Source organism: Schistocerca serialis, chromosome 3 (genome assembly GCF_023864345.2).
Source record: "Schistocerca serialis cubense isolate TAMUIC-IGC-003099 chromosome 3, iqSchSeri2.2, whole genome shotgun sequence".
In the NCBI taxonomy this organism is placed as follows: Eukaryota; Metazoa; Arthropoda; class Insecta; order Orthoptera; family Acrididae; genus Schistocerca; species Schistocerca serialis.
Genome location: NC_064640.1, coordinates 759,692,798 through 759,764,886, shown reverse-complemented (window position 1 = coordinate 759,764,886; position 72,089 = coordinate 759,692,798). Strand labels below are relative to the sequence as shown.

The 72,089-nt window shown below is 42.1% G+C and overlaps 1 long non-coding RNA gene across 1 annotated transcript; it reads left to right on the top strand.

Annotated features, from left to right (window-relative positions):
- The first annotated feature begins 35,277 nt into the window (after positions 1–35,277).
- LOC126469576 (uncharacterized) lies at positions 35,278–58,086 on the top strand. Its single transcript, XR_007586021.1, has 3 exons — positions 35,278–35,319; positions 37,282–37,383; positions 57,591–58,086. It is a non-coding gene; the product is annotated as an uncharacterized LOC126469576 (long non-coding RNA).
- Positions 58,087–72,089: the final 14,003 nt, after the last annotated feature.

The following is a 72,089-nucleotide window of genomic DNA, read 5'->3' as shown; positions in this document are numbered from 1 at the left end:
TCTCATATATCCTGCACACACGTTGGAAAGGGTGTGTCAAGGAATGCTCTCCTTATAACTTAAAAATTCCGAGGGAATATCGTGTACTCCAGAGAACTCGTTTTGACTTAGGTATTTTTCCCGCAGTGTAGTATCTCCCACCTCATTCATTTACTTCCTCTTCTACAATATTGACTTCAAGTTTATTTCCTTTGCATAGCCCTTCTACAGATTTATTCCACCTTTCAGCCTTTCTTTATTTGCGTAGAACGAGTATGACATCTGAGCTCTTAACATTCATACAGTTGCCTCTGAAGGTCTCTAATTTTCCTAATTGCTGCATTTATCTTTCCCATAGTAGTGCATTGTCTTGCATTTGTCTTCAAGACCTTCTTGCTCTGCCAATTTACACTCCTTATCAATCTCATTTTTAAACGACAGTATTCCTTCTTGCCTACTCCTGCATTTTTACATTTTCCCCTTTCTTTAGTTACGATAAGATGGGAGAACCCTGTGTATAATATCTGTAAAAGTGATCAAGCACTGTAAAGTCTACCATATGAAAAACTCTATGTATTACTAGTTTTTGCCCATACATGTTTCGACGAATCTGTGTCACCGTCAGGGGTCTCGCAGTAATTCTGTAAAAAAACATGAGACAATGTTCGTGATTGGTTTTCTGTTTTATGCCTGTCTTTGCCCCCAGAAGATTCATCACATAAACTCATATCTAAGATTCAAAATTATCGTCACACTGGATATAAAAACGAATCGACGAATAAGTGAGCGGCGAAACGAATATACTGTCTTCCGATGAATGTGACAACGTTTAAGTTTGCTTTCCTAAATCTCGTAGTGCCAGATAAACAATGTGTATAATCACAATCAACGAAGAGGAAACACCGAAGATATACAATACGACGAAAAACTTAAGTACAGAACATGAACACACTCTCGAAAAAGTATTCAAAAACAACAGCTGTTTTGCAAATCCTTCTGATTGCTTTGCATAAAAATAAAAAACAAAAACAGGTGTTTCACAAACAAGAACAATACATTTAAAAAGCACCTTGCGTAACTAGGGACGTCCACGCACACGACAATCCACTAACGCTTGTTAGATGTTGAATTGCGTAACAGTGCACATTTGTGTACACGATTACGTTTATATGGCGAGTTAAATACATCATGGATTCACATTCTTTGAAGTACACAGCTTAACTGACTGACAATAAGGGCACTGATAATGCATGAAAATAACTGCAGCCACTAGATGGCTCTTACATAGGTACCTGAAAACCAGCTCGTACATTTCATTTGATTTAATTTAATTTGAAATTACAATTCCTTTTTGAGAGCAGTTCTGTAACATTTGAAAACTTTACTGATTGTTATGTAATAAATATCTATATTCACTTCTACAAAAAGTTTTTATTTACAGTATATTTATATTATTACATTATACTACTATATAAATTCACTCAGTACGTACATTTGCCGTTTTTCCCCGCATATTACCCATTATCCCCACAAGACACGTAAAGCATGACAAATGTCCTGAAAGATGGCAGCGATCTGGCGAGAGGGGGGAGGGGTTGGTTGGTAGAGGGGCGAGGGGCAAGATATTAAACGGTGTGGTCATCAGTCCTACAATTCACAGTTACTTGCTTAAGATAATGGGAAGAGGAAGTAAGGGAGGTGGAAGGAGAGGAGAGGTGGGAGGAGAGGGTAGGTGGGAGGAGAGGGTAGGTGGGAGGAGAGGGTAGGTGGGAGGAGAGGGTAGGTGGGAGGAGAGGGTAAGTGGGAGGGGAGGGGAGGTGGGAGGGGAGGTGGGAGGGGAGGTGGGAGGGGAGGTGGGAGGGGATGTGGGAGGGGATGTGGGAGGGGATGTGGTAGGGGATGTGGGAGGGGATGTGGGAGGGGAGGGGAAGTGGGAGGGGAGGGGAAGTGGGAGGGGAGGGGAAGTGGGAGGGGAGGGGAAGTGGGAGGGGAGGGGAAGTGGGAGGGGAGGGGAAGTGGGAGGGGAGGGGAAGTGGGAGGGAGGCGATGGGAGGTGGGAGGGGAGGGGAGGTGGGAGGGGAGGTGGGAGGGAGGGGAGGGGAGGTGGGAGGGAGGGGAGGGGAGGTGGGAGGGAGGGGAGGGGAGGTGGGAGGGAGGGGAGGGGACGTGGGAGGGAGGGGAGGGGACGTGGGGGAGGGGAGGGGAGGTGAGAGGGAGGGGAGATGAGGAGGGAGGGGAGGGGTGGTGGGAGGGGTGGTGGGAGAGGAGGGGTGATGGGAGGGGAGGGGTGATGGGAGGGGAGGGGTGGTGGGAGGGGAGGGGTGGTGGGAGGGGAGGGGTGGTGGGAGGGAAGGGGTGGTGGGAGGGAAGGGGTGGTGGGAGGGAAGGGGTGGTGGGAGGGGAGGGGTTGTGGGAGGGGAGGGGTGGTGGGAGGGGAGGGGTGGTGGGAGGGGAGGTGATGTGGGAGGGGAGGTGATGTGGGAGGGGAGGTGATGTGGGAGGGGAGGGGATGTGGGAGGGGAGGGGATGTGGGAGGGGAGGGGATGTGGGAGGGGAGGGGATGTGGGAGGGGGGAAGGGGGAGGGAAGGGGGGAAGGGGGAGGGAAGGGGGGAGAAAGGGGGAGGGGGGAAGGGGGACGGAAGGGGGAGGGGGGAAGAGGGACGGAAGGGGGAGGGGGGAAGAGGGACGGAAGGGGGAGGGGGGAAGAGGGACGGAAGGGGGAGGGGGGAAGAGGGACGGAAGGGGGAGGGGGGAAGAGGGACGGAAGGGGGAGGGGGGAAGAGGGACGGAAGGGGGAGGAGGGAAGAGGGACGGAAGGGGGAGTGGGAGGGGGAGGGAAGGGGGAGGGAAGGGGGAGGGAAGGGGAAGGGGGAGGGAAGGGGAAGGGGAAGGGGGAGGGAAGGGGAAGGGGGAGGGAAGGGGGAGGGAAGGGGAAGGGGGAGGGAAGGGGAAGGGGGAGGGAAGGGGAAGGGGGAGGGATGGGGAAGGGGGAGGGAAGGGGGAGGGAAGGGGAAGGGAGAGGGAAAGGGAAGGGGAAGGGGGAGGGAAGGGGAAGGGGGAGGGCAAGATTTGGGAAAGGGAAGTAATGAAGGAGGGGGTGGGGTTATAGCAAAGACACTGCAAATTGGTGGCTGTATATGCCAGATGGTGTAATATTTATGGCTTTACAGTCATCATATTCAGCAACAAAAACCTCTTTTTAGAGTAGTTGAGAAGGCAGCAGTGGGAAGATGATGTAATGTGGTGTGAGGAACCAGTGACAGGTGGTTTATTTGGCATGGGTATCGTGAGAAAGACTGCCTAAACTGTGGTATTTCTACGCTATTGGCCGCTTTGTTCGGAAGGAGGCGCCAAAATCACAAACTTCTGTTATTAAAGTGTTAATTACCTTCAAAATGACATACAATTAATAAGCGGAAAGGCAGACGAAGGATTTCGGAGATATTCGAATTGCTCCTAACTTGGGTGGCGGACGAGGTGTTTTCTGCGCAGGGGACAACATCTATAGAAGACAGCAGGTTCGTGACCATTTTTCAGAACTCTTACATTCTATTTATGACAGTGAAAGTAACTAGGCACCTCGCGTGTACTGCAACATTGATCGAAATGAGATCAGCGACATGTCGTCTGGGGTAACACAGAGGAGGTATGAAGGGAGGAAATTTTAGAGGGAAGGGATTTGTCATAGTGTTTTCGTAGACATATTACAGTACTCCAGTATCGCAACAATAAATCAAAGCCTACCATTTGGTTTATGGTAAACGAGTCTATTTGCTTCATCCATTTCATATCCAACACAATAATACTATTGCGTATTTGTATAGCATTTCTAAGTAGTTGTCAATCTTTTAGCCTAACTCTACGACACTCTTTTGATGTGTTCAACTTCACATTTCTCTCTACAGGGTGAACCATGATGCCACCGAAAAAATATCGGAGGTTATTTAGGATTACTTTCTGAGTATTTTGGTATAAGGAACTTTGGTCTCCGGTGACCCGTTACAGAGTAAAAATTTGTGTTTTATTTGTTTCGTTATCACGATAACCTTTGTTTCTGTAAAAATACCTTTACAGCAGTGGAAAAACTAATATACAGTCACCAAAATGCGCACACAAAACCCACAGCAGGAAAAGTACTGTGCTGTATTGTCGCTCGGGAAGATCTCAGTACAGCGTCTTTCTGTAACCCTTCTATTACATCCAGTGAACCCATACCAATGCTACAGATCGGCGAACTCTTTATCAATAATGCTGCCCATACTTCTGTATATCACAGTTAAAGTACAACTAACACTGCTGGAAAAACAAACCAGAGATAGAACTGAGCAATACTGAATGCACCCTTGAGGGGAAAGAGTTATGTAGTCATCACTGTAGTCTACAGCAGATACTGTGACTGGAAAAAGCTTCCAAATGAGACACAGCGGGTACCGTCGACATTTACACTGTTGTAAACATAGTAACAATGCAATCACTCAAAAAAATCTTCATGAACAACTTGCACAATGTAGAGGAAATCGGGTTAACCCTGAGTGTAAACCAAGTTGTCAGTCTTCGCACCGACGTCTTATTTTGATCGGTTTCAACTAGGCATGGCCACGGTTTCTGTCGAACACTTCATTTTCTGATAGTGGATGACATTGTCACAAGAGATATCGCAACTGTATACATTTTAAAAAAATATTTATTGTAACAGTCTTAGATGAAGATGTCACAAACGATAACTGGTTTCATCTATATCTACCTACATGACTACAATTCACACGCAAACGCATGGCAGAGGGGTCACAGAACATTTTCAGATTTTCTCGCGACCGTTCCACTCTCTAACAGCACGTGGGAAAAATACAAACCTAAATCTTTCAGTGCATGGCCTGATTTCCCTTATTTTATTACAATGGTCCGTATTTAGGTAGGAGGGAACAAAATATTTTCGCATTCGGAGGAGAAAGTTGACTGAAATTTCGTGAAAAGATCTCGCCACAACGAAAAACGCCTTTGGTTTAATGACAGCCACCCTACCTCTCGTATCATATCCATGACACTATCTCCCCTATTTCGCGATAATACAAAACGAGCTGCCCTTCTTGAAACTTCATGTCGTCTGTCAACGCTATCTGGTAAGAATTCCATAGCCGCAGCAAAACTCCAGAACGAAAGGGCAAGTGTAGTGTAGTCTCTCTAAACAAAATAGTGCTCCATCATCTTAGTGTTCCGCTAATAAGACGCAGTCTTTGGTTCGACTTTGTTTTAATCATTTAATGATTTTTCAAATACATAAATAAAACATTAGTAGTATTTATTTAAATTGACGACACAGATTGAAAAATATTTAAAATTCATGAAATTATGCCTTATTAATAACGCGGTTCCAGTTTTTACTTTTTAAATTTTATTTTGTAAATAGAAACAGTTAAGAGCTGTAAACGAGAAGAAACGACACCATAGCAAGCTTGTAACAACAGTGTTCTCCAGCGTATCACTAGTCCTACACTGCCTTGCACAGATGTGTCCGTGATGATGGGTAGGGGGACTGGTGGGAGGGGTAGTAACCAGGCAACTAATACTGTGAGGTGGTAAAATGTCACAAAGATATAGTCTACAACACGTATTAATATTAATTTAAAACCAATAAGCTATCTGAATAAATGCACATAGTATTTATACATGAGACAGGCTTCTAAAATCAGTAACTAATAATTAAATTAAAACCGTATTCTTAAACATTGTACGAACTGTTTTCATCAGAGGGCGTCGGAAGTGTGTGCTTCTGCTCGTGTACATTGGGCTCGCTCAGTGTGCCCGCGGCTACGCTGCCACACTGCCTTCTAGTGCAGCGTCTTCCGCCGCGTTGGATTGACTGGACCGTCTCAGTACGTCGTCAAAATTGGATCACTTCTGATACCCTTCTTGTAGGCTGGTGTGACGTGTGTTTTCTTGATACTCTTTAGTGCCCTCATGTACTCTGCGTACCTAATGTTAAATATCTGCATGTTTCCTGAATATAAACTGACTTCCGTTTTTGGCACATGAGCTTAAACTCTGCCTGGGAAATGTAGAAGGTTCTTTTAAAGGAATCATCCCAGCGAGGGTGTCCGACACCTTTTATGTGCCACAGTGGTAAGGCTGTATTGTGAGTACCTCGATTCGAGGAGAAAGCCGCCACCAGAGTCAACATGTTGGTGAGAGTGGTCTCTGTCGACTGTTCTAGACTGAGACAGTAACGAGACACCCCACTCGCCAATTCAGCGCTGGACAACATTAACCTGCAAGGAGCCGTAACATCCAAAACCACATCCTCCGTGTGGAGTACAGATGCCACCATGTACCGTATTCCGTTCACTGTACGACAGGGCGCTGAGATATCGACCGTCGCCTTGCTTAAAGAAACATCCCGGATGTCGCCAGTTTTAACTGACACTACAATTCTTTGAAAACTAATGTAGTAGTACATGCTCATGCGAGCTAAGTTACTGCTTTCTCTTCGTTATATGAACTAAAACGTACAACGATTGTGCAGAAATAGTGTCACAATATTAAGGAACTATTTGTCGCGGCGTTTTAATGTGCGACTGTTTTCTGAGTTAACTATCTCTTTACTCTGTGATAAATTTCATCAAGATCTATCAGCTCAGTAGCAGTGGAAGAACAGTTAACGTTACTACAGATGTGTCCGCCGGATACGTTATGCACGAGGTCTGTGACAAAAGGAACAAGACCAGTTATGTAAGTCCGTGATGATCTCAATACGTTCAGTCAGTGGTGGTCGCCGTCTGAGTAGTGCCGAATAGCCCACACCCTTCAGCATTCGTTCCTTCCGCTGGTCAAAACATTTCTGCATGTCGGTTTCCCTAACAATGCTAAGGAATTCTTGAATTACGGTGGAATACAAGATAAAGTCTGCAGTAACATGCTCGACCGTCCCCAATGAGGTGAGAAATTTTGGTGTTATATATAAGTTAACGTCACAAGACGATTTACTGCAAATGTAATCTAGCAATAGGAGTAGCTAGTATGCATGTTCAGTTGTGCTGGCTTCATTTTTCTCGTTTGTGGAAAGAGAAAGCATGTTTGATGTTGCTTTGTGCAAGCTATACTTTAAATTATAGTTCACGTTCCAAGATGTTGAGGTAAGTTGTTGATAATAGCATGATAATCAGTCCTCTGCACCTCGTAAGTAACTGGTCGTCTGAACATATTTCCATTTTAATAATTGGATGCTGTTAGGTATAATTTTTCTGTGTGATATATAGTTTTAGAGAAACTAGCCGCTAATTGAGTATTATCATGGCTTATAACTATGTTGTCTTCTAAATAGGATTCTCACAAATTAATATTAAATTTTGGAGAAACTAGTATGCGTTTAGCATTTCCAGCAACTAACAGCACTATTTCTATGTACTGTTTCTTCACGTAGTGATTTTACTTACAGCTATGACACAGAGTACACGCCATTGGGAAATGTAGCACAACATTTGAAAAGTGGAAGTGGGGAATGTTCTAAATTCTAATCTTAAATTTGTCAGGAGATGCAAAAAAACAACGTCTCTCTTCTTGAACATATCTTATTTGCATCCAAAAAATTGAGAAGATATTCTAATACCACAGAATTATGCTGCCCACCTCATCACTGCAATAAAAAAAAAAGAAATTAGAAAATATTTTTTTAAGAACGTTCTGAGCGAAATACCAGGAAACTAACTTGTTCCGAGCGCCAATTAGGAAGTTTTTGTACTAAGTACCACTAATACAGAGGCACCATCTTATTTATGATAAAGTACAGTAATACAGCAGTAATATTTAAATTAATAGAATTTTAGTCAACGAAAACCATTTATATCTTTACTTTTTTTTTACAAGAGAGTGACAAAATTAAATTCATGAGAAAATTTCACAGTATTATCTTCTGTTGCTTATAGATCTCCATTCTTATCATCAGATATCGCGAAGTTTGCTACAAAACTTCTTGTATTGTTGGGAAAGACGTGGCAACATCGTAAACAAGTCTGTTTTGCAATTGATAAACATGGCTGGTGTCTCAGATGAAGTACGACATGGCACAAATCTCCTATGGTGTCTCCTCTTTTGAATGCATCAACATTTCTCCAAACCTTTGTTTCAGAGTAAGAATTTTTAATAACAGTTTGAGATGGATGAGTATGATATACTTTGATCATATAGCATCTGGTGAGTTTACATGCCTGCATTGACAACAGTTTTTTAGCAGCGCCTTTAAGAGCAAATAAGTCAGTTGTATGCATTGGAAGAACATGCAATGGATTCAGAGCTATAGCTGACGGAACTCAGGAGGGAAACACTGCAAGAATGCAGAAGAGGCAGCCGTTCTTGCAACTGCTGCCACAAATCTATTCCGCAGGTCTGGTGAAAGTGCAAATGTATTGTTCATATTGTGCGAACAGAAAAACTTAAATCTGTTTCAGTATTACTCCCAAAAAGTCTGATCTATGTAGAAATATGACTGATACTACATTTTGGATTTAGGTGAACCTTGTCAACAATGGGAAAAAAAGGATTGCTGTAAAGCTGATTATTTCATCGCTTCTCAGTAGCAAAAACCACGTGGATCTCGTCGATTGCCAGTCTCTGCCAGATGGAAAGTTTGTTTCTTCTCGTATACCAAGACCACTTAACAGAATTTGTTGTATTCAAGCAGCCGACATCAAAATGGGTGGATGATGTAGCCTATAACTTGCTTGATATTTTTCTCCTTTTTGGCGCTCCAAGTATTTGCAGTCTGATAACGGACGCGAATTTTGTAATGAAATTTCAAAATGTGTAACAGCTGTGGCCAGAATCAAAATGGCGAATGGCAAACCTAGACACAGCCAAAGTCAAGGAAGCGTACAACGAGCGAATTAAGACATTGAAAATATGCTCACTACTTGGTTCAAATGGCTCTGAGCACTATGGGACTCAACATCTTAGGTCATAAGTCCCCTAGAACTTAGAACTACTTAAACCTAACTAACCTAAGGACATCACACTCACCCATGCCCGAGGCAGGATTCGAACCTGCGACCGTAGCAGTCCCGCGGTTCCGGACTGCAGCGCCAGAACCGCACAGCCACCGCGGCTGGCTGCTCACTACTTGGATGGCAGATAACCAAACTAACAAGTCGAGTGAGGGCCGAAGATTTGCGCAGCTCATGAGGAATCGTGCCTGCTATTAAAATAAGTTCATACGAAGCCATTTTCAGACGTCCCGCAAAAAATGGGATCGTCCTATTATTCCACAAAATGTATCACGTTCGATAAATTCTGAAGAAGACCTTGAAAAATTGGAAGATTCACAAGAGACTGTAATTATGGGATCAGAGTCAAATCTTACTCAAGAGAACATTCCGTTATCCCCTGATTCTACATAATCACCTACAGAAGTACAAGACTTTATCAACAGTGATCCTTTTTTTTGTTTTTTTTTTTGGTTTTGGTTTTAGGGCGCAAAACTGCTATGGTCATTAGCGCCCGGTCCGTGACTTAGGAAACAGTAAAAAACCGAAAATGGAAACCAGCAGCAATGGGAACGAAAGTCATAAAATTGGAGAAACTAAAAGCTGAAGGAAGGCTTAAAAATCCACTACAGAAAGGGGTTGGTTGTCTCCAAAAAAAACTTCAAATGACTGACGTCATTTCACTGGCACTAATAAACTTGAGAACGCGGTCGGCTGAGCGCGTGTCATCTGCTAAAATCGACGATATATCAGGCGATAGCTGTAGACGGGAGCGTAACGGAGTAAAATAGGGGCACTCAATTAAAAGGTGTCTTACCGTCCACAGCTGAGAGCAGTGGGGACAGAGTGGGGGTGGATCGCCGCTTAAAAGATGTCGATGGCTAAAAATAGAGTGCCCTATCCGGAGTCTAGTTAAAATTACCTCCTCCCGACGACACGTCCGGGAGGAAGAGGTCGAAGCACAAGGAAGAGCTTTCACGTCCCGCAATTTATTATGGGGAAGTGTCGACCAATGCGCGTGCCAGAAATGAACAACACGACGACATAAAACGCTCCGTAGATCGGCGAAGGGAATCGATTGAATAGCTGGCCGAAGAAGAGAGACTGCAGCCTTGGCTGCAATATCGGCCGCCTCATTTCCACAGATACCAACGTGTCCCGGGAGCCAGAGGAACGCCACCGAGACGCCCCCCAGGTGGAACAAGCGCAGACAGTCCTGAATTCGGTGGACCAGAGGGTGCACAGGATGAAGATCTTGGAGACTGAGGAGAGAGCTGAGGGAATCTGAGCAGATAACGTATTGTATCCGCTGATGGCGGCGGATGTAGTGGACAGCCTGGAGAACAGCGTAAAGCTCCGCAGCATAAACCGAACACTGGTCCGGAAGCCGAAAGTGATTTGGGGTGTCGCCAACAATATAGGCACTCCCTACACCTAACGATGTTTTCGAGCCGTCGGTGTAAATAAATGTGGGGTCCGTCATTTGTGCACATAGAGCAGCTAATGCCCGACGATAAACAAGTGAAGGGGTACCATCCTTGGGAAATCGACAAAGGTCACGGAGCAGGCAGATCCGGGGACGGAGCCAAGGCGGTGCTGTACCCCAAGTTGTCAAGAAGGTTTTAGGAAAGCGGAAGGAAAGAGAATGGAGCAGTTGACGGAAGCGGACTCCCGGTGGTAGTAGGAAGGAGGGGCGGCCTGCATACCCTACATCAAAGGAGGCGTCGAAAAAATGTCATGGGCTGGATTAGCAGGCATGGAAGACAGATGGCTAGCATAACGACTCAGAAGGACTGCTCGCCGATTGGACAGCGAAGGTTCAGCAATCTCAGCATAAAGGCTTTCCACAGGGCAGGTGTAAAAAGCTCCAGACACTAAACGTAATCCATGGTGGTGGATAGAGTCGAGACGCCGAAGAATAGACGGCCGAGCAGAGCAGTAGACTATGCTTCCATAGTCCAATTTCGAGCGCACTAAGGCGCGATAGAGGCGGAGAAGGACCACTCGGTCCGCTCCCCAGGAGGTACCATTCAGGACACGGAGGGTGTTAAGGGATCGCAAACAGCGATCCGAAAGATAGGAAACGTGAGAGGACCAGCACAGTTTTCTGTCAAACGTAAGACCCAAGAATTTAGCGACGTCTGAAAACGGAAGGTTAACAGGACCTAGATGTAAGGAGGGCGGAAGAAACTCCTTACGTCACCAAAAATTAACACAAACGGTCTTACTGGGAGAAAAACGGAAGCCGGTTTCGATGCTCCAAGAGTGGAGGCGATCGAGACATCCTTGAAGACGTCGTTCAAGAAGGCTGGTCCGTTGAGAGCTGTAGTAGATCGTAAAATCGTCCACAAAGAGGGAGCCCGAGACATCAGGAAGGAGACAATCCATAATTGGATTGATGGCAATGGCAAACAGTACAACACTCAGCACAGAGCCCTGGGGTACCCCGTTTTCTTGGGAGAAAGTACGGGAGAGAGTAGTGTTCACCCGCACCCTAAATGTGCGCTCTGCCATAAATTCGCGAAGAAAAAGGGGCAGCCGACCTCGAAAAGTACTGTCGGTCCAAATTCGATTATAAAGGCGAAGGAGGTAACGCAGACTATGGGTTGATAAATGCAGCAACATTTGGACGTGGATACCATCCGGTCCTGGGGCGGAGGAGCGAGAAGAAGAGAGTGCATGTTTGTGTTCCCGCATGGAGAAAACAGTATTGTAGCTTTCGCGATTTTGAGAGGAGAAAGCAAGAGGTCGCACTTCTTCGGGAGAAACGCTGGCGGGTAATTTGAAGAGCTCGAAATCTCAGCAAAGTGCTGACCCAACGAGTTAGAAATTGTGACGGGTCCACTAATGTATCATGCGCGACAGTGAGACCAGAGACCGGGGAGAAACTAGGCGCGCCTGAGAACCGTCGAAGCCGACTCCAAACTTCCGAGGAGGGAGTGAAGGTGTTAAATGAGCTAATAAAGAATTTCCAGCTTGCCTTCTTGCTATCGCGGATGACACGACGGCATCGCGCATGGAACTGCTTATAGCGGATACAGTTGGCCAAAGTAGGATGGTGGCGGAAAAATGGAGAGCACGTCGCCGCTCACGTAGTGCATCACGGCATGCCTCGTTCCACCAAGGAACTGGGGGGCGCTGGGGCAATTCGGAGGTGCGTGGTATTGAATGTTCCGCAGCTGTAAGAATGACGTCGGTAATATGTGTGACCTCATCGTCGACGCTGGGAAAGTGATGGTCATCGAATGTCGCTAGAGACGAAAAAAGTGTCCAATCAGCTTGGGCAAACTTCCAGCGTCGCGGGCGCGTATGTGGCAATTGAGGCTGCAGTCGAAGGACACATGGAAAGTGGTCACTCGAGTGTGTATCATCAAGGGCGAACCATTCGAAGCGCCGAGCTAGCGGAACAGTACCGACCGCAAGGTCCAAATGAGATAAATTTGTCGTGGAGGCAGACAAAAATGTAGGGACCCCAGTGTTGAGGCAAACTAGATCCGCTTGGTGGAAGACGTCTAGCAATAGTGAGCCACGTGGGCAAGGATGTGGAGATCCCCAAAGGGGGTGGTGGGCATTGAAGTCCCCAACCAGCAAATAGGGGGAAGGAAGCTGAACAAGAAGATGAAGGAGATCAGCTCATGCCATTGGTGTGGATGATGGAATGTATACAGTACAAAGAGAGAACGTGTATCCGGAAAGGGAAAGACGGATGGCGACAGCTTGGAAGGAAGTGTTTAAGGGGATTGGGTGATAATGGAGAGTATCATGGAGAAGAATCATGAGTCCTCCATGTGCTGGAGTGCCTTCAACAGAGGGGAGATCATATCGGATGGACTGAAAATGAGGGAGAACAAAGCGGTCATGGGGACGCAGCTTTGTTTCCTGAAGACAGAAGATGACTGCCGAGTAGGATCGTAAGAGGATCGACAATTCATCCCGATTGGCTCGAATACCGCGGATATTCCAGTGGATAATGGACATAGGGTGAACAGAAAATGGAGGAATGTGACCAAGGTTGCTGTCAACTCAACGACTGCTCAGAGCTTGCGACCGACAGCATGGAATGGCATTCAGCCGAAGGCAGAAGATCCTGATCCATAGGTTGTTCAGGAGCAGCTCCTGCCACCAGCGATCGGCCAGTTGATCGGCCGCCAGCAGTGCGCCTCGGCGACACAGAAGACTGCCGAGGGTGATTTCCTCCAGGCGGTGCTGTAGATGGGACACGCCTTGGCGGAGAAGGATAGGAACTGGGTTTCTTTGTAGCCTTCTTGGAAGTATGATGTTTAGATGAAGGAGGAACCGATGGTTGGAAAGTTGGGGTACGTAAAAACTCTTTACGAGTATGCTCTTTTTTCGAGGTCTTGGTGTCTGACTTTTGGGTTCGAGATTTAGCAGAACCTGACGAAAGGTGAGCCATAGAGTGAGCAGGCGAAAGTGGGGAGGTTGGACGGGCGATCTTTGCGCTGGCCGATCTGACGACTGTGGCACTAAAGGTGAGGTCACAAGTCTGCGTGGCCGCCTCCTTTGTCGGCCGAGGAGAAGCAAGGACAGTGCTGTATTTTCCTGTCTGAGGCACGGTGGGCTGTCGACTGGCGAATAATTTTCGAGCAGGAAATGTCGACACCTTTTCCTTCACTCTGATTTCCTGGATGAGCTTTTCGTCCTTAAAAACGTGGCAATCTCGAGAGGAAGCAGCGTGGTCACCCATACAGTTGATGCAGCGAGGGGATGGAGGTGGACAAGCACCCTCATGGGCATCCTTGCCACACGTAACACATTTGGCCGGATTGGAACAGGACTGGCTGGTGTGATTGAACCGCTGACACCGATAGCAACGCATAGGGTTTGGGACGTAAGGGCGAACGGAAATTATCTCATAGCCTGCTTTGATTTTCGATGGCAGTTGAACTTTGTCAAATGTCAAGAAGACAGTGCAGGTTGGAATGAGGTTCATGTCAACCCTTTTCATAACTCTATGAACAGCCGTTACGCCCTGGTCAGACAGGTAGTGCTGAATTTCTTCGTCAGACAATCCATCGAGGGAGCGTGTATAAACGACTCCACGCGAGGAATTTAAAGTTCGGTGCACTTCAACCCAGACAGGGAAGGTGTGGAGCAGAGAAGTATGCAGCAATTTTTGTGCCTGGAGGGCACTGACTGTTTCTAACAACATGGTGCCATTCCGTAATCTGGAACAAGACTTTACAGGACCCACAATTGCATCGACACCTTTCTGAATAATGAAAGGGTTGACCATGGAGAAGTCGTGACCTTCGTCACACCGAGAAACAACAAGGAACGATGGAAGAACTGACTGTGGCTGAGACTGAGTGAACTTACGCTTGTGAGCAGACATAGTGGAAGGTGAGGAAACCATTGCGGAAGAATCCCCCATGATTACCGGCGTCTCCGATGGCGCGCTCCTCCCTTGTGGGGGCCCTCTCTGAGGGCACTCCCGCCTTAGGTGATTGTTCACACCTCAGGTCACACCTCCCGACAAACGGACGGAGGGACCAATCGGCACTTGCGGAAGGTATCAGCGTCTCCGATGGCGCGCTCCTCCCTTGTGGGGGCCCTCTCTGAGGGCACTCCCGCCTTAGGTGATTGTTCACACCTCAGGTCACACCTCCCGACAAACGGACGGAGGGACCAATCGGCACTTGCGGAAGGTATCAGCTCGGGTAATCACCCCTCCCTGGGCCTGGCCATTACCAGGGGGTACATACGTGTCCTACCTGTCTACCCAGGGCGGGGAATTACGCGTTACCCCGTCACCGGCTACGCACAAAAATGCGTGGGTCGACCTTCAGACACGCACAGGGAGGAAGAAAGAGAAAGGGAAAGGAAAGAAGAGAGGTCTCAAACGCCGCAGCGGAGAAAAGGGTAAAGAGAAGAGGTAAGGAAAAGAGAAGGACAAAGGAAGGATGAAGACATACAAGCAGAGAAGGCAAAGAATGCGGTACATTTACGAGCATCCGTCTCCGGACGTAGGCACAAACCATACTCCCAGAGGGGGAGAAAGGGAAGGAAAGAGCCAGAGGTGAGGGGAGGAGGGGCGAAGATGGGGGAGAGGGAAGGATGCAGAAAAGGAAGGTATGCAGCCCGGAAAGGAAGGAGGGCCACATTAGCTCGGGGTCCCATGCTCACTACGCACGTATCCACAAAAGAGTTGTGGACCCCCTGGGGGGAATAGTGATCCTAAAGTGCCTTCTACGTCGTTGACTGAGGTAGGTAGGTAGGTAGGTAGGTAGGTAGATAGGTAGGTTGGTTGGTTGGTTTAAAGGCGGGAGAAGGGACCAAACTACGAGGTCATCGGCCCCTTGTTCCTAATAAAACAATGCCACATGTGTGAGAATAAAACGGACGAAACATATAACACAAAACGAAAACAAAGGAAAAGCCACAAGAACGAACGGAAGGCAACGAACACTAAAAGGAACAAAAGAGGACAAGAAAACAAGAGAGACGCTAGAAACAGAAGAGAGTAAAACATGAAAAAAAATTACAGTGGATGGCCAACCACGAGAATAAAAAGGGAAATCCAACCACTCTGCAACACATTAAAACCTCCACCCTAAAAGCACTAGGGTGGAGGACACAGATGGACAAAGGACATGTGCTACAACCTACATAGAAGTATAAAACCCACTCTCACAGATAAAACGTAAAACTAAAGCTGCTGCGGAGGCATTGTCGCCCAACACCGAAGGCAGGGTGTAGGTAACCATGCGTTAGCCACGTACGGCCAATGCGGAGCTGGCAGAGGACAACTGATTCCCTGCTAGAGGCGTGTATGGAAGACTTCCACACATTCATAGTCTCCTTAATGACATGCAGTTTGTTGTGCGTGCTGTTATGCCATTCCGTCTCCCAAAGCCAAAAAACCCTATGGTGTAAGAGAGAACGCAGGTCAGCTTCGGAGATGCCTATCTCCAGAAGCGGTTTCCGCGTCGCCTGTTTGGCCAACCTGTCGGCAAGTTCGTTGCCGGGGATTCCGACGTATCCTGGGGTCCACACAAACACCACGGAGCGGTGGGACTGTTTCAGGGCACAGATGGACTCCTGAATGGACGCTACCAGATGGTGGCGAGGGTAACACTGGTCGATAGCTTGTAGGCTGTTCAATGAGTCAGTACACAGGAGAAATGACTCGCCAGGGCATGAGCGGATGTACTCAAGAGCACGAGATATGGCCGCCAGCTCTGCAGTGAAAACACTGTAGCCAACTGACAAGGAGTGCTGCTCAATATGTCCTCCATGAACATATGCGAAGCCTACGTGACCATCAGCCATTGAGCCGTCGGTGTAAACAGCCTCAGAGCCCCAGAACACATCAAGAATCTAGGGAAAGTGACAGCGGAGAGTGGCGGGGTTAACCGAGTCCTTAGGACCACGCAAAAGGTCCAGACGAAGCTGCGGCCGAGGCGTACACCATGGAGGCGTACTTGAATGGACCGCAAGTAGAGGTGGTAAAGGGAAGGACTCCAGTTCGGAGAGAAGGGACTGCACGCGAACCGCAAACGTCAGCCCCGATCTGGGCCGCCGATGCGGGAGATGGACTGCCGTGGGCGGGAAAAGACGACGGTAATTCGGATGCTCAGGTGAACTACGAATGTATGCTGCGTAACTGGCGAGCAGTTGCACACGTCTGATCTGCAGTGGAGGGACACCAGCCTCTTCTAGTATGCTGGTCACATGACTCGTCCTAAAAGCTCCTGTCGCTAATCGAACCCCACAGTTGTACACAGGGTCAAGTAAATGCAGTGCTGAAGGCCCTGCCGAACCATAAACCTCACTCCCATAGTCAATTCTGGATTGGACAAGGGCTCTGTAGAGCTGCGGCAGCGTAGAGCGATCTGCACTCCAATTGGTGTTGCTCAGGCAACGGAGGGCATTGAGGTGCTGCCAGCACTTCTGCTTAAGCTGACGAAGATGAGGAAGCCAAGTCAATCGAGCGTCCAAAACCAGTCCTAGGAATTCGTATGTCTCCACTACAGTGAGTGGATCGACATTAAGGTAAAGTGTGGGTTCCGGATGAAGAAGTGCATGTCACACGACTTTGCGGCTGAAAACGAAGCCGTGGGCTAGAGCCCATGACTGCGCCTTGTGGATGGCTCCATGGAGGCGCCACTGAACAACAACAGTACTGGAGCAGCACTACTATTGCAGAAGTCGTCTGCATACAGAGAAGGTGAGACAGAGGGCCCGACAGCTACTGCTAGACCGATAATGGCCACTAAAAATAGAGACACACTCAATACAGAGCGCTGCGGGACTCCATTCTCCTGGATATGGATGGAAATATGGGAGTCGTCAGCTTGGACACGAAAAGTATGGAGCGACAGGAAGTTTTGGATAAAAATTGGGAGTGGTCCACGGAGACCCCACTCGTACAATGTGGCAAGGTTATGACGTCGCCAAGTCGTGTCGTATGCTTTACGCAGGTAAAAAAAAAAGACAATCAGGTGTTGCCGTCTGTGAAAGGGTGAAAGGCTGTTCGGATGGCAGACTCGATGGACACAAGATTATCATTGGTAGAGCGATCCTGGGGGAAGCCACCCTGAAATGGAGCGAGAAAGTCACATGACTCCAGGACCCAACCAAACCACCGACATACCATACATTCCAGCAGCTTACAAATAACGTTGATGAGGCTGATGGGTCGATAGCTATCCACATCAAGCGTGCTTTTACCGGGTTTGAGCACCGGAATGATGGTGCTCTCCCGCCATTGCGATGGAATGACGCCATCGCACCAGATCCGGTTGAAGATGACCAGAAGATCTTGTAGTCAGATGAGAGATGTTTAATCATCTAGCTGTGGATGCAATCAGGTCCAGGAGCTGTGTCAGGGCAACGTGCGAGGGCAATGAGGAGCTCCCACTCTGAATGGGGCGTTCGTAGGATTCACTGCAGCGTGCAGTGAATGAGAGGACGTTCCCTTCCAGCCGCCGTTTGACTGTGTGAAAGGCTGGGACGTGATTCTCCGACGCAGAGACTCGAGCAAAGCGCCCAGCCATCGCGTTTGCGTCGGTACATTACTCAGCATTTATGGCAACACCTGAGACACCTGTCGGGGCCTTGTACCCGAAAAGAATATGATGTGTGGCACCCAATGGTGGAGATGTATCTCTCCCAACTCTACTCCTGTTGTTTGATAAGGTAGCAAACACGGGCACGAACCCGTTTGAAAGCTATGAGGTGCTCCAGGGAAGGAAGCCGCTTATGCCGCTGTAGAGCTCGCCGACGCTCCTTAATTGCTTCAGCGACTTCCGGCGACCACCAAGGGACTGCCTTACGCCTCGGGCAGCCTAAAGAGCGAGGGATCGCATTTTCTGCCGCAGAAACAATTGTACTAGTCACCTGCCCAACCATCACATCGATGTTATCGTGTGGAGGAGATTCACGGTGACAGCAGAGGTGAAAGTTCCCCAGTCCGCTTTGTTCAAAGCCCATCTGGGCGGGCGTTCGTGTGCCTGACGCTGGGCCAGTGACAGGAAGATGGGGACGTGGTCACTACCACATAGGTCGTCATGTGCTCTCCAGTGGATAAATAGGAGAAGTCCTGGGCTGCAAATTGATAAATCAATGGCCAAGTAACTACCATGAGCCACACAGAAATGTGGGACGGCCCAAGTATTTAAGAGGCAGAGGTCGAATTGCGACAGAAATTTTGACATCTCTGCCTCAGCCAGTAAGCATGGTACCACCCCACGAGGGGTTATGGGCATTATAATTTCCCAGCAGTAGGAAAGGTTTAGGGAGTTGATCAATCAGTGCAGCTAATACATTCAGGGGCACTGCACCATCTGGAGGAAGAGATACATTGCAGACAGTTATTTCCTGCGTCGTCCTTATTCTGACAGCCACAGCTCCAAGAAGAGTTTGAAGGGGCACATGTTCACAACAGACCGAGTTTAGGACATAAACGCAAACTCCACCTAACACTCGATTATAGTCGCTACTGTTCCAGTAATATCCCTTATAGCCACGGAGGGCAGGGGTCCTCATTGCTGGGAACCAGGTTTCATGGAGGGCAATTCAGATAGCAGGTGTGAATCTGAACAGTTGCTGTAGCTCAGCCAGGCGGTGGAAAAAACTGCCGCAATTCCACTGGAGGATGACATCGTGAGACTGGGAAGGCATTGAACATTCAATGAGGCACTTTACACAACAACAGAGAGGGAAATGCCCCCCACCATCAAGGGGAGCAGGTGTAGTCTTCCAGCTCTGAGAGGTGACTTGGGTTGGCGGAGCTGATGGTGCCAGAACGGTTGTAGTGGCGGCGTAAGACGATGTCATACACACAGGATGCAGACATTCAAATTTTCTCTTAGCCTCAATGGAGGTCAGTCGGTCCAGGGTCTTGTAATCCATGATTTTCCTTTCTTTCTGGAGAATCCTGGAGTCTGGCGAGCAAGGCGAATGGTGCTCTCCGCAGTTGACACAGATGGGAGGCGGGGCACATGGACTATTGGGATGTTATGGGCGTCGTCAATCTCGGCATGTGACGCTGGAAGTACAGCGGGAAGACATATGGCCAAACTTCCAGCACTTAAAGCACCGCATCGGGGGAGGGATATAGGTCTTTACATCACACCGGTAGACCATCACCTTGACCTTCTCGGGCCATGTATCACCCCCAAAGACCAAGATGAAGGCACCGGTGGCAAACTGATTATCCTTCGGACCCCGGTGGACACGCCAGACGAAATGTACACCTCGCCGCTCTAAATTGGCGTGCTGTTCATCATCGGACTGCAAAAGGTCTCTGTGAAATATGATACCCTTGACCATATTTAAGCTCTTCTGGGGCATGGTGGTTACAGAAACATCCTCCAGCTTGTCACAAGTGAGTAACTCCTGTGACTGGGCAGAGGACGCTGTTTTATTTTGGACAAGCCCTCCACCATCCCGAACTTGTCCTCTAAATGCTCAACAAAAAACTGAAGCTACATTGTCATGAAAGATTCAAAAAATGGTTCAAATGGCTCTGAGCACTATGGGACTCAACTGCTGAGGTCATTAGTCCCCTAGAACTTAGAACTAGTTAAACCTAACTAACCTAAGGACATCACACATATCCATGCCCGAGGCAGGATTCGAACCTGCGACCGTAGCGGTCTCGCGGTTCCAGACAGCAGCGCCAGAACCGCGCGGCCACTTCGGCCTGCATGAAAGATTCCCCGTCAGCTCTCGAACATACAAGGTACTGACGTTCCTCCCATGGTGTGGCTAGGGAGGGGAACGATTTGGGTATGTACTTCTGTGCATTGAATTGAGCTCATGATTGCTTAGAGACTGCTGGTGTTTCACCACCAGCAAGAGATGATGGAGTACGCTTCATCGCGTGTCATCCGCCCTGATGCCACCCACTCTGACCAGGGGCCCTCCCCACAGGTGCCACCCAGCCGCAGCAAAGGCCACCTGGCATGATGGCCATTGCCGGGAGTCCCAATGCTCCAAGAGGTACAACGAACAGGGTACATGGCGGCGGCCCCACCACAATGGACTGGCTTATGTGCTGGATATCAGGTGCAAAGAAGTCCATGGTCATCGTCGACGTAGAAATCGACACTGCATAGTGCATGGTGGAAAACGCACCCAGGAAGGTGTCCTCGCCCAAGAAATGGAGAATGAGCAAGACTGCAATGCGACGACGAGAAAGTGGGCTAAAGATCTCAATGCACGATGGACACGATGCACCTTGTAAGGCACCCTTCCCCAATTGGCTCACTCTTCGGGAAAATTTTGAAGAATGTAGATCAAACCCTACAGGGGACCATCACATGAAGGCCAAAACGTGTGAAACTCCTTTTAGTCGCCTTATACGACAGGCAGGAATACCTCGGGCCTATTCTAACCCCCCGACCCACAGGGGGTCTTTGACTGAGGATACAGTTTTAAAGAAAATTTAGTTACCCTGCACCTCCAAGGAATCGCCTCCCCATGTTGAAGTCATCACTGAGTTGCCCTCGACTTCATCAGAATCGCCATCAGAATTTCGTACATGTCGTGAAAAAGAGGACTATACAAGAAATGATCTGTACTGTTTTGCTCAAAAGCAGCATCAGGTGCTCACAAATGTAAGTCGTGTGATCTGTTTTCTCACGTTATTCGTGGTAAAATAGATCATAAAGAGGAAGGGTAAGTTACGCACGTACTGTGCAACATCTATAAAAAGAATATGGATAAGAAAATATAGCGTGATGAAGCTAAGAAATGCTTAGAAAAACAAGCAAAGAAAATGTTAACAGTTTCTAATTCAAAGTACCAAATGATCGATGAAGGTGTAACTGTGAGAACTGAAGTGCCCGAAGAAAACAGAGGAAAAATTGATGCTCACACGATTTTAACTGTGGTATTTAGTAAAACAGATTGTGGCTTTCATAGACTCGTTATTAAGACGAGTATTTTAGGATAAGACTACACCCAAAAAATTAATTTTTCCTCTACTTTGCCGATTTCAACCGAATTTTAAAATCACGTGTACCACGTAAAAATTTAGCAATACCGAAGTTTTGAAGAGCGGAACTTCAGTGGTTTTTGAGTCTTCAATTTTTAATATCGTTTCTAACGCATTTATGAAAATGTTTAGTACTGAGACCTCAATTTTCACAGTCCACATTTTTTAAGTACATTCACAAGATTTTGTTCAACAGTTCTATGCATTCTTTTAATGAGAAATAGCTTTGAACATGGATGTCTTTCAGCAACCGTACATAAGTTTTAATGGAGAAATAACGCAGCCAGCGGTTGCAAATAATTGTTTAATGCATTTAAATAGGTTTCGATACTTCTAAGCATGTCTCCATCAGAATGAAACTCTGAAAGCTCTGTAAGCTAATACATAGAAAAATAAGTTTGACATAGTCATTAGCACAGATAATGTCATAACAGAGAAAGGTTACTTACGTAAAGTTACATTGCGAGAAGGCAGTACTCAAAATGTAGAGCAGACACGCTGAAGTCAAAGCTTAAGAATTAGAAACCTTCCAGCTTTTGCTAAGTACGCCTTGCAAGGAACATCATCAGGCTGAGCGGCCCAGTATCTTACGTACTGCTACGAAAACAAGACGCAAATTGCGCCACCTATCGGGCGCGGACAGTGACATATGCCCATATGAGACATTATAACAGAAATAATCGAATTAAACAACAGTTAATTATAAAAGTAAAATTCAAAGGATGAGAGTTTAATGTGTTTTTGAAAATACAAAGCAGTCAAGCAAATGAAGCAGACACAGTTCAGGAATTTATAAAATCACTTGTGATACGTGTCCTATTTATTATAAAGTACAAAGAAACATCTTTCAACGTCAATTGTAAGGAACATTATTGGTAAAAAGAAGCACCAATGTACATAATTTCACTTTTGCTGGCCATCTGTTAATTTCCGGCCACAAACCGAAAAGTGCTGAAGAAATTTCCATTTCATAAAGGGAAAAGGAAGGTCACAGGTTCAACGAACTCTGAGATGGAGATTTTCAAGCATATTTGTAAAAACTATGGCCTCATCCATAACGAACAATTACGTAATTGTAATTATTTTTTCAGTGGCTTTAATCCACTACTAGTGGATTTTTGATTATCTTATACTTTGTTTTCCTGCCTCTAGTTCCGAAACATTTTTATTCAAATCTCATATAGATGTGCACTACTAAATTTTCCCTCATGCAGATGTGTTTGAACTGTGCAGCTGTTTATGTAAATATTCTACAATACTCTGTTCAAATGGCTCTGAGCACTATGGGACTTAACATCTGAGGTCATCAGTCCCCTAGAACTTAGAACTACGTAAACCTAACTAACCTAAGGACATCATACACATCCATGCCCGAAGCAGGATTCGAACCTGCGACCGTAGCGGTCGCGCGGTTCCAGACTGTAGCGCCTAGAACCGCAGGGCCACTCCGGCCGGAACAATACTCGGTACATTACGTAATGGGCATTTCAGTAAAGCGTAATAGATGACGCTTTGTTGTACTTAATTTACTTGACTATTTTGTATGTTCAGGAACACATTAAGCTCTCATCCTCTGAATTTTGTTTCTCATAATTAATTACTGTTTAATTCGATTATTTCTATGACAATTTCTCACATGGGCATATGTCACTGTTCACTCCCGATAGCCGGCGCACCTTGCGTTTTGTTTTCGTAGCAGTAGTGTAAGCCACTAGGCCACTCAGTCTGATGATGATCCTTGCAAACTGGAACGTTTTTAATTCTTAAGTTTTGACTTAAGTATGTCTGCTCTAAATTTTGAGTGCTGTCTTCTAGAAATGTAACTTTAGGTAAGTTACCACACTCTGTTCTGAAGTTTTTCATCTTGGGTAATGATCCTGACAAACTTTTTTCTACGTATTATTTTACAGAACTTTTAAATACTCATTCTGATGAAGACATGCTTAGAGGGGTCGAAACCTAGGTAAATGTATTAAACAATTATTTGCAGCCTTTTGACAATGTTATTTCTCCACTGAAATTTATTACAAATGTTATTAATTTCCTTGCAGTATTTTTTTCAAACTTGAAACTTAAATATCTTTAATTTTCGGTACATAAATGTGACGATAAAACAGACAAACTACATTTTCGATAATGTTATTGCACACAAGTATCTAAATACCTCAAGCCGACTTTCTGCAAAACTTTCATTGAGATAGATTAATATTTAAGACAAAAGACACTGATGTTAGAAAAGCAAACTTAAGGGAAAATCGATTTTAAAATTTTATTAAAAATGAATGTTAGTACAAAACACATACCCATTAACATTCACCAGCACCGTAAGTGTTGCTTTCCTGTTCCTGTAATGTTTCTTCCCGTTGTAATTTCCATACCTGTGTAGCCTTTTTCTTGATTTTTTTCTTTTCCAGCGAGCGTCTTGTGGACTGCTTGATAGTCATTGATCGCTATATTAGCAGATCATTATCTAGGAGTGTGATAAGGGACTGCTGGGACTTCTGCTTTCTTCAAACATTCCATACTGAACTGAGAAACAGCTTCTATAAGACCCAAAAGCATCCTTTTTGACTTCGGGTCACTTGGACCAAATGACGCTGTGCAAACTCTCATTTGTATTTTGTGTGTCTTGCCATCCTCGTATCTTGCCAGTAGTGCAGCAGAGGCATGTCTCTGATAGGTACTACCTTGATCATTTCGACAGCTATTAGTGTACTACGGTCCATATTTCAAATATTTCTTAGTCATACGAGTGATTCGAATACAGACAAATCGTTTTGGGATCTAAGAATCAACACTCCAAAGACGTGCAACAGCTATGAAAATTTTAGGAAAAAGTTTTAGGGTGGAGTCTCCCCTTAAAATAACTGTGTACAAAATCTGAATTCACTGTTTGCAAAGAGGTTTTTAAGGAACATGTCCCCGATGTAGAAATATCTTTAGGTCAAATAGCAATAGAACAATCCCTGGATGTTGGAAAAGGTGTCAGGAAATGTAACAGCAAATCTAAATGTACCATAAATAGATGTACTTGTCGCAAAAACCAACTGCTATGTAATTCAAAGTGTCACCAATCTCTAGATTCCAGTGATACGTTAGCATAATTTTATCATAAGTTTCGCAAATTAATTTCCTTTTAACTGTAATACTACTTTAAACCGTTTGGTTCTTCGTATTATAGTTTTTTTAATCGACTTATGATTGACTATCAACTAATTTGTTGACGTTTAGATTGCGTTGACTTGACTCTTTAGATATTTATAAATAAATAACATTATGTTGATTTAAGCGTACAGAAACGTTGCTGTTGTTCCAGCAAAGATCTTATTTTCACTTTGACGAGTGCCTAGTAGGTAATGTGCAGATTATCTAGATAATTTTGAGATTATCTAGGTAATGTGAGAAATGAACAATTTGTGGTACTTCAACGGTTCACCCTAGTTAATCTGCACACTACTTTGATAATGTGCGGAATAACTGATTTTTGCGCTTCAGTGGTAACATGAACGACATTTTCCTCACCGTGTGTGCGTGTGTGTATGTGTGTGTGTGTGTGTGTGTGTGTGTGTGTGTGTGTGAGAGAGAGAGTGTGTGAGTGTGTGTGTGAGTGAGTGAGTGAGTGAGTGAGAGATAGATAGATAGATAGATAGATAGATAGATAGTGATTCCTGTGGTAAAGTTGACTGTTAGTGTTGTGGAACACGTAATCATTGTCACGTCAGTTCAGCAACTAAATACTTCCTTGTGCTGCTACTAGGTGCTGCGATGCCATTGAATCTCGTCATTGAGTGCCCCTAACTCGCGCTGTACCAATCAGTCTTAACGTTTCTGCTAGGTTTATTTTCGAGTATACATGTATATCGAACCCCTTTGTACATTTGGTGCAGTATCATTGTATCGTTTGGTGTCTGCACAGGAACAGCAGCTCATTTCAGCACGCTTTCAGACTGATATTTGATTTATGGTACTTTATTACAAGGGATACTCATTCCATTTATTATCGTGTGCTTTTGACATTGTTTCTACGATAATCACGTACAGAAGACGGACCAGGAAGCAAGTGCTGTGAGTGAGACATTGGACTCCTATTCGGAAAGAAAGGTCCGCCCACTAGTTTTGCATTTTCCATGGCTTCCCTATACCAGTTGAGATGAGTGTTGGTATGATTCTGATAACAAGACCGCTTCCTCTCACTTCTACAGTTCGTGCTTGTGTTCCATCTCCAATGACCTGGTCTTCGACAGGACGTTAAACCCTGATCTACATCCTGTCCTCCCGGAAAAATAAAGCTGAAACAAATTCTCGCTATGCACTCTGATCGTGAAATGATCTGCGTGCCAGGTACACTAATAAGCTCTGGGTCCCTCCCCCGAATCAATCGACCAAGCTTCTGAAGATCACTTGCGTATTAAGAATACAGTAGCTACCACTGCCCCTAGAAAGTAACTGCGAAAGCATAGAAGCTAACGTTCCACAGAAACAAAGGGAAAAAAGGAAACAATGAATGTATGCCTTGCGTTCTGGCATTAACTTTCCAATTTCTCTAACAGCTCTACTATTTCCCCCCGGTTCTGAATTTTTGCTCCACTCGAAAACTGCAAGAGGAAGAAATAATGAAGTGACATTTCATTTGTTTAACATTTTGGATACCAGAGTGCTATGACGATCTGAAGCTATTTTGTGGTTTCTGTTCTATATTAAAGTAATACCCTCATTTTTTCTAGGTGCACATGATGTGACTCATGCTACTGCAACATTAGTTTTACTATCGTATAACTTCTCCAATGGACGCAATTTTTATGTAGTACTCTTAAAATAACAATCTTAAACATGGAACAGCTAGCGGATTTAATAATATTGACAATAAAAATCAGAGTGTTCACCTCTTCCGTATTGTTAACATGCTCTGACTGGATTAAGCTAAGTTTGAAAACATTTTTACTCCAACAGAAGGTAACTCCTTAACCAAATATGGCTCAGTTGGTAGATCAGATGCACTTACAATGAAGAACGAAAACGGTACTGCTAACTTGTACAGGTAAGTCAGTTATATAAATTGAGGAGACTACAATTTAATTTTTAAACCAATGTAAAGTTTGGTGATACAGTTCTTGCTGAAGTGATGAATAACATTCTATTGCTTCTGTCTCAGATATATGAAGACTTTCATATGGCATGGTCGACTATTTATGGTTTCTCAGGCACTTCTGTGACCCAGATTCGAAATACTGATACAACACTTTTCATTTTGTGTATAAAGTCTGTTAACTCATTTGCTAGATTACCACTATTTATCAGTACCTTGTTTTGATAAACAACTGTTAGAGAAAAAAGACATACACTACAAATAATCTTGATTTCCTATTGATTGTTAACAGTTTGCGTGTCTAAAGGTAAATCAAAATCTTTTTTTTTCTTCTAATGTGTACTGGTAATGATTTGTACGACAAATGCCCATTTCGTGGAAAATTGTGATATTCAGTTACTTTTGCAACGAGCTAGTTAGCTCATTATCAAAAGCAGTGAAGATACAAGTAATCTTTAAAGACACTCTGTCGTTCGAGACGTGTAACAGCTGAAAAATTTACATTCAGTGCACAGCTAGACCTCATATAATAAAAGTGAATTTTCCTGTAAGGAGCGTACTGTCTCTGAACAAAGTCTGTAAGTTACTGCACGTACAGACAGTTGAATCCACATCTAACATACTAGATTTAGGACGCTAGTTTGAGAACAAATAATCGCATAGCAGTCATGTTACGCGACTCTTATTGATTTTCTACAGGCAAGGCCGGTTTGTTACTGGCTTCCCCATCCCCTCCCCCAATACAACCGTCTTTATGACCATTTTTAACGTGTCACATATCCCTAGGATTTCGATAGTAATAACTAAATTTTTAATAGAATAATTATTGAATAAGTAATAACAATAACAATGATAATAATAATAATAATAATAATAATAATAATAATAATAATAATTTGTTGGGCTAACGCAGCATTTTTTGTTTTGAGGTTTTTTCCCTTAAAATGGGTTGACATAATATTGAGGAGGCCAACTCCAATAACAAAATAGGTGAATTCCAAATAGATTATATCGCAGTTTCGTATCCACGACACAAGGAGATATTAAGTGTTCAAGCACACAAAGGAGGAAATTTTGACTCAGACTGTCTCCTAATCCGAATGAAACTAAATTTACAGCCTCACAAAATTCAGGAAAAGACTTCAACTGCTAAATTTGACACTAGCAAAATTCAGCCAAACTGCATACACAAATTCTGAACAGCCCAAACACATGATTATCAAAACTATAAAAAATCAAATTCCTTTACAAAGATGGAAAAACATCATTTATAAAACTAAGACTGTGAACAAGAAGTAAAATCTCGACATAAAATATGGACTAGTAACCAATCAGCAAATGCACATGACATGCTTCTATCAGCTAGAAAAGAAAATAAGTCACCTCTGTGAAACTGGACATTCCCTAAAAAACACCAAGACGTTTTATAAAACCTTTATAAAAGGCAAAATGGATACCATCGCCAAAACTGCTGCTTCAAGAAAGAAAATGGATAAGTGGTACTTACCAACCAAAGAAACTGCAGAGAACTTTGCAAATATTTTGAAAAAAATCCTAAATTTCCTTGAACCTCTTGGAAATATTTCCAGCAGAAACTCCCCTGGAAAGAATCTGATGAAGACGGAAGTGTTGCAAAACTGCTTAAATGGAGCTGTCTAAAAAAATCTTAAAAGAAATTGTATTAATTACGCAAAACATTTTGCACAATGAGAAAATTTCGAATGACTGGAAAACTGCACTGACGTACCCACTACATAACAAGGGAGACAGAACGGATGTTAATAATTATAGAGTTGTTTTTCTTCTTCCCACTCCATACAAAAGTGTGTGTATATGTCTTCTGGACCACGCTCTACAACTACTTCACTGCAAGACTGGCGAGTCTCAAGCATGTTTTTCAGACAAAACAGATCTTGTCCAAAACAAATTTTAATTGTGAAACGAATTTTCAGGCATAAAAAATTTAAAATAAGAAAGCAGTTTGTAAATTCATATCTTTTAAGAAGGCTTGTGAATTAGTGGAAGGTAAGTCTCTCTTCAGAATTCTGGAAGAACAAAATGTGGACCTCAAAACCACTGCAATTACTACTGAAACATTAAATGACAAAAAATCTAAGGTAAAATTCAGGGGAGAAATCCCGGAACACGCTCACCCCTACTTTCTGTGTCTTAGGAAAAGTGATTCAAGAACGGCGGAAACTAAAACCAGAGCTAAAAATTGGCAAACAAATGAAATTAGGAATAATCAACATTAGGATAGACGTCTTAGCTTTTGCAGGCGATCTGGCGATTCTATGCGGTTTTCCAATTCCACAATCGATTTTCGCTCCCATGTAAACACACAACGGTTTTTGAAATGTGCTTGGATTGTCAGGTTACGTCTTGTTTTCAAAATATTCTACTAATATACTACTTAGTACCCTCCATCTTGCGGTGCATGTGTATATCAAACTATTTTTCGGGGAGCTTGATAACAGTTTAAAGTAAATAAGTTCTGTCTACAAAACTGTGGCACAATTTTGTAACGATACACAGAAGACTAGAGCGGAAAAAAATATCTAAGAGACTTGTGCCAGTTTGTAATAAGTGAAATGTGGTTTAACAATACTGCTACTACTTGCAGTCATTCTTCCTCAGTTGCTAGTTCAGTTATTTTATCATATAGATACGAACTAATGTTATCCGTGTTTAGCAGCTGCATGTTTGGTATTACAACGAAGTATTCTTCAGATGTTCGAAAATACACACAATTTCATACCACTCACCTATTATTTCCATGGTTTAAAATTGATACTCAGTCTTACGCACACAATTGTAAACACTGCTATTAGTTTAAAGTGAAAACTGGTAATGATTACATCTGTCCTGGATAAACCGCTCCTGGCTGCTGTATGAAAACGAACTGATTATGGTAAATAGCGATTGGCCGCCATTGGGTCAGCTGCGCATGAGCGAACGCCTGGAGCATTTCCTGCCACCTAACGAATACGGCTGGCAATAAAGCAAAAGTTTTCTGACCCACCAGGTGGCAATACAATCAATTCTGGCGAAGGGTAACGTCCGTCGAAATGAAACAATTCCAGTCACCAAGCCAGGTTTCGTAAACCGATTTTCCAATGTCGCTTCTGTGTAGCCATGTAAACACTTCAAAATCGATTCTGGAAATACGCTTCTAATTGCGGTTTTACAATTCCACAATCGATATTCGCTCCCATGTAAACACGCAATCGTTTTTGAAATGTGCTTGGATTGTCAGGTTACGTCTTGTTTTCAAAATATTCTAGCAATGTGGACGGGTTGACGTATTTTGCAGTAGAGGAAAAATAGAGCATGAAGCTGCCTACCTCTAACAATTAAGTGAAGAAAAATAGCAATTGTACTGACTAAATTGGAAACGCTAACGGCGTTTTCCAGACGTCATATTTAACTGGGCTACCAAATACGCTTCAGACCTTAACATTTAAACACGACAGCGAAAAATTGTTTCCGAAATTCGGTTTTCGTCTTTCGGAACATGTGTCACATGCAGACTTAGTAAGAGATGTGATGTAATTGTGTCGTTAATCTCAATTAGAAGTCAATTACAATATGAAAAAATTATTCGAAAAATAGTAAGTGCTTATTTATGTTTACATTTCATTGTAATTGACGCATATCTTTCCAATGTAAGTCCTTACTATGGCTTATTATAAATATGAGAACTGTTAGTTCAGGCGGATAGGGAATGATTCCTTCTACCAACTTTTCATTTCAAATTTTTGGAAGGGTAGCGTTTAATGATGCTAGACCGTAATATATAACACAAGTACCATTACCAATTATTTGAGGTTTGCTAGTAATGGTAGGAGAAAAGCTGTGTAAGGTCTTTTAATAGACACCCAGCCCATTAATGTATCCGTGCCTGCACTTAGCACCCTGCATTGTTCGGTGTGTACGTAAATAAAAAAACTTCGTTTATCTAAGCTTTGTTAACAATTTGAAGCAAATAAGGTATGTTGACAATACTGTGTCGCAATTTTCTAATAATACGAAGAAGACCGGAGTGGAACAAAACATTTAACTAAAACTTCTGTGCTATTTTGTCACAAGTAAATTGTTTTATAATACTGCTACTATTTGCAGGCATTCTTCCACAGTTGCTACTTCAGTTTGTTTATTATGTAGATACGAACAAATGTTACCCGTCTTTATCAACTGAATGTTCTGGGTTACGACAAATGTATTCTTGTAATGTTCGAAAATACAATTTCATGCCAGAGAACTAATATTTCCATGTTTTAAAATCCTGCAAGAACTTACGCATACAACTGAACCAGTATTATTAGTTTCAAGTCGAAATTGGTAACGTTTATTTGTCGTAAACAGTGGGCAGTACAGCGTCCATAGGGTGGGCAACGTGTGCTATATCGATAAACCGCTCCTGGCTGCTGTACGGAGACGAACTGATTTTGAAATTTAGCGGCTGACCGATATTGAGTCAACTGCGCATGAGCTGACTGCTGGAGGTTTCTCCTGCCATCTGACGAATACGGTTGGTATTACATTCAATCATTTCTGTCTAAGGAAAACAGGCATCGAAAATAAACACTACCAGGAAGACATGTGGTATAATACTGTCCTTCAAGCCCATTAGAAGGCAGTTAGGAAATAAATAAAGTCCTCGCAAAAATAGGAAGTGCATATTTATGTTTTACATTTTACTGCAATTGACGAATGTCTTCTCGATTTAGGTCCTTGCTATGGGTTTTGTTAAGTATGCGTGACTTCAGCAGAATGACAGGGATTGCCAACAGTCCTTGTTTTCAACTTTTTCATTTCGCAATTTTTGGAAGGGCAGCGTTTAGTGACGCTAGCCCGCATTATAAAACCCAAACAGGCGACCGAATTATATGAGGTTTGTTACTAACGGGAGATGAGAACTATGTAAGGTCTCTTAACAAATCCCGCAACACGTAATTTATCCGAGCCTGCGCTTAGTACCCTGCGTGCGTGAATAAATAAAAGATTTTTAGGTAAGCTTTGTTAACAATATGAAACAAATAAGTTCTGTTGACTATATTGTGTCGCAATTTTCTAATAATAGATTGAAGGCCACAGCAGACCAAAACATCTGACAAACTCCTGGGCCAGTTTGTCGTAGGTAAATTGTGGTTTACTAATGCTGCTCCTATTTGCAGCCATTATATCTCAGTTGCTACTTCAGTTATGTTTATCATATATAGACGAACAAATGTTATCCGTCTTTAGCAACTGAATGTTCCGATTTACAACGAATGTTTTATTGAAATGTTCGAAAATACAATTTCCTGCCAGGGAGCCATTATTTCCATGGTTTAAAAATACTGCAATAACTTACGCACACAACTGTAAGTCAAAACGGGTAATGTGTTTTGTCCTAAGAACTGGACGGCACTGCGCCGGTAAGCATGTGCAATGTGGGCTATATGGATAAACCGCCCTTGGCTGCTGGGACGGAGACGAACTGATTTTGAAATTTAGCGGCTGGCCACCATTGAATCAACTGCGCATGAGCGATCTGCTGGAGCATTCCCCCTGCCATCTGACGAGTACGGTTGGTATTACATTCAATCATTTCTGTCTAAGGAAAATAGGCATCGAAAATAAACACTACCAGGAAGACATGTGGTATAATACTGTCCTTCAAGCCCATTAGAAGTCAGTTAGGAAATAAATAAAGTCCTCGAAAAATAGGAAGTGCATATTTATGTTTTACATTTTACTACAATTGACGAATGTCTTCTCGATTTAGGTCCTTGCTATGGGTTTTGTTAAATAAGCGTGATTTCATCGTATCAGATGGGAAACGCCTGGTCCCTGCTTTCAACTGAAACTTTACGCAATTTTTGGAAGGGCAGCGTTTAGTGACGCTAGCCCGTATTATATAATCCAAAGAGGAGTCCTAATTATCTGAGGCTTGTTACTAATGGGAGATTTAAATCTGTGTAAAGTCTTGTAACAAACACCGCAACTCGTAGTTCATCCGCGCCTGCGTTTAGTACCCTCCAACGTTTGGTGCGTGCGTAAATAAAAGATTGTTAAGTAAGCATTGTTAAAAATATGAAACAAATAAGTTCTGTTGACAATTTTGTGTCGCCATTTTATAATAATAGACAGAAGACCACAGCAGAACAAAACATCTGACAAACTCCTGGGCCAGTTTGTCGTAGGTAAATTGTGGTTTACTAATACTACTCCTATTTGCCGTCATTCTATCTCAGTTACTACTTCAGTTATGTTTATCATATGTAGACGAACAAATGGTATCTGTCTTTAGCAACTGAATGTTCCGATTTACAACGAATGTTTTATTGAAATGTTCGAAAATACAATTTCCTGCCAGTGAGCTAATATTTCCATTGTTTAAAAATACTGCAAGAACTTACGCGCACAACTGCAACAGTATTATTAGTTCACATTTATTTTTAAGGAAGAGTAAATACTGTTACTCAAAATAAGAGGTCCAGGAAAAAAAAATTACGGCGAAAGTCGGGCATGATGTCAACTGAAGTTTTTGCCACAGCAGAAATTGCGAGGAGAAGGTGAAAATTAACAGCAAAAATAGAAAGGAGTTATTTTTAGATTGGGAATGTTAATCGGTGTTCAGTGCATCTTCTTTTCCTTTTATCTATCTTGCAGCATCAACTGTGCCATACATTCCGTATAATTCGTGGATTGAATGCAGATTTTCAGATGCTTTTACTACTTGCCTTGCACACACCTTTTAAACGGTTACCATGCCTTAATACCATAAGAAAGATTGTTGCTAATCGTTCACAGTAAGAACACTACTCTGAAGGGAAAATAGACGTCAGCTTGTGAACCGCGATACGTTGCAGGAACCTGCACATCAGCGACATCTATCCGCATTGGAAGCAAGCCATCGCCGCGGTACCTCCGTACCTCAGCGAAATTCCGTCTGATGTGATGATGTAATTGCTTAAAAAGCCTGTTAACTTATTTCCTTATTGTAATTCGTAATTTGCTGAGCGATGCAGGTAGGGATAGACATCGTGGATAGACATAAAAATTTAAAATTCGTAACTCACGTCTGACAACCGAACAGCAGACGCTTCCAAGGCAGAGTATCGCCCCCTCCCCCTCTTTCTCCGGCCCATATAAATTATCTGGAATTGATAAAGTACAAAAAAATTATACCCGCGTGAAAGAAAGAAAGAAAGAAAGATTTTGCATTTTCACCAATATCTTGTCGCCAGACGTTGGCTATGTTGGTTCCTGCAACGTGAATAATAAATGCACTTCGATCTAATTCTGATAGGTGGAAGAGGGATCAACTAGGAGTTTTTCAATTACTACTTTATTTGTTGAATATTTCACACTTGTTAATTACTACCGCTGCTTTACACACGTGTTCTGCTGCAAGTTCTATCATGAAAATCTGTAAGCATCGTTCAACTATCTTCGGCTGCTCCCCTTTAGGTATTAATGCACCAAATTCTTAAGAATATTTGTAGCTTTAATTCATGCTTTTAGCTTTTAATTTATAAGAGTCATTTTTCTCTCCGGAAACATGGAAGGTATACTTCATTACCAAAGTGGCTGATTCAGATATCGTGGACACTTTCCAAAAGTGTTGCCTAGAAAGTATCTTTTTCTCACAGTGTTATGGTGTCAAAAATTACTTACTAATAACTTCTGAGACGTAAACGCACCTGTTACTGCAAAAATCGTGTTAAAGTCTCACTGGAGGCAATTTACTGTACATATCACTGTTTGCAATATTCCTTAATAATATTATGCTGTTTATTTCCTTTATTGTACTTTGTACGCCCACAGATACAACATGATCTCTGATATCTTGGTTCACTGATGTTGCTACGGACGGTACGAGATGCTGGAATGCGGAACATTGTATGGGCTGTGTGCTGAATTGTTGTGAGGTCATAATTATAAAAACACAAAAGGTGGGAAGGAGGAGGGGGGGGGGGGGGGCAGCGAGCAGCACTCCTATAATTGCAACATACTGTCAGGTGGTGTCACAAGTAATAAACGTTCACAGTGTTCTGAGTCGGTGAAAGAAAGCAATTATTGCACACCTCATCTGCATCTCTTTTGAGTGTGCAGCTGTGGAGATTGAATGTGGTTTAAGTAACGAAAACAGAAGAGTATCTTAATCCCCAAATATCTTTTTATCTTTTAGGCAGGCGGAAACAGCTAGGGAATCCATCACAACTGACGAAGTGTTTTTATTGCCGAGTAAGTGATGCCGCAAACTGAGCATCACAACGTGATAGTTGCACTTAGTGTGAAAATTAATCAAGCGAATCTCGCGGGGAGCGGGCAGAGCCAGACTGTGTTGAGCTTTTATTTCAGTCACAATGACGTATGAAGAAGAATGATGAACATCGTTTGTCCTCTCCCTTCCATAACATTTGCATGTAGCGATTTAGAGAAATCTGGGAAAACCTGTATTAAGGGGGTCGAGTAGGGAGATAAGGAGTGAGTGAGAAAGAGGGTTGTACCTTTACTCAGCTTGTATAGTTTTCTTCTCTTGGGCACTTTAAACTGAAACTGCTGTCAGCAATCTTTAGATACCAGCTGTGGAATTCGTTTGCGCATGTAGTCTGTTGGCGATTCTGACTCTGGCAGCTATACTAAATATCTATTTAACTGTAGCTAATCTCCGTCCTGAAAATTGTTTAAAAAGGTAAAGGTCGTATTTCCCGCGTTACGCAACGGAACAAGTATTGCTCCGAGCGGACGGAATCGGTACTAATTCTCAACTACGTCCCATAGTCGGTTAGCGTCGGTTCAGCAGATGAAGTTAGTTGTGCTTCAGGTAACCTTAAACAATGATTTTACTGACAGAAGTATTGGCACATTAAACGCTACAGATAGGATTGGGTACACAGAGATGATTGTTGCATCTTTAATAAAGCAGCACATGTTTTAGTTGCGTCCGAGATGAGTTTGTCTGCCCTGATACATCCATGTCGTCTGCTGCGATTAGTGTAGTAAATAAGCGGTTTCAATTATTTGATGCAATCAGTGACAATGTTTATTGTTTGTACCTATACTGTACGTGTCGTTTGTCGGTGAACTAAAATTGTGTCTGGAGTGATTCTGATTGTAAGGGCTCATGCTTAAAAACTTCAGATGAGGGCTGTAGTTTACGGCGTGCCCTGTGCTACATATCCCCAAAGTAAGTTTTAAATATCTTGTTGACTTTTCTCAGTAATATGTGAGTCATCTAAAGTGACTATCATTTTAATCATTATGAAGCTCGTATACGCAGTTATCAATGAACTGTTTTCTCTTTGTGCTTTAAGGATGCAACTAAAACATACGACTTAGCAGTAGTTTTATGTGGAGATACTTCTATTACTCGTTAATGGCGTGAACTTACTCTTGCTTTTTAGTTTAGACTTGCACTTGCTTGTCTAGCAATATTTCTGTTTAAGTTTTCATTAACACTGTTACATTTTAAAAAAGTTATTTACTGCATTTTTTAACTTTAAACTGCGTGTGTAGCGTGCTGTGGAGTTCCCTTATCTGCGCTAACCGAAATTCCAGATAAGTGATAATCCGATGTAATAGCTGTTGTTGGCACAATTCATATACGGTGTGTATACTGTTCCTAATTTAAAGGTATGCCGGCATAAAAATACTTGACGACACCTTACTTGTGAGTTAAAGGTGCTGGCAAATAATGAATATTTTGAAAACGTTTCTTCATATCAATTCCTCCTACTGTATAGACTGATTTCTGAATAGAACGTGCTTGTATTTTTTGTACATTAATATTTAAAAAATTTACAACATCCATTCGCGTAAATGGCCAACGTGTAGCCATGTTTTTCCAGTGAAAATGTACCTTTGTAAACCAGCTGACACGTTTCACATCAAAAGAGTTGTCGCTTATATGAGACTTTTTAACTAAACGAAAAACTTCTAACATTAAGTTGATCTGTGAGTTGAAGATTTAGCTGCATTACTGGAATAATTATTCGAAGATAAACCGAGTAACGTACTGGAAGTCTCCCCCCCCCCCCCCACCCACCCACAGTGTTTATCAAAAGCAAAATGCTGTTATGCGGGATTACCAGATAATACCAGAATATTATCCTGAACGACAGACAAGAACATCTCTTGCAAAGCATAGACGTAATTTTGTCGTTTACTTCCTGCATCTGTTGTCCTATAGAGTCAACAGAGCATTGTAGATCTCACTTGTGTTTTGTTACTTCGAAAAAATCAATATGTTCTCTCTCTCTCTCTCTCTCTCTCTCTCTCTCTCTCTCTCTCTGTGTGTGTGTGTGTGTGTGTGTGTGTGTGTGTGTGTGTGTGTGTGTGTGTAATCTGCACTACTGAAATACTGATCAAAAGCGAAATATTTTTGTAATTGGTGATTCTTTTTGTTTTTATGTTCGCACGTGCGTAACATTTTTATTGAAACATATACCTTCGGTGTTTATCTTCGATCGTGTCCTCTGGTACGAGAGAAAAGCACCTTTTATTCTGTCAGAGTAATAAGGATGCCTTATTTTCTAGTTTCCTTCTGCTGCTCTGTGGTACTGCTTCTCTAGAAGAATAATGTGATCCTCTAAGTCATTTTTGGTATATTTAAGCATAGTGTGTTACAACTATCGATGTCACAGACCAATACTACTAGAATATATCATCAATGTTAAGCGCACAGCGAATTTAAAGTATAGCAAATGTCTGTAAAGATTCTGAATGCCAGTTTATAGCATTTCCACTTAGGCACTATATGTTCTGGTCTTCAATTTGCTTTTTATAGGGACACCATGCATTACCAATCCAATGGCAGTGAGGAGGAAAATGAAGTCGAGACATTTCCTGAACATTATTCAGGTTTGTTACGACATAAATCATTGTACAGGTATCATTACCATCGTTTTTCTAATACTTAATTCTATCTTGCTAGCTTCTGAATGTAACATGTCTCCCGTTCAAACATGTTTCCTTTGATTCGTTAACATCAATAGTCGAAGAAAGATGTTTGACACGTTAATCATAATATTGATCGCAGTTTTCTGGCTTTTTAAAGTTAACTCTAAAAGCTTCCTAAAGTAAACCACTACACAGCTGTTTTGTGATGCTTCCAGAACATGCTTTCGTAAAGTGTTACACAATAGTGAACAATTTTTCGCCTGACACCTGAACTTATCCTATACATCTTATATGTATTATCATGTTCTCCTCCTCGTGTTCGTATTGTGCAGGCGATTCAACTTTCCTCCACCAATCTTTATACTTGTTTCGATACAGACGGAAGCTGAAATTCGGGTGCTTTTTGGCGCTATTGTGTATTATGTCCACTTCCTTGAGGCCCTGTGTTTGCGATCAAATCGATTCGATTAACTGAGTCACATCTGCGCTTGACTTTTATTAAGCATCTAATGATAAAAGTAAATCTATACTCTGTTGATTTGGTGGATTTGTAGGCATGGATAAGAAGACAGGACTGTAGTCATTAGTTCACTGTTATGTACGATTACAGCAAACATTGCGATATAAGTTTTCGAAAACAAGTAACCTGCTGGGTGTGCAATGGCGACAGACTAATTTATTCTTTCAGTTTAACAGCATAAAAGTTGCGATAAATGCAGCTACTCTGTGGAATGAAAATTAAGGGACACATCACTGCTAGGTCTACTTACAATCTTCACGTCTTCAACCGTATTACTCTACATTAATTCAGCTTTCTGAACTCAGGTTGGCGCAGACCTGTCTGTGCTTATTCCTTACACACTTCCCAAAGTATTAGAATCCAACAGCCTAGTTTCACAGAATGTCGGAGTCACTAATTCTGAGAGGTAAGTTTCTGGGGTGCCTACCCCTTGAGTAATACAAATCAGTGCACTCATTCGTTGTCCAGGGAGTGGCACTGTCTAAAAGACCGGACTTCTATTCGAAAGAAGTGGCCTTGATAGCTTTGCCATGCATTTTTTATTAGACCTAGCATTTATTCTCTAAACCTCTTGAGACGCATGACGGTATAGCTCCTTTAACAAAGCTTTAAGCGAAGGGTGCATGCTGAGAAGCTGATACGAGCGCCCGCCCCCCTCCACCCCCACCCCCAGGAAAAGAAAAAAACTTTAGTTCCCTTCTCACAGAAACGTAAATTTGTTTAGAAAAATGGTACAAAACATATGTGCTTAAATACGCAGCAATTGACTCTTGTTTTTCAAAACTAACACCGTTGCTCCACGGGCCCAACTGCATCTCATTCTGAAGGACGGAGTCTGCAAAACACCTGAGTGAAAACTCCCTTTACACCCTTTGGGCCTATCGTATGGTGGTCGAGTGCCAAAATATTCACTGCTAGTTGGGTTATGTGCGTTTGCGCGTGAAGTACCGTTGTATTGGCGGGATGTGCCACACAATTATTCTTTAAGGTGTAACGCTATCGTAACGGCCTAAAAAACGTATCCTTGACAATTTTTTTGGATGGAAGGAAAGGTGATAGAGAAACAATACTCGGGGTAGTTATTGAACATATACTTAAATATATTACAAAAAATAATCTTTTGGAAGATATTACAAAGTGACGGCACTGTAGAAATTCTCCCGAGGCATGTTAAATTTGAGGTGATCTGCGGCATGCACTATAACTGATTTAATTCTGGAGAAAAGAAAAAAATCTAATCTACAAGAGTGTAGCAAGTGAAACGTAGGGGATTTTAGAAACGTGTAATTGTTTGAATAACGTCATTCAGTTTTCATAAAAAGAGAGTCATTTGTTAATAAATATTGTTCAAATTAGGTAATGGAAAATACCCCGTGTGGATTCACTGTGAAATGTTATTTGAAATTTGTGGTTAAATTTTCGAATAAAAAGATTGAAAATTGTTGAAGCTATGCTGCGTGCCGTTTCGAAAAATCATATCCGGGGAAAAACGCGTCTGAAGTTTTGAAATGCTGTATAGACATGAACAAATGAAAAAAATTCTACTTTCAGAAAAATCTTGCCATCAGTCTGCTATTCCAGGACTGGCCTCTTGTATTATTGCCGTTGCGATCGAAATCATATCCACTAGTTTATCACAGAACGACTGAATTATCGGTCGTGGCAATTCAATGAATGCACAAAACTTTACTATTCCGTTTAGCCCTATTCCAAACAGGCGCGTTGTTAGGACGATTTGACGGTTGTTTTCATATGCGCTACTTGGTATAACCACTTCTGGGGAGTTCGGACAGACAATTATTGTGAAGCCTCAGCCTTGAGGACACAGTCCTTGCAATGTGATGTCATTGCATGTTTTACGTTTTACGTGTGCAATGTGATGTCATTGCATGTTTTACGTGTTGAGAAATAACAGAAAACTGTAAGAAAATTTATAATCCTATAGCTCAATCCTTAGCTCACGTCAAAATCCTGGTCATTGTCTTTCAGTTTCTTAGCACCGGCACTAACTTCTTCCCCTCTGCTTGGCTTCGAAGTCGCGTTCGATACGTTTTCATACTTTTTCCGTCAGTGTACACTTTCTTACCCCTCATTCTTACTTGAAAGACAAACTTGGCTAGATCGAGTTGCTACTCGGAAGGCTAAATAAATTAAAAAAGACAAAACTGTATACTATAAGATGAAAACTATCGAAAAGTCAATACCGTACACGAAAATCAAGATTTGAAGCGAAACAACTGTCTTTTCGTACAAGTACTGAGACATTTCGGGTCATTCGAGGCTCTAGAGCCGCAGTTTTGAAGTCGATAGAATCTTTTTTTTTTTTTGTACAGGCATTAGACATTTTGCCTCGTATTGTAGAAAGTTCAAATCATCTCTTAAGCCAATAAAAATTATTTTTGAAAATTTTACAGCAGGATTACCCCTTAAGGGCCGCATGCTATTTACTTCCTCACCATCTTCCAATCACTGATTCGCACAGTGTGTTCCATAGCCCTGATCACAAAGGAGAGCCTTTGGGGATGTGGAACAAATAATGTTACGCATGTACTGACAGAAGCAGCCAATACAGGTTAGAATCAGCTAAGACTACTGCTAAGCAACTCAAGTTGATAACTGTGAGAATTAATTCTAGACTTGTTAATTACCATTATTAATTTTATTTTACACGTGTCATCGTTATCTTCAGCATGAAAGCTCATCTGTTGCAGCTCTCCATATATTTTACTCTGTGCAAGTCAGATCATCTGTGCACAACTACTACGATTTATACGCACTTGAGCCTCCTTATTGCAATGATGTCTTTGTATCCCTTTACAATTTTTTTACTCCCTTCCCCACCCACACCTCCCTCCATTACCAAGTTAACCATTCCTTGACACCGTACTTTAGAATGTGACCTGTTTAAAAAAAAAAGTTAAGTCAAGTTGTGACAACTTTTTTTTGGCCTCCATTTAGATTATTTTCTCGTTAGCCACTTCATGTACCCACTAATAGTGAGTACTATTCTGTGACACCACAGTTCAAAGATTTCTATTCTCTTCTTGCGTCTGCTGTTCATTGTCCACGTTTCGCTTCCTTACAACGCTACACTCCAAACAAATACCTTCAGAAAATATTTCCTAACACATTTATATTTGATGATAACGTATTTCCCTTTTCTTGCTGTTGTCAATCTGTATCTAAGGTTGACGGTCCCTTGGTGGAGTGAAAATTCTGATCGGCTTTGAATATTTTATTAATGCCCATATGGGGTTCAACATCCCTTTGAGAAAAAAATATTTCTGTAACGGTGACATACCAGAAAAAACATCGTATAAAATTTTAAATATAAAACATATTAATCCGGGAAATACTAATTTAGAATACCACTTCATCATATATTACTGAATATGGTATGAACAATGCTATACGTTTTGCTTTTCGTCAAATGAAGAAATGAAAAACAAAAGTAAGTGTGTGTGTGTGTGTGTGTGTGTGTGTGTGTGTGTGTGTGTGTGTGTGTGTGTGTGTGTGTGTGTGTCGGGGGGGGGAGGAGAGGGGAGTTCGAAAAAATGGTTTTTCGCCAAATCTGGGTGACCGTTGTAAGGTACATTAAAATAGCTAGAGCTTTTATTAGAAAGTGTTTTATACTTTACTGTTTCGACGATATTCACTCACAAATATTAAACTCAATTTTATTCAGGGAGTTGTTTCGCCCATTAACAGTAGTATGGGCACGTGTAAAAAGTGTGTTTTTGCTCTACACCACAACATATTCAAATCCGATCGAAATCTAAGTGTATCCTTTGGGTAGGTTTACTTGTAAGTCAGTGTAATCAAATGATACGGTCATTTATGTCACATATTTTGATACTCGCTAATTCACTCATCAAAATCTATAGTGTGCTACCTGTTGACCTAGTCATGAAATTTGGCAAAGAAGCAAGGTTTCCCAATACAAGTAGAGGAAAAAAAAATCTGAGAAGCGCGTGCCTGGAAGCTGAGAGGTCGTGGGACACGAAATAATAATAATAATAATAATAATAATAATAATAATAATAATCATCATCATCTATATACATATTTTGGGCGGAACCCAAAAGCGCGAATTCTACTTGCATTAGTCCGATTTGTTTTGTGTAATTTCTGAGCTTGGGTTGCAGCGACATTCTCTGAACAAGCTTTTTCGGTCACTACTAAAAAAAACTCAGGCTCAGTCAGGAAAGGCCGTTGCCTATTTACAGGGTTACTTCTGGCTTTTATTTGAACTAGTCCACATAAATCACCGTAAATTTAAATTCAGAGATGCACATTAGCTCTAATACGATATTGTGTGCTACTGCAGCGTGACCTCACTATATGCTGCAGCGAGCCCAATCTTCGGCAGTGTGTCTACAACAAATCAGCAATACAGTTTAAGGCCATGCTTAAAACAGAATTTCTCCAGTTAACGGAAAGTGAAATAATAATGTGCTTTTTACTGATTTTCTCTGACAGACCTGGACATATTAAGTAAGTGCTTAGGATCACGCGACCGGCGACAATAAGTGTGTGTGTGTGTGTGTGTGTGTGTGTGTGTGTGTGTGAGAGAGAGAGAGAGAGAGAGAGAGAGAGAGAGAGAGAGAGAGATTGTTTTCCGAATTACCCTTACTTACAGGTTAGCTCGAGGTCCATTTGACTATACTGGTTAGAGTAAGAACCTGTGGCAGGAGATTCGTTGTTTCTGTTTTACAGTAACACACTCACACAAAACTAATATGGTAGCATTTCTGAAAGCTAACCACTATTGTAATGGAAAATGATGTGCGACACTTAATGGAAAGCAAGATACGGAGGACATCGTAGGACAGGCGAATAACGTGTGTTTCGTACGTATTGCAGAACTGAATTTTTATCGCGCTATTTAGTTGGTTGGAATGTACCAACTGCAACATACAGTAGATAACTATAGCTTTTTTTACCAACATGAGGTGAGAAGGCAAAAACTTTTTTTATTTCTTTGTCCCCACAGGATGGAATGGGCACGTCTCTGGAGATGTTTTCTTGTTATATTTTTTGCGCCCTCGTCACATCCGAGAAGTTGCTAAGAGGAATTAGAAACATTCTGCATAACGAGCTTCCTAAGCAGGAAATGAAGTCGTGAAAAATACGGAGGGAAAAAAATTTGAAGTTCTGAACAACTACTCTGTGGCTCATTACATGTTTCAGTGTAGTTGTTGCATCCCGCACTATAGAGATCATGTATTATGTATTTTTTCAAAATAATAATAATTTTGGGTTGTACTGGAACATTTCTAACATTAAACACTACTATGATACTTTACTTAACACAGCTATGAAACGCTGTGCTGTAAGGATATACATTCGTTGATGTTATAATATCACCTTCTGCATTTTGCTTGTTTAAATTTTTGAGGGTTGTATCGGACACCAGATTGTAACGTGTTGAAAAGACGTTTTTGTTGTAATGTAGTTTTAATTGAGTCGTAAATGATTATAAACTACAAATTGTCCATCAGCTCACCTAGTTCATTGAAGTGATACGCGCTACTCGATGCAAACTCGTGAATTCAACAGTCATCGCTCTTAAGTCTTCAAGGTCTTTCATAAAATCGTAGCGAAACCCCTTAACCGCCTTCATTTGTGTGTTGTAGGAACGATGCTGTATTTAGAGTTGCCTTGCATACAGAGTATGGAAACACTGCGAGAAATGCGTGCTTGAACGTAAATGCAGATGCAAGCCACGCCTCCAGGTTGCGCTCTTGTATTTGACGACGAACAGAACCTGTGCAATGTCCTTAATATGTTGCAAGTGTCTGTCTTCGCCAGAACAGTGTTCTGTGTAGATGTGAGCGCATTATGTCGGAGATAGGTGAATTCGAATGTAAATAAAACGTTGGTGCTCGTATGTTGATTCTTCCGTGGCCAAGAGAGCTGAAGTGTTTGGTGTTTCAAGAGGCACAATATCGAAGAGTTATACCGCAGGGAAAGCGGAAAAACATCATCCGCTAAGTCACACCGCGGACGAAAATGTGTGTTTAGTGATTGTGAGAGAGTCGGAGAGGATTGTGAAGAAAAATAAGAGGATAACAGCAGCAAAGAGCACTACAGAGCCGAATGCGCACTCCTGAAGCCTGTCAGAACCAAAACACGATGGGAAACATTACGCAGGGAACTGCAGTACAAGCTAGAATTAGAAAGTCATCAGTAACGTAAATGTTGGTAAAAGGAAAACGTGGTGCCGAAGACATAAAACCTGCACTATGGAGCTGTGGAAGAAAGCAATTTGTTCGGATAAGCCCTCTTGCACACTGTTTCCATCTTATGGCCGAGTTTACATCCAACGGGTGAAACCTAGCGTGAGTTCGGGGTTGATTTGGACACCCACATCGTGGTATTCTATGGGCCTCATGGTTACTTCGCAACGTTGTATTACTATCTAGGATTATGCTACCATACTGGCTAATCAGATCCATCCCATGGTACATTGTTTGTTCTCTGATGGCGTTGCAGCGTAAAAAGGCCACAGATGCCCTGTTCACACACCTCTCATTGTCCAGCAGTCGCTTTCTGAGCACTTGGACGAACTGTCGCATCTCCCCTTGCCACCACAGTCCCCAGGTCTTAATATTACTTAATCTTTGTGGTCTACTTTGGAGAGAAGGGCGCGTTATCGCTATCCATCCCCATTATCGTTACCTGAATTTGCCACTATTTTGCAGTAAGAATGGTATAAGGTTCCCTTCAAAATCATACAAGACCTGTATTTATCCATTCGGAGAAGACTAGAAACTGCAACCGGTTTTATACACCGTATTCGGCATCGCAATGTGTTGTTTTTGGTGTTCCCTCATTTTTTCCAAGGCTGCACTCCTCTCTCCCCCCCCCCCCCCCCCACCCGTATCGGAATACTACAAAAATGGTTCAAATGGCTCTGAGCACTATGGGACTTAACATCTATGGTCATCAGTCCCCTAGAACCTAGAACTACTTAAACCTAACTAACCTAAGGACAGCACACAACACCCAGCCATCACGAGGCAGAGAAAATCCCTGACCCCGCCGGGAATCGAACCCGGGAACCCGAGCGTGGGAAGCGAGAACGCTACCGCACGACCACGAGATGCGGGCGGAATACTACATTTAAGAACTCATCTTTAAGTCAAAAGCATATGCTTGGTATGTACATTTTTAATATAATCGTACAGTATTGTTACCTGTTGATCACTGAATATACTCGGTAAAAATATCGTTCCCTAAAACATGTCCACCTCTTTGGTTTCCCGCAAAGCCTTAAATCTATTAAGTAACGTACTTTTTGGAACTGAATAAATCTCACGCATTTCCTTGAGTGTCATTTCAATAAGTCTTAAGTTTTGTTCATGTTATTTTAATCCCAGTTACTGCCTGTGTGCTATATCTTTGCCTCATTAAAAAAAGAATCTTACACATTTAAGTTTTTGTGGTGCCTGTTTTGTCCGATACAACCTGAACGTACCGCTATCATGCTTTAACACTCTCACTGTTATCACTTTTTCTAGACATCGTCACAGCTTATAATGGAGAGAATATAATATTAGTTTTGTCTATAGGTACAATAATATGTAATATTTCTTACCTGCAAACTAAACAACATTGTGAAGTTACAAAAAAGGAATTCAGCAATCATTCTCACTTATATTTGTATAATAAGTGTTGTCGAAAGCTTAGCGAGTCTATATGACTATTTAAACGCAGTAGAGATAGCTATTCAGTAACTGAAATCTATATCTGCAATTTTTTTTTGTTTTTAAGTAGATTCTAAAGTTGCTGCGCACAACGATTCGAATGCCATCAAACTTGGTTACTTTGAAGTTAAATTTGTGGACCTAGAAACTCATTAGAAACAGATAATTTGTTGCCACTCTGAAAAGCAACGCTGTTTTGACTCAAAATCACTTAAATCATCTTGTTCGTCCAGTTTTTTTTCCAATTCGTTGGCTTTCGGGACGCGACGTGCCGATTCAGCCATTTCAATAGCGGAATATCAATAATGACGACACGTACGTAAGGAAAACACACTACCCAATCTCCAAACCGAGAAAATACCTGACCTGGCCGGGAATAGAACCCAGGCGCTTTCGCTTAGCAATCCGCCGTGCTGACTGCGCAGTTTACGATGTGGATTTCCACTATAGTTCACACATGTTTATCATCAGAGTGACTTGGTACTACGGCTCGCATCACGTCATCGAGAGGGGGTCAGCTAGATGAGCGGCGTTTAACATCCACAGAGTACGAAACAATTTTTGACTGGTTGCCGTTTAAGACGGAATTGTAGTCACAACGCAGTGATCCGTAAATGAAGCTGGGATGACTTCAACATCAAGAATACTATCACGCAGGCAGTCTGATAAGTAAAACCTATCTAATCTGCTTCTAGAAGTCACAGTAAAGTAGGTAAATTTAACTAACGTCTGGTATTTACACATCCAAACGTCTTTCAGGAGTAAGGGGGTGCACCAACTGATGTAATTCATGAGAAAAATTAAAATTTGTTGATTGATCTGCAGGACGCAATACAGTTAAAATCACCACCCAACAGAATACCCGGAGGGCTCTTACGTAACAGATAAATAATTTCCTCTTTATAAAAACGCAAACGATCCACTGTGTGGCCAGTGCCAGAGGGGGCATAGAAAAGAACCAAAGTAAGATTAAAAAGTTGACAACGTAAGCTCCTGCTAGAATCCAACATTTCCACCTCAGCAATAGGAATGCCTTCGCGAAAGAATAAGGCAGTCCACGTAGGATATTCGGGTGCCATATTAAAAATCCTTAGACCGAATATGTCCACTTTCATTACGTAGGAAGCAGATTCCCTCTTGACCAGTATACATGACACGAACGCGGTAGCCACAGTGTCGTAAATATGATGGAATATTGCATTTGACTTGCATTTCCACGGAACGATTGCCACTGTAATCTGTGTTGAGTAGTCCAACGTTCACGACGGAAATTTTTCACGTTATCATAAGGAGTCGATATGTTATCTACCTCCGGCGTGAGGTTGAACACTAACATTTGTATAGTTAACTTCAGCATCTGCGAGTGATACCATACTAACGGGATTATCGTGATGCTTGGACAGGACTTGAGACCTATGTCGCGACAATAATATTTCAACATGAGGGGGATCCACGAATTTCACGTAAAACACGTACTTGTCTGCGTCATAACAGGCAGTGGGGACCTGAGCGGAGTTCACATGAATTATTTATAGAGACCCGGACTGCACGTTTCGCGTTGTTTTATCGAAAGTAAAGCTTACAGTACCTTTTCGTGGAATATACGTGGAAACCACGGTAGCCATAGCGGAGCGGCCGACGCCGCTGCAAGTAGACGAACACAAACGAAGAGTAAGGCGGAGCGGAAGCGCTGCGACTCATTTGACAGACAGAACAACACTAACGAGGAAAATTTCACACAAGCGACGCTGCGGCAAGTAAGATAAACAGGAACCTTCCCGCTCGGTGCTCGAAGTGGAACTAGTAGAGCGGCAGGTGTTGTCACTGGCCCTAGCGTTTAGATACAGTTCTTGTCCCATGCAATCTGTCGACATAATACTACTCGACGTTCAGCTACTCACATTTTTGCCTCACCCTGGAATTCTCTATTCTACTATCCCTTCAACTACAGTTCTCAGCAACGATTCATGTCATGATACCTGCCCAATAAGTCTCTCTCTATGGTTCATTATGCATCTCATTAGGCATTTTTGATCCTTGACTCATTTCAGGACGTCTTTCTTCCTCACTCGATCAATTCATCTGACCATCAACAATCTCCTGTAATCCCACATTTACAAAGCCTCATTTCTGTTATCCGCACTGTACATAGCTCGTACTCTTACGAAGATGTACCTTAAACACAGCTTTTCACAAATCTTTTTATGGTCTCTAGGTTTATGTTTTTGGATATTAACAGCTATTTCTTTTTACAGAGCCTCTATGCTGTGTGCGATCCTTGCTACTATATCTATCTTCTTCGATTATTCTAATTACGAGATAATTAAATCAGTCTATCACTTAAAGTTTCTCTTGTCCTAGTTTAACGTTTAGCCATCCAATATGTCCACCTATGGCGCACTCCACCAACTCTGCCTCGCTGTTGTTTGTGCGTACTGCAGAGATCAGCTAGCACGCTCTCCGTTTCATGAAGAGCCCGCCTTAATTCCTGTTCCCTTTAAGATGATTTTCAGACGTGTGTGAATTCCTAAGGGACCAAACTGCTGAGGTCATCGGCCCCTAGACTCACACACTACTTAAACTAACCTAAGCTAAGAAGAACACGCACACACCCATGCCCGTGGGAGGACTCGAACCTCCGGCGGGGTGGGCCGCGCAATCGGTGATATGGCGTTCCCTTTCGATAACGGCTGCAGTGTCATCAGCGAGTCTTATCATATTCCGTCTGTGACAAAAACCTACGTGTCGACGTAGTCCTTCATTTCAGTCATTGGCTCCTCAAAATACAAATGAGAATGAACAGCTATGGCTTATGTATGCAGGCTACCCCAGAAAAAAACCAACTTGCTTTAGGGACAGATTCCTTATACCAAAACAATAACAAAATTTGTAGTAAACATGGGCTCTAAAATGCGTACCATAAAAGCTATTAGCACTTGTTTAGTAGAAGACACGTGTTTCACACGGCGAAGCTCATACCTCCTAAGGGATGCATTTTACGGCCTATGTTTATTAGACATTTTTTTTTCTTGTTTTGGTGTAAGGAACTTGTCCCTAAAGTTTGTAAAACTATTTTATTCAGTTCCACATTACTATTATACTTCTCCAAATCTACGAATGTAATGTACTTTTCCTTTTTCCATCAGGTCGCCCTTTATTACCAACTGCAGAGCTGAGATTGCTTCCCCAGTGCTCCTACGTCCTTAAAATCAGACTGGCCTTCTCCTGATCTGCTTTCAATGTTTCTTTTCATCCTCTGATAACGTGCTCTCGTGGGTATTCTTTACGCTTGTAACAAGAGACTGACTGTGTGATATTTTCACATCTATTCACTCTTGATTTCTTTGGAAGCGAAATAATTCCATTCTTTTCAAAATCTGGTGGAACTTCCTTTTTACGTAAATCACTTTTAAGCCTGTACGGTTCTTGCTCAGGAGGACATTTGTTTCCTCGTAGTTTTTGAAATTCAAAGGTAGGAATAGTGATTGCAAATCCCTCTCATATTCTTGCTCCCTGTCCTCATTGACATTTGGCTTATTTTCTCCTAGGATGAATCATCTCTAATCATTGCTCTGATTGTTCTGTGCGCGTTAAATTGACTGTTGATTAGCCTCTGTGCGGCATGTTCGTTACGTTGCTCCAAATTGTTGTCTGTACAGGGTGTTTCGCGATTGCTACTATAGGCTTGTAGGGGTCGTAGAGGGGACTTAGTAGATAAAGTTTTGATAAGGAAACTATGTTCGGAAATGTAAGATTATCTTACAAATAAAATTTGAAAATCTGATGTCACATCTGTCGCTTTACGATACGCACCTAGCGGAGACAATAAGCTTTGATCCGTGTGTTCTACAGAAGCCCATGGCTTGGGCAGTGATTCTGGTACTTATCGTCGGGCTCTCTTCTGTGTGACTAATGATGTCCTCCTTCAAAGCCGAGAGTGCGGCGCTTACTTGGAGCACCAATCCTCCGAGTTGCGAACGCACCACGTTCTCGCAACTGTTTTTGCTCTCGGCGAAAACGGTATGTGATGTCATAATTACAACAGGGACAGACGACGGCGCCCTCATTTCAGTTTATGAGTGTACTGTGAACTAGGAGATTTAAAAGTGATTTGATCTTCGAACTTATTTTATATCCGAAAGGTACATTTCTGTACATGGTTCCCTTCCCTAAACCTTATCTATTAAATCTCCTCTACAACCCCTAGAAGCCTGTAACAGGAATTGTGGGACACCCTATATATCTTCCTTTTATACATCCTTTAGTTTTTATATATTTTCGGCATCTTGTTTATTTGCAACATTTTTTATTTATTTTCTCCAGTATTTGCTAATTCCAGTGTATCATTTGTTACCCACGGCAACTTCTTTTAGGTCTTTTCTCCCCTAGCAGTTTTTCTGCTACATTCACTACCAAATGTTTAATACCATAGGATCCGTTTCCAACGTCAGTAACCCCTTGAAACATTGTAGTTTTTATTTCCTTCAAGTTTGCTACGTTTCGTCGTTTCAGCTACAGTCTCATCAAATTATTTTATTTGTACCAGGTTATTGTCAGTGACAATGCATGCATCTGGATGACAGTGTTTAACTTCATTCTTAAATCTTTGAGCCTCCTGGTAACTTCCATATGCACTTCGTTCCAGTGAGTTCTTGTAAAGGGATCCACAACAACTAACTCGTCTCCAACACTGACTTCTAGTAGCGTTTCTCCTCCACCGTTCACTTGCTGAGACAGAGCTCTCCCGTTATTTTTGTCCCCCTCCCGTCACAGACGGCTGCATTCCAGTCTCCGACCAGATTAAAATTTCATTCCTCTTAGACAGATCTTATGAGTTAATTAATATTATTATACACTTTTTTACTTTCTCTGTCGTTCGCATCTTCCTGTGTTATGTATACATGTGTCATCAGTGTCTGCCTGATATCCATTCAGTTTCGAAATCGATGTTCTTTCTGTCTGCCGCAGTAAAGTGATATAGTAAAGCGTTGGTAAATTTAATAATTTATTATTATTACTACTCCTGCACTGTCATTAACAGTCCCAGTATGAATAATCCAATTATCTCATTCCAAAAATCTCCTTCTTGCCATGGTATTCCACAGATTGCTGATATACCCACCTGCGTCCTTACCATTTCTATATATAAACTTTCCAGTTTCCACACTCATATCTTCCTACCATTCCACGTGTCCGCCCCAATAGCATTCACTTTTTGACTGATAACACTCTACGAGTAGAGTCCGCCCCAATCCGACTGGAGACGGCTTTACCTCTGAAATTTTTTACTTGGGAGGAAACAGTCTTGACATTTTTAACATATGGTTGCATGTACTGAGGGAAGATAATTTAGTGGTTGCGTGTTGTGATGCGAAATACACTTCGGTAAATGCTAAGGCCAATATTACACTGTAAAATATCTTTGACTATGCTCTTTTATAAAAACCCTCATGTAAAACCTTGCAAGCTTTAAAGGAGGTGCTTTCCTTTGATAAAAGGTTTTTGATAAAGTATTTTCACAAAAGTTGGCTGTTACATACTGATGATTCTGTGAACAGTTACAGAGCCACTACCAAATCGAAATTTACTTCGTGCGTTGCTACTACCACAATGATCATTTTTAAATATGAAGAGAATGAAGTGCTACATAAACTGAAGCATATGAATTATGAAAACCACAACAAGCGGTTGGAAGTATGCAAAGATGCACCTATGGTCTGAGTTAGGTGACAGAGAGGAGGGGAGGAAGGGGGGGGGGGTGATACTCATCTTGTTAGTTTTGAGGCAGATAATGAAAAAGTTAACGTATTTCTTGTCAAATGGCCCTGAGTACAATTACTTAAAATCTATATCGATTGCTTATTCCGACTTTCTTGAAACTGTACTGAACTGATAAGTCTCTGTTCAGTGACGCATGGTGCTTGCAGGGATGGCTACCCTCCCCTGCCCGAACCTGGGCACAGACTTGGGAGCACATAGATAAAAGAATAGTCGCAGCGATCAGCTGCGTTAGAAGCGGCTGCACGACAGATGACACGAGAAAAATATTGAATTCAAAGTACATAAAAGTGGTAGGATGAAGTGTAAAGAACAGTGCTAGCACACTAAGTGTACAATGTTTGTTGATTTTTTTATGAAGTTTCCTTCAAAAAAAGAAGCTGCTAACGAGGGCCAAAATAATCTGGGGTACGAAATTCATTCGAAAAAAAAAATTTCCATAGACATTCGCGAAAGACATTTGCAGTATAACTAGTATTCGTATTTCACACATTTTAGCTACATATTTTATTTGCCAAAGAACTTTAACGCCACGGTTGTAAACCGTTTTGAGATTTCATTTTCCTTTTCTACGATGCAAAATGCATCGTGGGACTGATTGGTTTGAAAATCTCGCCGGACAGAACATTAGTCTTAAGATTACACTGGTTGCTCTGGAACGCTGTCGAGGGTGTGTAAATGGAACTAGGAGGTAATTTAACTCTTCACCACTGACGTAAGAAAGACAATGCATTGTCATGCGCCTGTGTGTAGCCCATAGATATTTACAAACACCACAATGATTTTAACGTGAAAGAAAGTGATGTTAAGTTAAATAAAATATGGATGTCGGCTTTGCTCTTGCAGAATGACGTTCTAGAACGATCGCGCCAGCTGTAGATAATCAGTCATGTAAGTGGCATTACATGGCGAATGGAGGCGGTGCCATCAGCACAGCTCTATAAATACGGGGGAATGTCCGACTCTTTCGAAATGGTTCAAATGGCTCGGAGCACAGCTGAGGTCATCAGTCCCCTAGAACTTAGAACTACTTAAACCTAACTAACCTAAGGACATCACACACATCCATGTCCGAGGCAGGATTCGAACCTGCGACCGTAGCGGTCGCGCGGTTCCAGACTGAAGCGCTTAGAACCGCTTGGCCACTCCGGCCGGCTGCCCGATTCTTTGATGCACTTGTTTTACACTCGAAGATGTCTTTCGTAGTCTGTGACAAAAGGTCAGGAAATTGTTTTATTTATCGACTCCGACCTCCCAGCCCGGAAGCTTTAACTTCTCGCTGTGTTCGTCCAGAAGATCCAGAGCGCCCTGGACAAGTGCACCCAGGTTGATGTGTTCTTTGACCACCGGAAGGCATTCGGTGCAGTTAACCACTGTCAATTGGAGAACAAAATACGAGCTTACCGATTATCGGACCAAATTTCTGATTGGATTTAGGATTTACTTGCAGATAGACGTCATCACGTCGAGATAAAGTTGACAAATGCAAAGGTAATCTCTGGTATGTATCAAGGAAGTGTCACAGTGTCTCTGCAAAAAACTTTCGTGCATGTTTCGGTAGAAAATCGGACGTGAAAGGAAGGCAATTTGGCAACACTTTAATCACATGCACGACAAATACACTGATGAGCCAAAACATTATGACCACTGCCCATCGTGAGGTTGAATGCCTCCTGGTCGTGTTGCGGGCACCTGGCGCAGTAGGGAAAGGATGTAAGCGGAAGACAGACGAGTGGACAGTGATTATAGCAGCCGGCCGGTGTGGCCGAGCGGTTCTAGGTCCTTTAGTCTGGAACCGCGTGACCGCTACGGTCACAGGTTCGAATCCTGCCTCGTGCATGGATGTGCGTGATGTCCTCAGGTTAGTTAGGTTTAAGTAGTTCTAAGTTCTAGGGGACTGATGACCTCTGATGTTAATCCCCATAGTGCTCAGAGCCATTTGAACCATTTTTGATTATAGCGAAGATACGGGCCGCTTTATAGTACTCCACTAATATAAGCGGTTTTGACAAAGGAGCCGGCAGATGTGGCTGTGCGGTTCTAGGCGCTGCAGTCTGGAACCGCGAGACCGCTACGGTCGCAGGTTCGAATCCTGCCTCGGGCATGGATGTGTGTGATGTCCTTAGGTTAGTTAGGTTTAACTAGTTCTAAGTTCTAGGGGACTAATAACCTCAGAAGTTGAGTCCCATAGTGCTCAGAGCCATTTGAACCATTTTTTTTATTTTGACAAAGGCCACTTTGTTATGGCCCTGTGGCTTGAAACAGTCTCTGGAACGGCGAAGCTGGTAGCCTGGTGGCGTACTACTGTGTGAGCACCTATGGAAAGTGGTTGAATGATGGTGAAATAACGAGTAGGTCGTCTGGTATTGGACGACCACGTCGCATCAGGAAACCTAGACATAGGAGGATCCCTCGCTGTGTAAACCAATATAGGCAGCGATCTGTGGCGCGTCTGAGGACAGAGTAGAATGCTGGTGCAGGTACAAGTGTTTCGGAGCACACTGCTCAAAAATCGTTATTGAACATGGAGCGCCGGCCTGAGTGGTCGTGCGGTTCTAGGCGCTCCAGTCTGGAACCGAGCGACCACTAGGGTCGCAGGTTCGAACCCTGCCTCGGGCATGGATGTGTGTGATGTCCTTAGGTTAGTTAGGTTTAAGTAATTCTAAGTTCTATGCGACTGATGACCTCAGAAGTTAAGCCACACAGTGCTCAGAGCCATTTGAACCATTTGAACATGGAGCTTCACATCACACGACCCTATGTATCCTTGTGTTGACCCAACGACATCGTCAGTTACAATGGCAGTGGCCACAGCACCACAGCATCACTGAGTTTCCCCCGTGGATTGTCGAATGAATCGCATTTCTTGTTACACCAGGTCGATTGTTGGGTCCTTACACACAGTCATCCACGCGAATGGCTGTACGAAACATGCACCGCGCCACAGATGCAGGTCGGTGAGGGCAGAATTATGTTAATGGGGTGCATTGAGTTAGCTTCCATGGGATCTGGCGTGGTAATCGGAGACATCATGACAACAGTGAACTAGATGAACGTTACTGCGGTCCACCTGCATAGTTTCATACTTGCCGTCTCCCCCTACGGCGATGACGTATTCCAGCAGGATAACTGTCCGTGTAGCAAGGTTAGAATCGTGCTACAGTGGTTTGAGGACATTATAGTGAACTAACATTGATGTCTTGGGCCGCAAATGTGCTTGATCAGTACCCACAGCTGCGCGTCCGTAAACTACCATCCCTTAATTTGCGGGGATTGCTTGACATGCACGTAGACATCTGGTGCCACATACTTCTGGAATCCTGGCAAGGACTTGTAGAATCCATGCTAAGCAGAATTTGTTGTACTGTGTTTGAAAATTGTAACAACACGCTATTAAATAGGTAGTCACGTTGTTTATGCTCATCGGTTATGTTGCTTCAGTACTGTGAAACTGTGCTGTCCTGCCTGATTAATGTAGTGGCTAGAGTGTGCGTTACAATACTAGAGTTAGATAGCTGGACACAGATCTGGGTAATTTTATGTAATTTAGGCTGCGTTATATGGTATCTCGTTTCTTAGTCGGTATACAGCAATTACAGCATGTCTTATACAAAACACGTGCAATTATTTAATACCGACACAGAAATAAGAGTACTATCGTTTTTGTTACTCCACTTTTAAAGACGTGTTTTGACTTCAGACGTTTATTATGTTCTCTTCCTCGCTCTACGCCGTTACATGCTTTCCGTTCCATTGTCGACATTGATTCCCAAAGGAAATAAAGAAAGCACAACAGCCCTCTCCTTCTTGGTCCAGTACTGATTTTTTTTCTCCTAAGTAATACCTCTCCTCCAACCATGCAAATCACGTAGCCACATAGTCGAAATGTGTTGTCACACTACTACATCAACTACATTCTAACTGTTTCTGATATACCCTATTCCCACTGCCTCTATTACCATCTATCGTGGTTACCATTTTAATTTACATTACATTCCTTTGGGACATTACTTCGTCATTAGGTCCAGTAACTCGTTTCACGCGTAATTACCAAATTCTGTTACGTTTATTCTAGTCTGCGGATGTAGGACCGTTAGCACGCTTTCATACTGCTCTCGTAACTGTGGATGCAGTTTTGCTACGAAGAGTTCAGAGAAGTATGATCCAGCTAGTCGTTTAACGATTGGGGACGCAGGGTGGTCTGCTTGAGTGTAATCTCGAAGATTATATATGTTTCGTAAAAAACGTGCTGCCACTGAGTGTATTTGAAATATTACAACTTGCCGCGCTTACTGAATGTGGTATGCATGTTCAACATCCCCACATTCATAAGTTTTGTAGTTATTTATGCCCTGTGGCAGGTAATTTATTTTTAAGTGAGTATTGATCTTCGTGAATATATCTGACATCTCTAACAGATGAATGTTATTTTCAACATTAAAAAAAACTGTAGGTGTACATACGTATCATTTTAGAAATAGTGTATGCTGTAGATTGTTGGGCAGGTCAGAATTATAAATTTAGAAAAAAGACACCTAGACGCTGAATCTAACTCTCGAATTCTAATATTCTAACGCAAAAATCTTCCCACTGCACTAACTGTGTAGCGCATTTACATAACACGGCGTCGTAAAGTGGCTTGCACAGTATGTGTGTTGACATAGCACAGCTCGTTATTTTTTAGTTTTTTTTGGATACTCCAGTAATGTTTCTTGTTGGTTTTTGCTGTTGCTGTTATTTATTGTTGGGTTCCGTTCTGTTGTTTCGTATTTATATATGTAACTATGACCAACGAATACATAGTTCAATTGGTGAGATAAGCTGTGTGATATGAGAAACCGTAGCTATTGAAATTTATAAGGATAGTTGCGTTAAGTAATAAGAGAGATTGAATTCTCTGATAAGAAAAATAAAATACAATACTTTAAATTTTATTTAAAATGGAAGTCTTTACAAAAACTTGATATGAACTACGTAGACCCACGTAGATCCTCCCTTGGAAGCGCTTCATGTAGACTACAGAAAATGTGTGTATAGTTTTGATTTGATCTCATTTATTTACTGCTTCCTTTAGGCGATTAAGTGGAATGTCGTCTGTATATAAAACAATGAAAAATGCATGTTGTCGTTATAATTCTATCGAAGTTTTCTTGTATAACGTGCGTTCCATAGAGGACTATTCCTAATTTTTGATTATTTTTTCAGAAACACTCCTTGTCCGGGAGAGCTATGGAAAGTATTTCAGTGTTATTTGGAATTTGAAATACAGACGCAGGCGTTAACATGAAATCCTCGTTCCAGTTATATATGGTGCTGGTTTTTAAGTGCTTGATAGATTCTTCTCTTTGGCAATTTTCAATTCATCTTCTTACAGTGCTTCACTTAATTTGGAACGTGCATAAGTCCCTCTGCCACTCTTTCTGCCATATTATCCAATGCCCACAGCAATGAAACTTGTACTGTGTATCACCCAATCTAATCAGTATATTCGAAAAATTCTATATGTTATCATAAAAATGTGAGCCACATTGTGGTGGTGCCACAATTCGCCCATGTTTGCCATCAGTAGTACCGAAGCAGTTTCGAAAGTTCCACGCGTGGCAGAATTCTTTTAAAATTCGCTTCAAGTCCTCAGGTAATGAAAATGTTACACGGGACATCACACCGTCAGTTATAGTCTGGGAAGCTTCTTCCACAATATTGTGCAGCATGGAGTGACCGAGGTGGAAACTGAAAGAAATAGTTTGCAATGTATCATCAATTGCAAGGGACTAGGAAATTTCAAGAAGTGGTGTTAGACGTACTATTCATAAGCGTCACAGCTTGCAATACTTATTTAGAGATACTGTATCTATCTCCTATGTACAGATTATGTTGAAAATGCAATAGTTTTCAGGCTTGTATTATTTTGTATGTGTTTTATTGTTGTATGCATACTGTGATTTCGACAAGTATTTTAACCTTTCTCGTCTTGTACATACAAAAATCATACTATAGCTAATGTTTCACATTAGTAGTGGTCTTGTTATTTCACGTTTTTACGTGAATCACAGTTTTAAAAACAGTGCATCTTTGGTTAATTTGTAATCAGGAATATACTGTAGTTATCCATCATCTCTTTCTGTCCCTAAATATATTGTATGTGTATGGATTTGCGAATAAAATTACAGCTATTTATTGTTGTTTCAGGTCGCGAACTGAAAGTGCACAGAGTGTCATCATTTCGGAAACTGATTAACAAGGGTACAGCACTGTTACTGAACCGGAAAACTGGCAAGTGAGGCTAGCTATGAAACTGTAAGCGTTGGTGGAGACCTATATTCATCGAATTCGTCACAGTTACCATCACAACCTTCCATCTGGCATGTTCTTACAGTCTCAAAGTACCACGTGAAGAAAGAACGATGGACTCTACTCCATCTACGTCTACTTAATTGTTAAAAAGGGCAATGGGGCAAAGGTAACAGTGGCCAGCTGCGGTCTACCTGTCGCTACAATGGCTGCTACTGTTACGAGATGATTAACTTTCAGGCAACTGTCTGCTAAAGATTGAGTGTACTAGGTGATTACAAGGCTTTATTGAAGCCAGTGTACATAACTTCATATTATCACAATAATTTCAATTACATATAAATTAGTTTTCGATTTTTAATTACAATTTTTTAATGAATGCGTTTTGCTTTATAAATGCCGCTTAAACTTTATATTAAATTTTTTTTGTAACTGATGCTTTTCATATGCTTTATATTCTAAATTCAGCCACAAAACTTAATGCTGTACAAAGAAAATAATAATCCAGTTCAAAGCAAGAATTTCACCGCAATATGCCAGTCTGATAAATAATTTAATAGTTCTCTGCATTCAATGTAAAACAGTTCTTGTAAATACCAGTTGTCAAGATTTATATGGTCTCCCTACAGTGTTCCTCAGTACAGAAAGACTCAAACACTTACTAGCCAAAGGTAATTTTTATTAAAAAACTGCAAATCTTGAAAGGGGATAAAAATACGTAATATACAGAAACATAAACAGAATTTGCAGCCAAGCTCACCTGAAACAATCAGTTTTTTGCAGGATGCAATTGTACTTCAGAAAACCGTGTTACTTTTAGTTTTTATGGTTCAAGATAACGGTAAAAACTTAAAAAAGAAGAAGTACTTTCGTCTTCTGAAGTGGTTATGAAATGCCCATTACTCTTTCAGTTCCTTGCAAAGTGCTTGAAATTCCACTTCTGAACGCCATACCTCGAACTCATTTTAGCGTTATTTTGCTCTTTATCTTTCTCCTGTAATGCAACAGCACTTGCTAGCCAACCTATAGTTCCCACTTGAACTCAGTAGAACACCTTTGGGATGAAATAGACTGCCGACTTCACTTCAGACCCCAGTGTCCAGCATTACTACCTTACTTGGTTTCAGTTGTTGAGGAATAATGGGACGCCGTTCCTCTATCAATATTCAAGCACCTCATTGAAAGTATCTCCAGCAGGGTTCAAACCATCATAAAGGCTAAGGGTGGACACACTCCATATTAATGTCGATTGGTAGGTGTTCAGATAGTGTATGTGTAGCGTGTAGTGTACATAATTGAAATACATCGATAAATGATGAAATGTCTCCTGTGTGTGCAAGGTCGATCAAATGCGGCTGAATTAAGAGAAACCCTGATACAGTGGAAACAGTCCCCATTAATCCAGTTCGACTAGACATTGCATTTGAAGAATCTTCTTATTAATTTTCTGGGGGCAGTAACTATAGGAAGCGGGAAGCATGATGTGAAGTAGAAATTCTCATGAAACAGAATTTAACTGATTCTGACATTTTCTTAAGGGGAACAATAACCCACGTTAAATACACAAGGTATTACTGAAACATAAATGACATTACAATCCCTTTTATATAATAGTTGCATGTGGAATGACATCACAGGGGGAAAATTAGTGTATGAACTTCAAGGTGGGGACAAGATAGTAATTGACAATTACGTGAAAAGGAAGATAATCCTGCATCAATTAATTTCTCAAACCAACACGTAATTCAGTACATAAACGAAACATTACATTCCACCATCACTGTGACTAATGAGAGGGAGAGGTCGCAAGGTCATAATCAGAACTTTCCCACTTAATTTGACAAATTCCATATTTATCAAAATAACCAAGGAAATCCGCTCAAAATGGGGTTCATTCCGCATCACATTAAATGTTCTGCACTTGTAATGTTAAAGTTTGTCACAAAAAGCCATGAGATTGCACGCAAAGTCATGCCTCAAAGTATGAAAATAAACTTCAGAGCTGTGTGAACTGATTTGTGTAATGTTATTACTAGTAAACAAGTGATTGCTCAAGGGAATGAACTCTATGCAGAGTGCAAACTGACTAATACTGTTCCACACATGGCTCATCACATGAACAAACTTAAAACTGAGTGGAACGCGAGAAATTATTCAGATCGAAACATAACTTTGGTAAATTTGATGCACTCCACCATTATCAAACAAAACACGGAATATAGTCAGTCACAAGAGAGGCTGTTGCTGATGGCACATGCTCAGTTTGGTATGAACAAAGCCAAATTTCCAGACCACCCATTTCTCAAGAAAATTAACCAAAACAAATTCAATAAAATGAAACAAAAGCATTCCCGAATGTTCTAAGAAACGAGTGAAATGATTTCCTCATATTTAAACAACACCTAACCGCACTAACCGAAAAAGACTTCTGAAGGAACAGCAGGTCTTAACAGTGAAGTGTCTCGAACATGAATCCCAATTTAAAATGGCAAGTTGGGTAGGTGGGCTACAGAGATTTTTTTTTAAGTGGCGGGGGGCAGTTTCTGGACATCTCAAAATGCTCGTTGCGAAAATGTGAGCAACAGTCTGGTTCGTGGAAAAACAAACTTGGTAGACTTCTCTGGGGAAAGCTATTGGTATCGATAGTATAGGGTAGAGCTAGAAGGGTTGACACAGGTAGGAGCGAAGACGCACTTTCCTGTTGTATCCTGCCTAATTGTCAAAGATGGGGTGTGTAGGAAACATGCTTCTTGGACTGCTAGACAACAATATAAGAAAATCGTATTAATGAGTTTTTATTACAATAAGATAAATGACAATACTTGACTTCGGGAAATACACAGATGTGTCGCAAGCAAAGGGCGACATGCAATATAACCAGTGTCCTTCAGTATAACAATTCCAATACAATTGAAGTAATACAGTGGATGCTTCTATTTAGGTCGCTGGTCTTGACGCTGTTGTAGAACTGGGCCGCGGTCACTCGGCGTGGGGCTTTTGTTCTCTTCGCCTAGAGGCCGCTGCTGTCGCGTCGTCGTCCTAGAGAGGGGTCGGTCAGCGTGCTATTGGGTGACGTCTTCTTCACAGCCCTCTCTGCTCTCGTTTCCGACTGGCGCGCCGGCTGTTGACTTCATGCCGTAACATTTCCATTTTCATACTTGCCGATATGTAGCAGCACCAGTCTGTTAGTAGTTATAGACGACAGGCGTGCTGCAAATTCTGTAGAAATTGTGAGAATTTTCTCACTGACTGGCCAAGCTAAGAGCTTGAAATTTCAGGAACCTAAGTCATTGTTATATGATGGGCAAGCAAAGGAATTGACGAATAACCGAATAATGCGAGCGATAGCTATGTTAAAGATAATGGCGTGTGGAGTGTTTAATGTTAGTTGGGGGGGTTGTTTTGGGGAAGGAGACCAGACAGCGAGGTCATCGGTCTCATCAGATTAGGGAAGGATGGGGAAGGAAGTCGGCCGTGCCCTTTGAAAGGAACCATCCCGGCATTTGCCTGGAACGATTTAGAGAAATCACGGAAAACCTAAATCAGGATGGCCGGACGCGGGATTGAACCGTCGTCCTCCCCAATGCGAGCCCAGTGTCTAACCACTGCGCTACCTCGCACGGTAATGTTAGTTACACATTTTTACACCGTAAAGGCAAGGTACGTCTTCTTCACTACAGCTTCAGGACAGTTGATGCATTAAAGCAGTAGGAAACAAGTCACAAACCTAAAACGGGTATTAATTTATTGGGTGGCAGTTTCACACTCACTGTGTAGAATGCTGTCTAAATCACCTGTGTTTTGCTTGCAGGTTAAATACATCATGCCCATTCCCTGTAAGTAGGTACTGAATAGAGCTTCTGTCAGCGGAGATGATCCGAGAACTGCGGCAAACCGTGTAATGACTGTAAGGAATCCAATGAAGATGACTATGTAGGAATACCTGTATCTTTTCTCTGAAACTCTACTTCTGTCAGAAAGACATATTAACTTATTCTGAAAAATTAGAGAGAGATTTGTCTCTGAGGTATGCTTCACTCATACTTCAACGAAATTGTGATTTTAATGAAGAGTTGAAATGGTCAAACTTTTATGTTTCAGGCCACAAGTACTGAATAGAGAGTATTTAACATATTGAATTATTGAGCAAGTTTCGTTATCTTGCATGTTGTGAAACGGAAACGTACAGTTTCTGAAAATACCTGGCTACTGTCCGGCCGCCGCACAGTCTTGTTCACTTCAGGCGGCAATAAACTTAGCCGCATCTCAGGATCCTAAAACGGGCAATCTGCACAAACTGGCGACATTGTAAAACGAAAGTTTCTGGACGAAGTATTGTTTTCCGATGGAACTGTTCTGGTGCTGTGTATGCTCATGGTCTATGGTTAACATCGTGCAATGAGAACACGAAATCGATAGTTTGAGCGCATTCATTCTGTTGTTTTTAAAACCACGATCACGTGTATGCTAAGAGTATGTTTGTCCGTAGAAAACTAATAATTTTTTTTATTTTCTGACATATTCAGATGATGATTTAGGCTGGAACTTATAAAGGTGTATAATCGAAAACAAAATAAAAATGCGATCAGGAAGGAAAATTACATGGTGGGCTCATAGTAATGTCGTCACTCACAGACTAAAACTATAACGCTGATGTAAATGCAAAGATAATTTATTTCACTTTGTGACCTACAAGTGAAACACTCTAAAAATATCTTGGCGAAAGAGCGCGTATATCTCTGTCCAGCTCAGAAGATCTTCTGCAAGAGTGTTTGCTATGATGCAGCGGACGATAGTGACCAGTGACCGGCGAACGGCGACCGCTTCGGTAGCTCAGATGGTAGAGCACTTGCCCGCGAAACGCAAAGGTCCCGAGTTCGAGTCTCGGTCGGGCACACAGTTTTAATCTGCCAGGAAGTTTCATATCAGCGCACACTCCGCTGCAGAGTGAAAATCTCATTCTGGAAACATCCCCCAGGCTGTGGCTAAGCCATGTCTCCGCTATATCCTTTCTTTCAGGAGTGCTAGTTCTGCAAGGTTCGCAGGAGAGTTTCTGTAAAGTTTGGAAGGTAGGAGACGAGATACTGGCAGAAGTAAAGCTGTGAGTACCGGGCGTGAGTCGTGCTTCGGTAGCTCAGATGGTAGAGTACTTGCCCGCGAAAGGCAAAGGTCCCGAGTTCGAGTCTCGGTCGGGCACACAGTTTTAATCTGCCAGGAAGTTTCATATCAGTGCACACTCCGCTGCAGAGTGAAAATCTCATTCTGTAATTTAATTGTTCTAAATTGTATTTCTTGAACGCAATTCGTGTTTGTTGCTAGTTGGGTGGACACGACCTAGGCTTAAATTATCCAAGTTGTAAATGCCAAAACACCAATAAAACAACCTTAGACACGCGAATTCTCTCAAAAACAAATCAAGCAATAATTCATTCTCCTGTCATCAGTCTCTGTACAATTTGTACAAAACATATTGTTACTATAGTCTCTATTTACCTACAGTCAGACTGGCGTCTTCCACACATTGACTGCCACGAGGTCGCGGGCGGTCGCAGCAGAGCGTCACGCCTAATGTCGTGTGCCTTACAATAAACGAAAGTTGTCGGATTTCTATGTTAAATACAGTGTGCTGAAGCAACTTCAGTACAGAAAACTGCGATCCTATATCTTTTTTCGACAATGTTCATTCTAATTGTAGTTATAAAGCGCAGGGTTATTGTCTATTGGACTAACATGTTGTACTAAAGTACTTACGAAAACATACTGAACATTATTTGCATTATTTGGTGATAAAAATTAATGAATTTAGATGAGTTACAACAAATGCCACATGGTTCGAATATTTTCTCCAAACGTTATTTACGTAATATTTCTTACAAATTTATTGTTCACTAAACAGTAAGCTTGTATTATGTTATAAAAATACACTTAACGTTTTGGTAAAAGTTCAATATGTTGTAAAATCTTCACACGTAGCATATTTCAGAACCCCAAAAGTTATATTTTGCAACTTTATAACATACTTTTCACCATTATTTTACTCCTTTGACTTTTGAAAGAATGAAAAAAAAGTTCACATAATTTTTAATAATACACTACTGGCCATTAAAATTACTACACCACGAAGATGACGTGGTACAGACGCGAAATTTAACCGACAGGAAGAAGATTCTGTGATATGCAAATGATTAGCTTCTCAGAGCATTCACACAAGGGTGGCGCCGGTGGCGACACCTACATCGTTCTGATCTGAGGAAAGTTTCCAATCGATTTCTCATACACAAACAGCAGTTGGCTGGCGTTGCCTGGTGAAACGTTGTTGTGATGCCTCGTGTCAGGAGGAGAACTGCGTACCATCACGTTTCCGACTTTGATAAAGGTCGAGTTGTTGCCTATCGCGATTGCCGTTTATCGTATCGCGACATTGCTGCTCGCGTTGGTCGAGATCCAATGACTGTTAGCAGAATATGGAATCTGTGGGTTCAGGAGGGTGATACGGAACTCCGTGCTGGATCTCAACGGCCTCGTATCACTAGCAGTCGAGATGACAGGCATCTTATCCGCATGGCTGTAACGGGTCGTGCAGCCACGTCTCGATCCTTGAGTCAACAGATGGGGACGTCTGCAAGACAACGACCATCTGCACGAACAGTTCGATGACGTTTGCAGCAGCGCGGACTATCAGCTCGGAGACCATGGCTGCGGTTATCCTTGACGCTGCATCACAGACAGGAGCGCCTGCGATGGTGCACTTAACGACGAACGTGGGTGCACGAATGGTAAAACGTCATTTTTTCGGATGAATCCAGGTTCTGTTTACAGCACCATGATGGTCGCATCCGTGTTTGGCGACATTGCGGTGAACGCACATTGGAAGCGTGTATTCGTCATCGCCATACTGGCGTATCAGCCGGCGTGATGGTATGGGGTGCCATTGGTTACATGTCTCGGTCACCTCTTGTTCGGATTGACGGCACTTTGAACAGTGGACGTTACATTTCAGACGTGTTACGACCCGTGGCTGTACCCTTGATCCGATCCCTGCGAAACCCTACATTTCAGCAGGATAATGCACGACCGCATGTTGCAGGTCCTGGACGGGCCTTTCTGGATATAGGAAATGTTCGACTGCTGCCCTGGCCAGCACATACTCCAGATATCTCACCAATTGCAAACGTTTGGTCAATGGCGGCCGAGTAACTGGCTCGTCACAATATGCCAGTCACTACTCTTGATGAACTGTGGTATCGTGTTGAAGCTGCATGGGCAGCTGTATCTGTACACGCCATCCAAGGTCTGTTTGACTCAATGCCCAGGCGTATCAAGGCCGTTATTACGGCCAGAGGTGGTTGTTCTGGGTACTAATTTCTCAGGATCTATGCACCCAAATTGCGTGAAAATGTAATCACACGTCTGTTCTAGTCTAATATATTTCTCCAATGAATACCCGTTTATCATCTGCATTTCTGCTTGGTGTAGCAATTTTAATGGCCAGTAGTGTACAAAAACTATATGCCACTGTAATCATTAATTTGAGCAATACGCCTTCTAGAAACATTTTGTAAGTTCTCGTGCTAATATGCAGAAGCGAACACACGCCAAATAATGTTTCAGTAATTGGCACTAAGCAAGTGCATTAGTCTTTGTTTCAGTGAGTCTATTGTGTCTCTTGTTTCATAAAGGCGGTTGTAAAAAGCTCTCTTTAGTGGCAAGGACCTGAATGGTCTATTTTCAATATTGTATCAAGTTAAAATATGAAATAAAAAAATGTGCTGTGTTATCGTGAAAAAGAGTCTTCACTTCGTCAGTAAAAAACCGCACAAAGGAAAAAGATAGTACATATTTCTTCATATTATTATTCATTGAAATTTTTAATAAACGAATAGTCTTTCCTCAAACTTTAAAAATGTACAAATTTAGCAGTTTGTTATGCCAAGAGTACAGCATTTGGATCGAAACTGAAAGAACTGTTTTTGACTTAATTTTGGAAAGAGGATCATTTCAGCCTGGCTTGACCAGCGGTGAAAGATCCATCATTATGCGTGGGACAGGCAACGCGTTAAAACGCTTTATACTTTGTTCCAAGGTAAGTACTCTCGAATGTTTCACGTTCTGTTATACATCATTCTTTTTTCTAAATTATTTTGATGATTAGCAAGAAATGAGGGCGCTGTTATTGGGTAGTGAGCAGAGGATTTGTTGCCAGTCTTTTAATACACGTTTTTTTTTGGCCTTGGGAGGGGAGAGGCAGTACACTGGGAAAACTGAAGAGGCTCTCTCCGGGGACTGTAGATTATTTTGATTGAGGGGCAGCCAGGGAAAAGTCTATGCCTTCTCAGATACAGATGGAGGAAGCAAGGAACTAATCAGGATCAGGGGAAACAGAGGGGGACAAAGGTAATTAGGAACTTCCAGTTTATAGGAAGATGAGGAGAAGGATAAAGCTTAACTAAAAACTATGATCAAGTATCAAAGACTGCAAAACTCAAATCGAGAAGAGCCTCACGTTGTGTTAGGAGCAGAAAATGTGCAGCACACTGCAAGCATGATCAGAAAGCCCAAATGTGTGCTAAATATTAGGAACAAGAACGTGCTACTGCTAGGCAGTAGCCATGAGTGAGATGTAGGCTTTCAGTTGTAAGGTACGTTTAGGGCCAGTGTACCAGGCCACCAGCATTATGAAACCAAATGCAAGGCTAAGTCAAGTGATACATGTCTGAGGGTCTTTATGTAAGGATTTTACAGGAAAGGACCATAGTGATAGTGGGTGTGGTGAGAGAAGCGGAGCATATGACATAGCTGGCGACCTGGAAAAGGGTCTCCCTGACTCGGGGCAGAGTGATGGCAAATGACTTCGTGCATATTACTCTGGTACCAATCGAGACTGTCTATGGAGGGGTGTCACTAGGCATGGTATACACCTAAAAAGAACTGGGGAGGTAAGACTGGTACAGCTGAGTCATGAAAGTATATGGGGAAAGGGGGGTGGTGGATCTCAGGCTGAGCATGGTTAAATACATGTTGCCATCAGTAGGACAAGTCGGTATTTTTTAAGATCAATTCAAACAACAGCATCCACTGCCTAAAGAGCATCTCCGTCGAATAAAAAAAACTTTTTTGAAGTGTACAGTAGTTTGTGTGACATTACTGGTGTAGAGAAACTGAAATTCAATATTTTGTATTATTTGTGTATGAAAGAACACACACTTACTGCAGGATTACTTCAAATGATGGAGCAGCATGTATTTACATCAGAAAAGGTACACAGTTTAGGTAGACACATCACCTTAGTTTCTGTGAAGGCAAACATTTTGCAATATGAACTGTTGAATTAACAGTGCTCAGCATCAAGAAGAAATGAAACATTTTTCGCGTAAGTATCGATCATAGTGGCGTTTTGGATATTTTCTGCATAAATTAACAAATTCTGGATGAAATCTTATTCAAAAGTTAATACAGGGTGTTACAAAAAAGGTACGGCCAAAGTTTCAGGAAACATTCCTCACACACAAAGAAAGAAAATACGTTATGTGAACATGTGTCCGGAAACGCTTACTTTCCATGTTAGAGCTCATTTTATTACTTCTCTTCAAATCACATTAATCATGGAATGGAAACACACAGCAACAGAACGTACCAGCGTGACTTCAAACACTTTGTTACAGGAAATGTTCTAAATGTCCTCCGTTAGCGAGGATACATGCATCCACCCTCCGTCGCATGGAATCCCTGATGCGCTGATGCAGCCCTGGAGACTGGCGTATTGTATCACAACCGTCCACAATACGAGCACGAAGAGTCTCTACATTTGGTACCGGGGACAAGACAAGAGCTTTCAAATGCCCCCATAAATGAAAGTCAAGAGGGTGGTGGTCAGGAGAGCGTGGAGGCCATGGAATTGGTCCGCCTCTACCAATCCATCGGTCACCGAATCTGTTGTTGAGAGGTGTACGAACACTTCGACTGAAATGTGCAGGAGCTCCATCGTGCATGAACCACATGTTGTGTCGTACTTGTAAAGGCACATGTTCTAGCAGCACAGGTAGAGTATCCCGTATGAAATCATGGCGGTGAATCGAGGAAGTACAGTACATACTGACGAAACTAAAATGAGCTCTAACACGGAAATTAAGCGTTTCCGGACACATGTCCACATAACATCTTTTCTTTATTTGTGTGTGAGGAATGTTTCCTGAAAGTTTGGCCGTACCTTTTTGTAACACCCTGTATAATTTTGTGTGGAGACAAACACAAACACAGTTATCACAGATGAAACGAGTAACACTCACAAACATTCTTTGCAGTGCTGTCATGTCCGTGTTGGGTAACAGTGCAAGGGTAACTACAATGACTGCATTGGTAATCAACTATTTGGTGACGAATGTGGACAGAGAAAAGAGTGATATAGCTGTGAAAGATATTTGGTTGTCAGATCATTTCTGCCGAACAGTAATCAGGTGGGAAACAAAATTTGTGAACTAAAGACCTATAAAAGAACTTAATATGCAAGATTTTTAAGAGAACTAGCAAACTAAAATTGGGATGAAGGGTATAGAGAAACAGATTTAAGTGAAAAATTCTACAAGTTCTCAACATTATTTAAACTGAACAAGACGTTACCCAAAGTACCCACATCAGTAGCAATGACGCAGAAAGGAATATGGATAACAGATATTAGAAAATGCTGCCAGAAACTTAAGTACCCCAGTTCCTTGTGAAAGAGTCAAAATGAGCTAAAGTTGTTAAATTTCTATCATAAGTACATAAAGATTCATGGGAGGGAGCTGATTGCTGCAAAAATCGTATTTAATAAGAAAATAACTTGCAAGGCAAACAATAAAAGCAAAGTCATTTCTAATGTCTTCAGCGTCCTAGGTAAGCGTTCTTACTTCCATCCTCCTAATGTTTTACTGTATTTCAGACTTTAGTGTTTTCGACAAAGTCAGAAAATTTTAATGCAAAAAATCAAACGATGCCTTTTTAAAGAAGCTTTTAATGCTTTCAGTTTACATAAATAAGACGCTTTATAACATTATACTTTCTAGATTTTTCAGATGTGAACACTTTTGTGAACTCAGAGTAATGTAATGAGCAGGAATTCTCTATTGCGATCACAGCTGATCCAACAAGCCGTCCTTACTCCATGGTAGTTCGCAAACAATCATTAAGTCTTCCAATAACTCTGAATGACCGCTCTACTTGGGCTATGGTAACATGCAAAGTGCAGAAAATCCGTACGCCTACAACTATAGTAGAAATATGTTATTAAAATTGCTCTTATGAAGAGCACTGAGAAGGCGTAGAGGGGTAAGTGGCTATGACCCAAAATTAAGTGCACTAATTTTTTTAACGGCAAAAGTGCTCCTTTCAAATGCTGCTCATTAACGTCTACGTGGTACAAAGATGCAATGATTTCTATGCGCTCTGATATTGTAGAATCGTCTAGGCTTATGCAATTTCTTAAGAAACCAAATATATCACTCATGTTGTCTACGTCAACGTACATCAGAGTTAAGTTTCCTACAACTGTATCGAGAATAACATCGGAAACATTTAGTGTAAAACTGTTTTCTACTCTCAGGTTTCAATGTTCTTTTGGTTTTTTATCTACGAAGGATTTTCTATTCCCTTTCCGTCTCTCTTTCCCGCAAATCGTTATGTTCAGTTCAGTTGATACTGGAATATTTTCTGCTAGCTTGCAACTTCCAGTGTAAAAAGATCCAAACTATTTGTGAGTTTAATTCCTCCACCTGTAATAGTGACACTTTCAGTATCTATTGTGGTTTCCCTTGCTTGACGCAGTATGTTACGTATGTTTATTGCAGCTAGCACTTTGTACCACAGTGAAGACATCGAGAAACATTGAAGTGATTTGAAATACTTCACCGTTAGTTCAGTATGTGTCTCTGCAGTCAAAGTTAAAAGCAAGTTCAACCACTCTTTGTAAACCTGGCAAATAATTAGAAAATCGACGCACAGAATCTATCCGCGCAGACCACATCGTTTCCGACAGCCCGTGAAGGGAAGTTACTTTGTTTCAAAACATTCCATCATTTTAGGCTATAATAAAGAATTGTGTGTTCGAGGATATTCCGAAAAAAAGTGACTACGTCCACGCAACTCTTCGCAGCATGCACACCACAAAAAAATCAATGAATTAGCACTGCGTGGAGAAAAATTGCCAGCGGAATTTATTTTAATATACGCTTTTGAGCTCCCTGATAGATTCCAGTCCTATAGCTCTCGTTGACGTATGCCTGCCCGAACAGTCTGAAAGCCGTAAGCCATATCATTTCAGCTCATCGCAAATCATTTTAACGATTGACTGACCAGTCTTCTGGTCACAGTCAACAAAGTCAATTTTCTCCATCGAGGGTAACGTAGCACGCTATGAGAACCTTTTGTTGTGTTTGGGCTTCATCGGGAGTGGCACCTACCATAACAGAGAAGTAATCGTTACGTTTTACCCCTGTTAAAATAATTTGGTGTCGAAAGTACCCTACTATATCTATATATTCGTTCTGAACACCGTGTGATAGGTGCAACGAGCCATGTGCTTTCCTCCCTGTTCATTCTCTTCAACTTGTTTTAAATGTCGTTTCATAATTTGATCAAACTTCGCCAAACACTCTTAAGAGGCAAAAAAAAAAAAATGTCGTTTCGACTATCTCCGACGAAGTCACTATCACCTCTCAGAGCTAGACCTTTTTCCATGAGAAAAGGAATCGCCTGGATTGCACGATATAATACTTCTTTTCAATACTGCTGTTATCTTACAATATTTCGGTCTAAAAGATAATCTATGGCTGTACCACTATTTAACACATTGTCTAATTTGCACCATTCTACGCACGACGTATTGTGATCAGCGGTGTTTTTACGTTCACTTTTTCTTTTAGCTTTTTCCAGCCTCTTGATAATCCCCCGTCATAGCATACAGCCAAATCAGACTTTAGAGACATCCGTGTGTCGTGAAAACAATCCACCAACAAAGCTATACAATGCTTACTTTACTTTGCTCCAAATGAGCAAGTCTCTTCCCTTTTTAGTGGTGGTGACTATGGCTAAAGGAAGAAACAAAAAACAATAATTCGCTGATGGCCAAATTACACAATAAATAGTTTCTGGCTGAATGCTCGGACAACAGAATAACTTTTGGCAGAAGGTCAGTTCTAATAGAACAACAGTTAATACCGCCATTAACTAGTCTGGCAGAAGGACGGTATTAAAAAGTACTTAAGCCAGCTCAAATTAGGCTGTCAACGTAATTCAGAAATAAACAAGTATGTCAATTACGTTTTGTCGAGTTAGACATCAATCACTGATAGTGTCCACAACAGGTGAGAGGTTTTACAATTTGGCGCAACCAAAGTCGACAACCAGCATAATTCATAGATGCAGACTGTTGATATGGCGTCGTAGTCCACACGTAAACTGGAAATGGTCCGGACGGCTCGGCGGCGTAGCGGCAGTGGACTGCGATGCGTTTTTCTGGACGTAGCCAAGTAAGTCCCTGATTGTGGAAGAGCGGTTGGTCTCGGCACCTGGCCCAGCGGGTTACTGGGTAAAGACTGCGTTCTGTGTTTTTCTTTTTTCGTTTGTTATTTTATCCCCGCTTGCCCCATGTTGAGGGTGGGGGGTGATGGAGGCTGGCAGCGGTACAATCAACTCACTCTTCAGCCAGCACAAATTATTCTCTAACTTAGATGCTAAACACAAAACAAGCAGACATATTTACCATGAATTTAAAATTATTTTAAAAAGGCGCGTTGATGGGAGGATGTGAGAAATAATGCTGTCTTCATGAATAGTTTAAAAACAATGATAAAACTGTGAGCAGACAGCACAGTTAGAAACAGTTGAAAAAACAAAACTAGAAAAAACAAAACATTTAAAAACTCTTGAAAAACATGGAACACGATAGAATAGCGGCTGACCATTAAAAATGGAGCACTTCACAATTTCACTAAAACTGGAAAAGGACCTGCCCTGGGATGTTAGATTGTTGATGAAAAGAAAGGTGGTGAATAGGAGAGTGGTAGTTATGAGGACTGAGGGTTGATAAGAGATTATGAGACTTGGGGGGGGGGCTGTGAGGGACAAGGAGAGAGGGGTAGAAGATATTGGATCTATAAATTAGAAGGGAAACAGGGTGGGGGCGACAGGGAAGGGTAAAAGGTGGAGATGAGGAATGGGGAGAGGACGAGGGGGGAGCCAAAGGGGGGTGGAGGGGTGTTGATAGGTGGGGTGTTGGTAGGATGGGTATATGTCGGGGCGGAGTTCGTGGTGTGGGAGAGGGAGACAGTCTTGGGAGATGACATGTGGTGTGTGTGCAGGTGGAGGGTTGGTGGTATGTATAGGTAGAGGAATGGCAGCTTGGAATGTAGAAGGGACACGAAA